We start from the raw sequence: 72,089 nt of genomic DNA, 5'->3' as shown, positions 1-72,089 counted from the left end.
CCTTTGCAATGCTTGTCTCCCAACACAACATTTCCCTTTCATCCTTGCCATCTGTTATGAATGGAGTGTACATAATAAACACTAAATCCATGACTTACGTGCTACCATTATATATGGTTGTAAACAATGTTATGAGGAGATCAGAAGCACGAAGAATGTCTGTTTTTCTGCTCCTAATTCTTGGTCATCAACTAATTGCATTCTCAACAAAGCTTCATGTAACCAGCCCAAGCAGATGCAAAGATTGCAGCTTCAATGACCCAGATCTTGGTTATATGGCTAGTAGAGCACCATCAACATCACACATTCCAGTGGTTCCACTTTCTGCAAGTGCAGGCCAGCTGGCATTGTCATCAAACTCCTTTCCCCATCCCTTCCAATTCTGGTCACTTATTTGCGTTTGTCTCTGGGAGTGTACTCTTCTGTCCATCTATCCTACATCACAGGGCCATTGCTATTAAGACCTAAGAGCTTAGAAGTGAAGCTTTCATCATTAGATAGTAAACAATTAGTTAATGGGTTTCTTTGAAGGTAAGCCTATGCAGGCTATGATGTGAAGGTGTTTTAATCACATGGGTTTACCAGTGTATGTATCAGATCTTTTACTGTGGTTAAAGTAGACATAGATGCATTACACTTGAGTATTCATTAATAGCATCAAAGTTGAGAACCATCATTATCCCAACCATTTTGTATCAGTACATCATTTCCTCACTGCATAAATACTGTGAGGTTTTAGCATGACTGGAGAATGTTTGATATCTACTTGCAAAAGTATCTAATCTGCAAAAGTGTATTTTAGGGCTGCACACAAACCCATTCTTTTTCTTCTGGTCCAACCTGTCTGTCGGACCAGGAGGTACCCACTTTACCATTTTGACTTGTCCATTCCTGAAAAAGTTACTGGTTTGATAGTGACTTTTACCAGTCCGGACTGTTGGACTAGAGCCAGTGTGCAGTCTTGTATATTTCATATGTCATATCTTATCTTTAGAATGTTTCTGTCCTCTGCAAGAAATACTTCATTTTTTGATGCCTGTAAGCCATTCCAGCCATGTACTTTGACTGTGTTACTGACTTAATGCAGAAAAACCGTCAAAGTAGAGAGGCACACTCACATGATATGATAAGGGATATTTACAGCGCTTCGCCATACTTACCCATCCCAATTTTACAATTGCTATTTGTTACCCTCAAAGCCGATAGCCACCGATAAGTACTTTTGCATTTTTCCCTTTAAGCCCCTAAGATCCAAAGTGGGGAACCCCGCCAGGGGCCTACATAAGTAGCCCTCCCGCTGCGCCCTTCCTCTTTCATTACCGCGTGTCTATCTCATAAACACCGGTAGAATTTAGAAAGTAAACTCTCAAACACGGCCACAACTCTTCCACTTGCAACAGATGTCTGGCAAACACAAAGCCGAACTCGAAAGGAAACTCAACAAAGGAAAAGTTGAGGGAGAAAAACAAACATACAGAAAATAAAACCCCAAACTCCTCTGTGAAGGGAAAGCCACTGGAGAAGAACAACGCGGTGCAGCCGCTGAAGGGCAAATCACACTAGCTTGCAGGCGAGCCCGCAACGCCTCTTCCCCCTGCTACTGGCCCAGAGAAGAAATCTTCCCCCACCACAGCCAGTGTGACATCCCAAGCCTCTCACGGAATCAAAGGGAAGAAAAGAAAACTACCAAGCAAAAGATGTCTGACAAACACAATGAGTGGGCGAAGGCAAAGCCGAACTCAAAAGGAAACTTGACGAAGGAAAAGTTGAGGGAGAAAAACGAACATACAGAAAATAAAACCCCCAACTCCTCTGTGAAGGGAAAGCCACTGGAGAAGAACAACGTGGTGCAGCCGCCGAAGGGCAAATCACATGAGCATGCAGGTTAGCCCGCACCGCCTATTCCCCCTGCTACTGGCCCAGAGAAGAAATCTCCCCATACCACAGCCAGCGTGACATCCTAAGCCTCTCACAGAACCAAAGGGAAGAAAAGAAAACTACCCACTTGTCAAAAGAATGAAGGGACTCCCACAAAAATGCCAACTACTACCTAAAGTACCCTACCCAATCCGGAGGAGGCGGGTGAGTGGCTAATGAAAGCTCTACAAAATATCATCCCGAAAGGCATGCTTCCCATAATTACTGCCGCCGTAGCGGGTAAGGAAGTGGGACAGTCATGCTCCTTAGGAGCGGTATCTAGTTTTCCCAACCCAGACCCACTAGACCAAACCTACAAGAAAGAATACGGTTCAAGCCAGGTAAGACCCTCTTGATCTCACACCCACACAAAGTATTACCCACAGTCATGATCTCGGGCCGCCCATGAACATAGCCCTAGTCTAGAGCGAGAGAGGGACAGGGAAACAGACATATCTATTGTCGGAGAATCTGACTTGGACCTGGATTATCATCACCCACGCATTTCTAGCTGCTCCAAAAACTGGAGAGACTGTTCCATAAGCTCACTCTCCGAATCTGTGAATAGCGATGATATAGCCCGCTACACCTTCGAGATGAAAGATCGCGACTCGCAAAATGCACTAGCCGATCCTAAAAGCCATCCTGTTCATCCCACCACTATCGCGGCGGCACGCACCACTTGCTCAGCAATATGTACTGGTGCTGCGCTCGATAGCAATGATGATACAGCATCAGCAGCATATCTGTTGACCAAATACTGCCCTCAGTTGGCTGTCAACAAACAGAAGAAAGAAACCAAAAAGTTGATCTTTCGCATAATACACTCCACGCTTGGGGGTCCACAAAACGCAAAGAAAAGCACAGTCAAGATGGATGCTCCGTATAAAGACTGTTTCAAAAAGTTAGACCAACAACGTGCACAGATGAAAATATGCTCAAAAGAAGTGACCCAAAACTTCCAAATCGTGGAAGACAACTACGAAAAGTATCTCACTACTCTGTCGGTCCCAGACGTAGCTTTTCGCATTGGAGACGCAAGCTTGAAAAAGCAGGGAAATCCAAACAGCCTGCGATTGCGTAACTTCAAAAAAAAACGAATGGCATTTTTCAGCCATTGATTCCTCAGCTAGAGCCTCATTGCGACTTGCTGTACCCCAAGGCTATCTCACTACTGCCTTCCTAGAAGCAGAAAGACTTGGCATTGAAGAACGCGACAAAGAAAAAATCGGGGACATGCTATTAAAGGTGGCAGATATCCAGTATGAACAGGCGACACATACTGCTCTCCTTTGTACACGACTGTGACGGAAAAGGTGACAGAGGGTCTGCAACTAGACAGAGATGCAGCGAAAGCCTTCATGAAAATCCAGACTGAAGGAGAGGACCTGTGCAATGGTAAGTTCCAATCCATTCTCGATGAGAACATCACTGCTAGCACTACAGCTGATAAGACGATATACAAGCTGGTAGACCTAGTACAAGCCTAGGTCCTTCAGTGGTATACGACAGGCCCACTTTCCAAGCCAAGACAGAGCTCCAGCCTACTGCCATCAGTATCGGTGTAATGTCCCGTACAAGGGCAGACAGTAGACCAGCTACTAGCACCAGTAGCCCACAAGACAATTTTTGTGGTCAAAGGGCTAACACATGGCAAGGAGGCAAAGGCGACAAAAGACCTCGCCCCCTGTTCTCACAGAGTGTACACAAGAGTAGAAGGGGCACACAAGATCCTAGACCACAATTCTGACTATCTAGATCCAAACCTGCTCCAAATCAACAATCAAATGCCAGTCAGGTGGAGAGTACAGTGGTTCAGAAAAAATGGGAAAACATCTCTCACGACAAATGGGCCATAACTATTGTCCAGAAAGGCTATGCCCCTCAGTTAATCACTCCTGTAAAACAGATAAAGATCTATCAGAAAACTCCCCTACCCAAAGACCCAGTAAAAAGAACAGCCCCTCTCCAGGAAATAGACTCCCTGCTGGAAAAACAAGTAAGAGAAGTAACACAGGACTCCCCATTAATCCTATCCCCAGTGTTCCTCGCCCCAAAATGATCAGGGGGTTTCAGATGGTGCTGAACTTGAAGAAGCTAAACAAATTCTTATCCAATCAAACCTTCAAAATTGAAACTCTGTCCACAATCTTCCCAACCGTAAAACCTGCAGACCTTGCAGTTACCATAGACCTAAAAGATGCTTACTATCACATTCCAATCTACCACAACTGTCAATGTCTACTAGGCTTCACAGTAAACAATAGGTGCTTTCATTTCAAAGCCCTGCCAGTCAGACTAAAATTGTCACCAAGAATTTTCACAAGATTGATCAGAATCCTAGCAGCAGAACTCAGAAGAAGAAGAGTCACTATATTCTGCTACCTAGGCGATTGGCTCATTTTGGCCCCATCCCAAGAGCTCATAACTGCCCATCTAAAAATGACAATAGACCTGGCCACCCATCTGGGATTTGTAATCAACCTGGGAAAATCGTACATTTCGAACATCGAAATCGAACTGTCCATACCCTGGCTAGTAGCATAATAGAATAACACAGAATAGAGAAAGTAACGATGATAGGGAAGAAGCTGCTGTCGGCTACATGTCCAAAGCAAGGCTGTGGCTAACTTTCTTAGGACTCTTGTGGAACCTGGTAGATGTAGTACATATGTGCAGGATGCTAATGAGACCCCTCCAACTTCACCTGTTAAGACATTACCGACCCAGATATTCTCATGACAAACTAGTTCCTCTGTCATCAGAGATTACAACTGCGATCCAGAGGTGGATAAGTCCTCATGTACTACACAAAGGGAAACCAATGAGGAGCCCCTCTACCTGTTTGACCATAACAATAGATGCATCCTACAGGGTTAGGAAGCTCACATCACAGGCAGAAAAATTTTGGGATGTTAGGGGAAAGAAGAGGCAAAGTTGCACATTAACATACTGGAAATGAAAGCAGTCCAGTTGGCGTTGAGGGAATTTCAAACACCAATAACGAGCAGATGCATACTGATAAAGTCAGACAACATGACAGTAGTGTCCTACATAAACAGACAAGGGGGCACAAGATCTCCAACCTTTTGCTGTCTGACTGTGCAGATTTTAGAATGGTGTCTGAAACACAACATCTCACTGAAAGCATGCTACATACCGGGGAAGGAGAACTACATAGCAGATTTTCGTTCCCGCGGGAAGTATCTCCCCACCGAATGGCAACTCAAACGTGAAACAGTGCAAAGAATAATCAATATGACACAGTCTCAAATCGACCTGTTCGCATATTCTCTAAACAAACAACTTCCCACATACTGCACGAAACATCACGACCCACAAGCCTATGCAATAGACTCACTCTCTATGTCATGGAAAGAGATACCAGGTTACGCCTTCCCACCATTCTCAATGATCCTGAAAGTGCTCAAGAAGGTAATATAGCTGACAATGCAACTATCTTTCTTGTCACCCCATGGTGGCCACGGAGACCATGGTTCCTGCGTCTGACGAAACTGCTTGTGGACGTTCCCAGAATGCTCCCAGTAAAGAAAGACCTACTGAAACAACTAGGGACACAGATGTATCACTCAAATCACGGGAAGCTAAGCCTGACACTCTAGCCCATTTCAGGAGACGTGCAGAAGACACAGGCCTTTCAGAGAGGGCTGCCAATATGGCTGCCAGATTTCTCAGACCCTCCACAAGGAACACTTATGATTCAAGACTGTAACAATTCTACACATGGTTTGACAGCATGCAGATTGATCCAACCTCAGTCCCTCTAGGTGAGATAGCAGATTTCTTACTCTTACTATTTGATGAGGAACTTATACCCCCATCTTACTAGTCGGCGATTCTACTACGATCATCAAAAATCAAAGCGCGGCGGATCGTGGTTTGATCACTGTAAATCTTCTCCATCGTATCTTGAGCAGCTCAGAAGTGCGGAGGGTCGCCAACCTCGCTACGGAAGTTTTGAACATGTCCAAAACTTTTGTAGTGAGGTCGCCATGGTTTTAGAGCGTATCACAATTGCCTTGCGAGCGCATTAAAAGCGCCACATTCGTAGCTCTGATGGGGTAGCAATGCATAAATCGTAACTCAAGCGCATCGAAAGTGGCCCCCGTCGCCCATGAAAATTACCACTTTTACAGTATTACGTAACAGGAACAGGAACCAACTATAAACAAAAGAAAGTGATGCACCAGACCAGGATGGTTGACATGGAGAAAAGCACATAAAGTTTATTTTTCCACCTATACCTAGTACGAATCTACTCTGTTTATCAAATCGTTTGTTTGTCATATGTGACCGTGCATCACAAAACAAACCTCTTGATTTTATGTGAGGACTCAAGAAAGGTGAAACGGGTCAGCCAAGTCAGTTTGGAGTTTTCCATATTCTTCTTCTACATTATCCCTAAGTTTGGGATCATAAATTGAATGGGAAAGTGGGTTTTCAGCAGTTTTTCTACAACCCCTTTTTTTGTAAAGTAGTGCGATCAGGTTTTTCTTAGAGACCCCTTTTAATTTCTTGAAAATCCTTTGCACACTCTTCACTTTCAACTCTAATTTCTTTTGAATGGATAATGCTAATGCTTTGAAAGTTGACATTTATTATGAACAGAATGTGTTAATAAAGCATGCTCAATTTCAGCTAAATCTGATAATCCCTTCATTGTTGTTGCTGCAGTGGTTTACATCAAGTTTTTTTTTGTCCCATTCATGGCACAGGTAGCATGGCTTAGTAAAGATTAGGCACTTGAATAGACCCTGTACTTCACAGCCTCTTTTCTCAGTTCAAACTCTTCCAGAGTGTGCACTTTCTTTCCAATATTTATATAGGTTAGGAGAATCCATTTGAATTGAGTTTTACATCATTTTAAAGCTTAGAGTTTGCTCTTTCAGAATCTGCCCTTAACTAAAAATCCATGCCTGGCGACCTTTTGTGTGTTTTGTGGTGCAGGGTCACATATACCATTGCAAGTCAATGAAAGTAAATTAAGTTGTAATCTTTTCAAATATATCTTCATAAAATTGTATCATTGTAGGATACAATTTGTACTTTGCTTGTAAGCCGGACCTATTATACACATTTTACCCTTTTAATTGAATGGATGACTTAACTAAGTGCAATTTCACATCAGGTTCTGACTGGTGTGCTCCAGAATGCTAAGATGTAAGGGTGAAACCATATTCTCCATATCCATGTTGGTTTGACACTGACATCTGGCTGAAGAAATTCAATCATGAAACCCATTTTATACCCCAATCGCTTGAGATTGTAGCATGTGAACCAATGTATAAGGCTTCCTTGCTTGATTTGTCTTGTCAGTAGAGACGGTATTTCTCCTAGCTATAGCCACAGGTGCAAGACGTAGTCTGATCCATGCACTCTCACTTGAATCAGGTCACATTTGCTAGGAAAAGAACAGATTTTGTATGATTCCAAAACAGGGTTTCATAGCCAAAAATCAGAGAGAATTTTCAAAACTATGTGAGGTAGTAATCCCAGCCATGAAAGCATTCTTGTCAATATCAGTTAGTTGCACTGTGAAAATCCGCAAATCTAAACAGTTGTTCGTTATTTCAGTTGAACCTCACGGCCCTGCTTCCGTAGATACAATTTCTCGATGGATAGTCCAAGGGATAAAGTCATGAGGAGACGAAACCCTATCCTCAGAACCACTCAGAGCCCATGACATGTGAGGAGTTGCAGCCTCATGGGCCTTTTTAAGAGTGTAAGTCTAGAAGAGATTCTACAAGCAGCATAATGGGCTACCCTGAACACTTATCTCTTACTACCTTTCGAATGTAATAAGCCAAGGGACAGATCTTGCAAAAGCAGTGCTATTTTGACAAGAAATGGTAGGTGAAATTGATAGACCACAAAATTTTGTCAGTGGTGTATTGCCTCCCCTCCTAAAATGACCGTGGGGGTCTAGCAATTGTAAAATCGTGATGGGTAAGTATGGCGAAGTGCTGTCAATCAGAATACTCAGTAGTGAGTATCTTATTTACTAGCGAAGCCATACTTACCCATGAACCCTCCCTCCTCCCTGGTTCAATCTCACCACTTTCGTAAGGGGTATGAAAGGAAGGGTGCAGCAGGAGGGCTGCTCATATAGGCTTCTGGCAGGGTTTCCCACTTTAGAACACAGGGGCTTAAAGGGAAAATGCAAAATATTTACCGATGGCTATTCACATTGAGGGTAACGCATAGCAGTAAAATGATGATGGGTAAGTATGGCTTTGCTCGTAAACAAGATACTCACTACTTAGTATTCTGTTCATACGAATGGTGAATCTGCACTCAATTAAGCAGGGCCTCGATATGGATTACCAATATCCTTTGCAGTTTGTCATCATTAGAGTACAGTATTCAAACATAATACTATCGTCCGGATCGTATGTTGTTTTCCTTGAAAAAGTATTACAAGAAAAAATACAAGTTTCCGCAAAGATTGTTTTGTAACTTCAGAAAAGCACCGTGACTGTAGTAAAATACCATGCTGTGTATGTGATGCAGATAGGTGCATGCATAATTATACCCCCACCCACACATAGTGTGTATGGGGGTATATTGGTCATTCTTCACTAAGTGTATATTTCTGTGTCCTGCTATAGTTGAAAGGTAATATGTACAAAAATAAAAGGTCATTTCATTACTTTCTGTTCTGTTTACAATGAGTTACATTCATATAATTGAGATAACATATAAAAAAGGAGATGAGTCCTGACCTATTCATTTAATTTTCCCTTATCCGTACCACTGAAAACCCCATGTCCCGGTGATACTACAAAGAAATATCCTTATGTCGCATTTCAAGATGGAAGCAAGTTGAAACATTTTTAAATGCTTATTTATTTCAATTTTAGAGCATACTATCAGATTATTAGCATAAGATATACCAAAATCAAAAATTTTTTTAAAAAATGAATTAATAATTCAAAATTGTGTGTCCTGCCATTTTGCGTCATTTCTGTCACAAACATCTAGGGCGCCATTAACGAAAAATGTGGGGTACCCTAAATATCGATTTTAGTGCAACATGACAGTTACATGCTGAAGATTAAGAACTCAAGGTTTTTCCCCTATTTGAATCAAGAAAGTTGAAATTTTTTTGAAATTTGTGACAAAAGCCAGGTTGTACCTTTATTCAGCCTCATCTCAGAACGCTTAAGATTACATATCAAATCAAATTTATTTATAATTTTGGTGGCATAACGAGAGAGAAGATGATACCCTCTACCAGCACACACAGTTCTTACTGCAGGTGAGTGGATTAGAAAGATGATATGAGGCCATTAATTGTTGGACCCGTCATCTCCATCACATCATCTATGTCACAAAAAGTGATGGAGATGACGTTGAGGGAATTTTTCCTTTAGTAACAAAATAGCCCTTTTTAGCTCACCTGAGCCAAAGGCTCAAGTGAGCTATTGCGATCGCCCTTCGTCCGGCGTCCGTCGTGCGTCGTGCGTCGTCCGTCGTCCGTCGTCCGTCGTCCGTCGTCCGTCGTGCGTAAACTTTTTACATTTTCATCTTCTTCTTGAAAACCCCATGACCGATTTTCATCAAACTTGGCAGGTAGCATCCCTAGGGGGTTAGGAACTCAATTTGTTAAAATGGGCACCATGCCCCACCCAGGGGGCCCCCCAGGGGGGCCCAAACCCCCCAAAATTAAGGAATCTGTAAAAATCTTCTTCTCTAGAACCAGAAGTGATAGAGCTAAGTTAATACTATGAGTTAGTACATTGATGACTGTAGTTTCAAGTTTGTTCATGGCAGAATCAGGGGTGCCCCCCTTGGGACCCAGGGGAGGGGGGTGGGGAAGGGTTCTAATGGGGCCTAAATTGTACATTTTCATCTTCTTCTTGAGAACTCCATGACCCATTTTCACCAAACTTGGCAGGTAGCATCCCTAGGGGGTTAGGAACTCCATTTGTTAAAATGGGCACCATAACCCCACCCAGGGGGCCCCCAGGGGGCCCAAACCCCCCAAAATTAAGGAATCCGCAAAAATCTTCTTCTCTAGAACCAGAAGTGATAGAGCTAGGTTAATACTATGAGTTAGCACATTGATGACTGTAGTTTCAAGTTTGTTCATCGGCAGAATCAGGGGTGCCCCCCTTGGGACCCAGGGGGGGGTGAGGAGGGGTCCTAATGGGGCCTAAATTGTACATTTTTATCTTCTTCTTGAGAACCCCATGACCCATTTTCACCCAAACTTGGCAGGTAGCATCCCTAGGGGATTAGGATCTCAATTTGTTAAAATGGGCACCATGCCCCGCCCAGGGGGCCCCCAGGGGGCCCAAACCCCCCAAATGAAGGAATCTTTAAAAATCTTCTCTAGAATTAGAAGTTATAGAGCTGAGATAATACTATGAGTGAGTACATTAATGACTGTAGTTTCAAGTTTGTTCATAGGAGATCCAGGGGTGCCCCTCTTGGGGGTAGGGGGGGTGGTTGGAAGGGTCCAAATGGGGGCCTGAATTGTACATTTTCATCTTCTTCCTGAAAAACCTCATGATGGATTTTTGTCAAACTTGGCAGGTAGCATCCCTAGGTGGTCAGGATCTCAATTTATCAAACTGGGCACCATGCCCCACCCAGAGGGCCCCAGGGGGCCCCAATTCCCCCAAATTAAGGAATCTTGAAAAAATTGGGCCCTTATTGTACATTTTCATCTTCCACTTGAGAATGCCTCGTCAAATTTTGGTAGAGCTGTGAATAATTTAGATTAGTGACTGCGTGAAAGGTGAACTTGCGATACTCAGGTGAGCGCTAGACCCGCGGGTCTCTTGTTACACTTGTGTTTCTTAACCCCGTACTTTTCTCTGACCCAGGACTATTGTTAGTCCCGTACCAATTTTTTCAGCTTTTTACACTCGCCAATAAATCACCGTACTAAGCCCTTGTCCTGGGCTAAGGAGAAAACTGACCTTTTAGACTCTCGTATTTCTTAGTCCCGTACTTTCCAAACCACATGAATATTCATGATTATGCTGTGCACTGTACAAGTACATGCACGCACTGGCAGCGCTTGATTAACTCGTTTCTGATTGGTCAGTGGGGGGTCGGACTTCGTCTCCGTCGCTTAGCCCCGGATTATCGTTTCGTTCTGTTTACACTCACTTGCTTTGCACCGCAATTGCGGTGCTAACAGTGCTATTTTGCAGGGCCAGATAGTATCGGTGGGGCTAGCCCACTTTGGCAAAAACAAGTGTAAACAGAAAGTGGGCTAAGGAAAGTCCGGTACCAATGGTGGGGCTAAGGCCCCCCCCCCCCCCTTAGCCCCACCATTGGTACGGGACTAAGCAAAATTTTGCAAGTGTATAAAGCCCTTACAACAATTTGTCACATTAGAAATGTATGGTGTTAATCATATTTCAAGTCCTTTAACAACTGCTATTTTTATTGTTCAGTTGCATTAAATATCTATCCTTAGATTTATTTATGCCATATTAGATTACAAAATGTCATCTCCGTCATGTCATCTCCATCACGTCACATTTTGCAACACTAAAAATTGAAAGTTGTTTTAAGTGAGGAAACACCCTCCTAAAGATTGCGCCTGTATCAAAATGAACTCAACATTCATTGTGATTTTTCCATAAAGATTTTCCATTTCTTAGACCCTTTTTCTTCCAATAATTTGTAAGGCCAAAAATATACACTTAGCGAAGAGTGACCCATATAGGAATCATTCTGTGGGTGGGTGGCTGGGCGGTCGGTTGGTCGGTCCATTGCAAAATCTTGTGGATCGATCCTGCCTCTCTCTTTTTTTTGAGCAGTTGACCCCAAATTTGGCATGTGACCGCTATCAAGGGTAGATGTGCAAGATAGCTTTTTTGTTTGTATTGCATAATGTGTTGCCATGGCTATGGCATATTTTCAATAAAAATTTGTGGATAAAACTGCTTTCTCAATTTTTAATCAATTAAACTCAAATTTGGCATGTGTTACCACTGTCAAATGAAGATGTGCAAGACACCTTTTTTGTTATTATTGCATAATGCATTGCCATGGCAACAGCATATTTTCATGAAAACGTGTGGATCAAACTACTGTGATTTTTTGAGCAATTACCCCCAAATTTGGCATGTGTGACTGCTATCAAAGAAAGCTGTGTAAGAAATCTTTTTTTTTTTGTTATTGCATAATGTGTTGCCATGGCAATGGCAAATTAAAAAGAATATTTAAAAATGTGGATCGAATCACTCTCAGTTTTATAGCAAATCAGTTGAAATTTTGGGTATTATATGATAAATGTAATGTGTAGTTGTGTACGACGCAATAAATCTAAATATAAATGAATAAATCTGTTGCCATGGCAACAGCAGTTTTTTATGCCAATCATACAAAAATATGTGGATTGACCCAACTCCTTGAGTTTTTTAGTATTTAACTTGAATTTTAGCACATGTGACCAGTACAGTATGTAGATGTGCAGACGCATCTTCTGTCAATGTTGAACAATGCATTGCGATGGTAACAGCATTTTTTTTTACTAAAAAGAATACAAACATATTGTGGATTCAGCTAACTCCCTCAGTCTTTGAGCTTATGGCTTGAAATTTGGCACATGTGACTGCTTTCATGAAAATTGCACCTTACATCAACTTGATACTGAAATATGTATGTTAAGGGTAGCAATTATTCCCCCTGCTTTCTGAAAGCGGTTAGTCATGTGCACTCTCATTATGCTAGAAAAGTGAATTTTTGTGCAATTTTCTTTATACTTTCTTTATATTGTTGTCCACACATACGTCATAACCTCTAGTAGTGTCTTCATCCAGCAGTTCCAATACCAAAACTTTAAAAATTCATAACTTTTGCATCGATTGTCCTTCTTTCCTCAAACTTTCACTGATGTGTTCTACTAGTGTTGCTGCTTTCACTCAATCCACAGTGCTCTTTGGGTTTGGGTTCCCTTTAAGTTATTTTTATTCAGAGGACTCACATTTAATATTTGGAGTTGCAAATGACCCAATGTGTGCCACAAAGTTTGGAATTCTGCTTAACACTTTAAGGACAAGTTCACCTTCATAGACATGTGGACTGAGTGAATGCAGCAATATTAATAGAACACATCAGCAAGAGTTTGAGGAAAATCGGACAATCCGTTGAAAAGTTACGAATTTTTGAAGTTTTTGCTTAGTCACTGCTAGATGAGAAGACTACTATAGCTCATGATGTCACATGTGTACAACGATAATAAAGAAAGTATAAGGAAAATTCAAGATATTTTCACTTTTCTCGCATGATAAAAGAACACTTGACTTACCTCTTTCATAAGGCAAGGGGAATAATATTACCCTTAACATACGTGCGTGACGAGTTGAGGAAATATGCACCTTTTTCAAAAAGTACAATTTTGTGAAATTCTTTATATTTTCCTTATATCGTTGTACGCATGTGACATCATACACTCTTGTAGTCTTCTCAGCCAGCAGTGACTGTGCAGTACTTGAAAAATTCATAACTTTTGAACGGATTGTCTGATTTCCCCCAAATTTTCACTGATGTGTTCTACAAATATTGTTGCATTAACTCAATCCACATGAATATGAAGGTGGACTTGTCATTTAACACCAATTAACACCAAAGACCAGCACAGCACTTATGCCAAAATTGGACAAATGCATTGCAATGTGTAATAGGTCCATTCACACTTAAGAGTTAGTGGTTCTTGGTTAGTAATACAACAATCGGTTATATGCTGCCAATTAAGTTGAATTAAATTGAATTGAAATTACTGAAACTGCACTGTTCTTACACTCAAGACACACTGAACAGTTCCAGCACATTTATTTTCATATTCCACTTCACATCTATACATACACTAAGCAAAAACAAACAAAAACAAAACAAATACAAACAAGCAAGATGCAAAATATGATATAAAGTGGGTCATGTCAAGAAAGTGTGTCAGCATTTGTACATGAAAGACAATTCTCTTTAACATGTGAAATCTGAAGGAACTGCAAAAGCAAAGCTTGTAACCCAGGGTTCCAAGAAAAAAGTATCAATATGAATTCATTTTGCAATGGAAATAGGACACAAAGTACTAATGACAAAACTATATGAAAGCTAAAATAGCAAGGTACAAAGGTACAAAAGAAAAGAGAAAGAAAAAAGAAAGAGAATAAGAACTGGTTGAAAAAATAACAAAATTCACAGGTATACAAGTGTGTAACTATGATCACTTCATAACAAGTTCAAAGTATTGAGTACCAATGTAGTGATTATGTGAGAACATAAACACTGAAACCAGAGGTAAAGCAAACATACACTTCAAATTGATCCGCCATGCATTGAAAGAGGATAATGTAAAACAGCAGGTTACATGATTATAATCAGGCAAGTTATACTCATTAAGTAGCATTAATTTGAGTTTTTGTTTAAAAATAAACGAGAAGAACATTTGACTAAATCTGCAGGATTCACTCATGACCAAAAGAAAAAAAGAAAAACACATTGGGAAGAACTAGGAAGAGCACAGAAAGATTGAAGATTGATGTTTTGAGATTAGGCAATGATAAATCACCTTTCTTGATGGGACATCATCTGAATTGTTGCTGTATGTGGTTACAGTTATGAGTTTAATGTCAGAAGAGAGTGGTCAAGGATGTCCTTGTTCACAGAATGCCAGTTGTGTGACAATTTGATATTCTTACCATGCACAGAAGAGAATGTCATGAATATCGGTCTCTGTAAATAAATGACAGAGCTACTTTTCTGTTTCTCATCTAAATGTACAATTTTATAATTACAGATCATAGCCCTTGATTCTGTTATTACTTATTTGTTCATGGCATAAATCACATATTGCTTATAAAAAGAAATTACTGACTCATTCTAATTTACTTTTACTGTTTTTTTTTTTGTTAACTCTGTTTGCATGATCGACTTATCCCCATCCCTTGCCCCTGTTCCTGCCCACTGTGATGATGCTTGACCCTACTTGCCCACTGCATGGTAGGTATTCTACCTTCATTTGAAGTTTTAAAAGCTGCTGTGTCTTCTTCTCTCGCTGTGAATAAGGAATAGAGAATAACAGGAGCTTCTCGCTTTCTCTCATTCATTTTAAAGAGTCTTATTTTTAAATCATGCGTAAAGATCTTAGTATTCTTTTGATTGTGTGAAACTGATAGTTTTACAAACAACAAATCCATGCTGCATTAACAGAAACTTACACCTACACAATTTCTGAATGACACTTGGTTTGTTACCAACTGGTATAGAAGATGTAGTCTTTTCATTTTCATGCTGTTAGTCTCATACCTGCACATAATTTCCTATAGAAATAAGTGTAAAACATTTGAAATGTGTATCTGATTATATGCATTAAGATTCAGCATGTTTCAATTTATTATCTAAATTAATGTAGGATAATGTAAATGTGGCAATTAGACTTTGGGCAAAATCTGGCTGGCTTCAAGGTCTAAGGACGCTGAACTTTGGCTCAAAATGTCAATTTTGAGCTGTACATTCACCCAGGGATATCCAATAGTTAATTGAGTGGTTGGAAGCTTAGTGTGTATATCCATGCACAGTTATCAACATGGAAAGGTAGTGGTGAATGATTTCGGTTAAACTAAACTGTATTTTTATCCAGAAACTTTAATTTCCATCCTTAACTTTAATTTCCAACCCTTCAAGTTACAAGTAGTAATTTAAATTAATTGTGAGGGTATACACATATTGAAAATAATTTGCATGACCGTGAAAGTGGCTGGAGTGTCAATGTTAGGGTCAATGGTCACTGTACCTTTGCCAAGTATGTGATTACGGCCATAACGTTAGCTATGAATTCCAGTGGTGGTGTAAGTTGGTATATAGGGTACAAATGAACTGACAAATTTATGGATGAACATGATCAGGAAATATGTCAAGGGATTTGGTCCAAGGTTACTTTACTTTTATCAAAATGAGTCATTCCAGCCATAACTTCAGCTGTGGATGTCTCATGGAAATAACCTGTTAAAACGACTTGAAATGAATGAAAAATAATTTGCCACAATGACAGCATGATTTTTAACCCATATGGTTCTTTGTTAGCCAATTGGGACACTTGCTTGAATGCTTTCTATGTGCATTGGCATATCCATTCACAGATATCTGGTAACTTATTGCCGGTGAATAGAGATGACCTAATTCCTGTAATTCCTTATTCCTTTCACTGCTTGTGGCTCATTGCTGTACCTTTAGTGATTATAGGTTTGTTTACATACAGTAAGGTAAAGTGTAGAGGGACTAAAGTAAATACTGATGAAAGAGCTTGCAGAGCAAAGTTTAGTGCCTGAGCACATATAGGGTTAATGGTGAAGGTCTCCGACATTAAGTGACATGGTCATTTCTGACCTTATTTTCCAAAAAGTAAGGCCTATGATATTTTGATCTTGTGTAATGGGTAAAAATGAATTAAAGAATATTTCAATTGTGCAGAGTGTTTAAAGTTGTCCATGGCCAGTGGCCAAGATAAATAAACTTTGCCAAAGCTTAAATTAAGAATCAGGCAGAGGTTAGCACATATATGACTGCGTGCAAACCAGAGGCATCCCATTTGACTGAGAGACAGTAGGATTGCTCTAGTCTTGATACCTGGCCCCAGCTGTGCTTCATTAAGTGTATCTGTGCTGATTAGATTGTGGGCAAAATCATTAATTCTTTATCAACTGAAGATTCCGTACAAGATGGCCCATTGTGCCCTAGAAGGTGCAGCAATGTTTCTCTCATTTCGACAACTTTCTAAATTATATGAAATAGCTCACTGCATGTTTTTGTTGTTATTTTTTTTATGCCTCCGCCACGAAGGGGTGCCAGAGGCATTATGTTTTGGGGTTGTCCGTCCGTACGTACGTACGTCCGTCCGCATTCGTTTACGCGATAACTTGAGAAACGTTCACAAGAATTTTACTAGACTTGGTCAAAGTATAAAGTATGATGGGGCAATTATTTGATTAGATTTTGGGTGAAATCGACCAAAGGTCAAAGGTCAAGGTCAAATCATGCAAAATGGTATCCGCTTACGCGATAATTCAAGACTGGATCGAGCAAATTTCACCAAACTTTGTTTGAGGATGATGTATGATGGCACAATTACATGATAAGTTTTTTAGTGAAATCGGACAGAGGTCAAAGGTCAAGGTTAAATCTTAAAATTTAACTGTTTACGTGATAAGTCAATACTGGATGGAGCAGCTTTCACCAAACTTTGTCCAAGTATGATGTATGATGGGGCAATTAGTTCAGGAGATTTTAGTGACATTGGCAAAGAGGTCAAATGCTTAAAATGTTGCTATTTCCCCCATATCTATGCAATGCCCGAAGGTATTTTATTGAAACTTAGTGTAGACATGTACTACTGCATACAGATTCTTCAGAGAGAGATTCATGTCATAAGGTCAAACGTCAAAAGGTCAAAGGTTAGGTGAAAATGTTGCAATTTCATTTTTCTTACAAATGGTTCAGTGTATCTTCATTGAACTTGGTACATATGCATGTACTGACTGGCAGGGATTATCTAGGGAATTTAGGGGTCGTGGGTCAATAGTCAGGGGATCAAAGGTCAAGGTCAGCTCCTCAAAATTGTACTGTTTTCCTCATATACTAGTATATGCAATGCTTGCATTATTAGTTTAAAAACTTATATACATGCATTTCCTAATGGAGATTCTCTGGGAAATTTGCAGCCAGAAGGTCAAAGGTCAAAGGTTAAGGGTCAAAGGTCAGGTTTAAATGCAAAAAAAATCTATTCTGTACTGTAATTACACTCTTTCTTCATACCTTGAAGATTACTCAATGCATAAACTTACAACAGGGTCGGTCAGAAGTCAAATAAAAATCCTCAATTTCCCAAATATGGGTACCTGCACTGTTACACAATTATAGCAAACCCAGTTTGAGGAAGGTGAACATTCAGGACATTTCTGACAAACCTGTCATATCAATATTTTGCCATTTATGTGAAATTGTCATCACACATTGTGACGACATTATACTACAGTATACAACTATTGGGAGAATCATGCATTATGGCAGAGGCATCAGTCGCCAGAGCAGCATTTCTAGTTTGGTCTGTTATAAGTTATGTACATTTGAAAGTCTATTAAGAGATCCACCAAGAGACTGGTGTGTCACAAAAGTAATTCTGACATATTTATATTGACCTTTGACCTCTTTCAAATTAGGTAATTATATATTCTACATGGAAACAATAAAATGGTAAAGCATTAAACTATAAAAAAAAAGCAGGTGGGGCGGTTTTGGGAGTTTTAGGAAGTAATAAGACTGGTGGTTTTGAGTGGTTCAGTTACTAGTGGGTGTATGAGAGATTTCAATAGAAGCATGACACTCTTCTCCTTATATTCATATCCCACTGCATGCATAAAAATCCACTTTTTTTTACTTCTGTATACATGAATTTGTAACATTTCTTTTCTATTCATCGCCCCATGCTTTGCCAATAAGCATTTAGAGATACATTTGAATTAGTACTACATCAAAATGGCATTCAATGGAGCAAATTTCTTGTGTGCACATGCTTTTATGAAATGCTATTAAGAGGCCAAATCCCACAAGGTAAAACTCACAGCACTTTTCCTAAATTGGCATCTTCAACTGTCTTCAGCTAGTAGTTCAGCTTCTTCAGTAGAAGTAGAATTGGGTAGAAAGGATAGATGACTTACTTGACTTAAGTGCATAGGATTTTCTCTTCACCCTCCTACGAGTTACCCTCCTCCATTCATTCCTTCCTTGGGCCTGGCATTAAGCCTCCTGCAATGGTAATCTCAGGTCTACTTGGATTTGGTTCTTCAAGTGTTTTGGTGGGCAACCTGTTGACCTTTGTAGAAGGCTTTGTAAAAGGGGGACATAAAGAAACAATTATTCAAATAAAATCCTGTATAGTATTGGTCAAGGCCAAAGATCACTGTGCTATTGCTATAGATTCCATTTACAGACAGAATTTGGTAGACAGGTTAGGACAAATATCACTATTCTTTGATGAAAGATATTTTGTTGCCATAATTTCAGATGAGCTTGTCCAGCCATAAGGATGTCCAATGGTGAGATAATTTAATAAAGAAGACAGAAGGAATGAGCAGTTGCCTATAATGACATGTGTAAGGACACTGGTCAAGTTCGGTCATTTCTAAATCATAACTTCCTTATAAATTCAATAATAATGCTATGTGGTATAATGGAGAGAAGTAAATTCAGGAATATATGTATGTTCCAGAAAGAACTACAAGTCACTAATTAAGATAAGATGTCAACTTCCTTTAATGAATTCATCAAAATATACTCTCTTAAAAAAAATGAGTGAAAATATTCACTCTTGAAGGACTGAATACAAAAAAGAGTGAATTTAGAGTGAAATTGGAGTGAATTTTGAGTGAAAATGTCCATTTTCACTCGTTTTAGAATGACCTCAGGGATCACTCCAAAATCTTCGTATTCACTCCTTCAAGAGTGAATATTGTCACACGATTTTTTTTTAGAGGTTACACAACCATGAGCTTACAGCTGAATGTAATAATTGTATGAGAAAACAAAGGCAACCCAAGTGCCATTGTTTTCCACCCACTGCTAGAAATTTTCAAGTGAAATACAAATTTTGTTGCTGTGGAATGTACCATGCTTATCTTCAAATTGTTGGCACATTTACAATTACAGTGGTTATGTCCAAAAACAGATTTGTAACATTGAATATACAAGTAGAGTTAGAATCTGCATTCAGAATAAAAATTGTGTAAGTGTATTTTTTATCAATTTGCAATAAGCTCTGATTTTTCAGTCAATATATCAATTCATCAATTTACCATAATACTCACTTTTTGACTGTGCATATGTTTTTTTTTCTCTGCATATTGTTAATATCTTTGTTTCTTTTGTTGAATGTATTCATGTGGAAATTGCATATATTTGTCACAACTTCAAATATGATCTTTATTAGTACAGAAAATGTTTATTATCGAGGTGGTAACTGAAAGAATGAAGCTCTTCTGTTGTCTCACGAACCGAGGTAAACACAAAAAATGATTACGACGTTTTGACAGTTAAATCTGCTGGGCTTCATCTGGCAAAGAAGGCCGCTGCAGTGCACACCTATTTACAGTGCTAGTGTGGGAAACATTGTACTAGGAGGTACGCAAGGCATGCACTGCAGCACTCGGTCTACTTTGCCAGACGAATGCCAGCAGATTTGGTGGCCAAAACGTCATAATCATTTTCATGTTTTCCTCGCTTCGTGAGACAACAGATTAGCTTTATCCTTTCATTTTCTTTATTTTTCCTCTATGAAAAGGCATTGCATTTTAGCTCACTTAGCTCAAGTCAAGTGGGCTATTGCAGTTGATTATCTGGCATATATTGTCCATTGTGTGTCTTGCATAAACTTTTTAGCTCACCTGAGCCAAAGGCTCAAGTGAGCTGTTCGTTGTTCGTTTTCTGCCATGCGCCTTGCATAGACATTTTACATTTTCATCTTCTTCTTGAAAACCCTATGATGGATTTTCACCAAACTTGACAAGTAGCAGTACAGCATCCCTAGGGGAATATGATATTAACTTGAAATAATGGGCAACATGATTCTCCTGGAATGCTCTAGGGGTTCCAAGTCAAATGTTCAACTTGGCAAGTATCATTGCTTGGTTGAAAGAATATATTTTATACTACTGTAAAACATGATATATTCATAACATGAAATATTTGCAAATTGGAGCTGACGGCCTTTTTCGTGGCATGAAATTTTCCCGTATTGCCACTGGCGTTCAGTGCATATAGTGTAGACAAGAAATTTCACATGCATTTTATTTTCGCGAATCATGGCGCTCACAATATTTGCGAAATTAAAATGCACGGAAAAATTCCTCATTTTACAGTAATTGCACCATTCCCTATGGGGGGTGGGGGGCCTGAAGTGCAGCGCTCAAGAAGGAAGGAGGAGGGAGGGGTGACAGAGAAAGCCCCCAAATTCAAATTAAGGAATCTTACAAATCTCCTCTGAAACCATAAGTGATAAGCTAAGCTTGTGCTATGTGTAATGTAGATAGTGACTATAGTTTCGAGTTTGTTGTTGGATTGGGGGGGGGGGATGGGAATAACTAAATTAAGGCCAATCTTCACATTTTCGTCTTAGGATCAGATTTTAACCAAATTTCGCACAGATTATTGCCAGGGTGATTGAACATGTATCAGTGCAAGTGGGTACCATTTCCCTCCTCTGAGCTCCAAAGGGCACAATGCCGGGGGGGGGGGGGGGGGGGGGTTGCAAAGCCCCCAAATTTAAGAGATCTTTACAATGCTTCTGTCTATAAGCAGAAGAGATAAGCTAAGTTAGCGCTGTGAGTAAGTAGATTGGTAACTGTAGTTTCTACTTCTGTCATGGCAGATCCAGGGGTGGTGGGGGGGGGGGGGGGGGGGTTCAAGCTGTGCATTTACATTTTATTCGTCCTCTTGAAAACACATTCTTAAAGTTGTCACTAAACGCAGTGCATTATCTCACAAGGATGACAATTTATGTACTCAACTCTTTATGTGCCATGGTGTAAACCTCTTGTGTATTACATTATTGTAAGACAGCAATGTAGTCATGCCTTGAGAAAGCATTCTGTTTTTATGCCTCAGCCACGAAGTGGTGCCGCAGGCATTATGTCTTCCGGTTGTCCATCAGTCCGTACATCTGTTCGCATTCGTTTACGCGATAACTTGAGTAATATAGACTGGAATTTTACCAAACTAGGTCCAAGTATAAAGTATGATGGGGCAATTACTTAATTAAATTTTGGGTGAAATCGACTGAAGGCCAAAGTTTAAAGGTCAAGGTCAAATCATGAAATTGTAGCCGTTTACATGATAACTCAAGTCTGGATCAAGCAAATTTCACCAAACTTTGTCCAAAGATAGTGTATAATGGGACAATTACTTGATTAGTTTTTGAGTGAAATGGGACAGAGGTCAAAGGTCAAAGATCAAGGTCAAATCCCAAAATTTATCTGTTTACGTGATAACTCAAACTGGGTGAAGCAAATTTCACCAAACTTTGTCCAAAGATGGTGTATAATAGGACAATTACTGGATTAGTTTTTGAGTGAAATGGGACAGAGGTCAAAGGTCAAAGATCAAGGTCAAATCCCAAATTTATCTGTTTACGTGATAACTCAAAACGGGATGAAGCAACTTTCACCAAACTTGGTCCAAGGATGATGTGTAATGGGGCAATTAGTTGAGTAGTTTTTTTGTGAAATTAGCAAGCAGTCAAAGGTCAAAAAGTCAAGGTTAAATGCTGAAAATGTTGGTATTTCCCCAATATCTATGCAATGCGCGAAGGTATTTTCTTGAAACTTAGTAGGCATGTACTACTGCATAAAGATTATCCAGAGAGAGTTTCATGTCAGAAGGTCAAAGGTCAAGTCAAAATGTTACAATTTCACTTTTCTTGCAAATGGTTCAATGTATCTTCATGGAACTTGGTACATATGCATGTACTGACTGGCAGAGATTATCTACGTAGGGAATTTAGGGGTCATGGGTCAATAGTCAGGGTTAAGGTTAAAGTCAATTCCTCAAAATTTCACTCTTTCCCTCATGCACTAGTATATGCAATGCTTGCAGGATTATTTTATAAAACTTACTATATATACATGTATTACCTAATGGAGATTCTCTGGGAAATTTTCTGCCAGAAGGTCAAGGTCAAACATTAAGGCCCGAATTCACGAAGGTACAAATGAAACCATGGTTTAAACCAGGGACAAAAACCATGGAGCGCCAAGTGTCGCATGAAATATTTCGTTACGAAATCAGTAATTTCGTCGATGAAATGATTATTTTGTAACGAAATGACAACATTTTGTAACGAAATGACAACATTTTGTAACTAAATGAACATTTCGTCCACGAAATGATAATTTCGTTAACGAAACGGTCATTTTGTTGACGAAATGACCAATTTCGTAATGACATGTTCCGTGCGACACTTGGCGCTCCATGGTTTTTGTCCATGGTTTAAACCATGGTTTCATTTGTACCACCTTCGTGAATTCAGGCCTAAGGGTCAAAGGCCAGGCTAAAATGCCAAATATATATATATATATATATTCTATACTGTGATTACACTTTTTCTTCATACCTTGAAAATTACTCGGTGCATAAACTTATAAAAGGGTCGGTCAAAAGTCAATTGAAATCCTCAATTCCCCAAATACATTTACCTGCACTCTTAGACAATTATAGCAAACCTAGTTCAAGGAAAGTGAACATTCAAGACATTCAATATTTTTTCAGTTATGTGAAACTGTCATCACACATTGTGAAGACATTGTACTATACACCTATTGGGAGAATCGTGCATTATGGCGGAGGCATACCAGTGGCCATAGCGACATTTCTAGTTTCAAAACTATGAAACTTTTATAGATTTTGGTTACCCTAGAAATGTAATGCACAAAGTTGTAGAGAAAATGTGAAGCTTTGCTTTGATGTAAATTGTACAACAAATCTATGATTGTTTTTCTTTCAAATAACCAGTAGCTACATTGATATAGAGGCATGGCTTTTGCACACAAAACAGTGACAGAAACTTAGAGTTTACTTGCAAAGCCAGTAGGGAACACTGCTAGATAGTCAATTACCACATAAAATACAAGCTACATATGGCTTGAATGGAATCGCAAGAAAAGCTTTTATTGTATTGTGGCATTTGGCGATTTATCATTCAGTTTGGGTTGGTTTGTGGCACTGAAAGTGGTCTCTATGCTCCTAGACAAAGATTCACTCATCCCTCCTTCCATTTGCAAAGTATACTGATGTTGCTTTAATATACTTTAATTCACTGGGGAAAGAATAAATTACACCACATGCATTAACTCTGTCCTGAATATCCGTATTTGTATATTTGATACAATATTAATTCATAGATATGTGTTCATCATATTGGGTATTACAAGGATGGATATGTACAAGACAAACATAACTTTTTGAATACAGATATTGTCATTATATACAGCACAGTTGTGCTGATATAACAAGTATATTCTGCACTACTTCTTTTTTCATTACAGTATGACATCACTCTGCCTTGGCCTGATCAGAAAAAGGAAAATTTGCCCAACCCGAAGAAAACGCAGCGACCTCTCTCAGATGTTGACATTCTATCGGATAGCTACCTCCAGCGTCTCCAGAGTCCCCTGCCAACCCCTGAAGAAGTGCTGAGGCAGCATGTGGGATCATCAACTCTGGTCACTGTGGATACGTCAGGTTCTGGGTTTGAGAGAATGGCCAACATCCGGCGCTCACTTACACTTACTTTTCGAATGTCTTCACGTAGTCGGAAAGAGCGAAAAGAAAAGAAGGCATGGCGTAGGACAGTAACAGGTATCCCACGTGAAGTTGAAGATGAGCTTAAGTTTGGACGTCGGCGCTCCAACTCTGGAAGTGAATACACCAGCAGCTCCAGTACTGACTTTGAAGAGCTAAGAACCCAGAGTCTAGACAGGAAAATGAAGTACTCCGTGAGAGAGTTCAACAGGGCCTATGAAGCAGGCAAAATAGGCAAAGATGGCAAGCCTTTACATCCCACTGTGGCTGTTGTTGCTCCACTGAGGAACAGACGACGCTACAGGCACTCAGTGGCAGACTCAAGCAAAATGCAGCAGACACTGAATCTCAATGGGTCTGCTTCACTTCCACGTGGACTAGGACTGCTCAGACCAAGGTCTGTCCCTTCAGACAGTGCTATGGGAACTGTCCAAGTCTCAGGTAGGCATTGAAACATTTATGCATCCATGAAAATGTAAGGCTATAGTCACAACCCTAAAAATTAGCCTGCTCAGATTTAGCAAATTTCACTGTTACCAGCTGGCAGCCATCTGGGCACCACTTTTTTTTAGGGCATTGCTCGGTTGCTGCTGAAGACTTACTGCAGAGTTAGAATTTCAGCGGTGCTTGCCCAAGGTATTTTTGAACATTTTATTCTTGGATCAATCAAAGATTTTTGTTTTTCATTTTGGTTTTTACTTCCCTCCTATTTGATTTCCTATTTCCTACATATTTTCTGTGGTTTCATACCTAAGATTGTAGTTCGGAATCTTATTCTTTAATCTTTTTACTTCCAAGTTTTGTCTTTGTTAACTAATAAAAGTCTATTTTGAGAAGAAGGTACAAAGAAAGTTATTTGTTCATTTTCATAATACTATCAGGCTTTGTTAGTCTTGGTGTCCGAGGCTGCATTTATCATCTTTCTCATGTTTGAAACACATTTAAATCTTCCTTTCCTTCCAATCTTCCTTTCCTTGTTTTTAGCTCACCTGAGCCAAAGGCTCAATTGAGCTGTCGTAATCACTCTTCTTTATGTGTCATGCAACATGCGTCATCCATCATCCATAAATTGTATACGTTTTCATCATCTTCTTGAAAACCCCATGTCGCATTTTCACAGAACTTAGCAAGTATTTTCCCTAGGGAATAGGATCTCAATTTGTTCAAATGGGCACCATACCCCACCTGGGGAGCCCCCATGGGCCCCAACTCCCTAAAATTATGGAATCTTTAAAAAAATTTAAAGTTTCAGGTTTGTTCATGGCAGATCCAGGGGTGACGTCAGTGTTAAATGCCATAGCGCTTAAAGGGGATGGCTAGTAACTGATCAGTGGGAGTGCTGGGGGATGATTGTTCCAGTCCTTGTGGGATTCATTTAAGAGTACATTACATATCCGCCAAAACCAGAGGTAACTGAATGTGAAGGCCCCGCCATTCTAGGATCAGAGGTTATAAATGCTTTGGAAGAGATGAGAAACAACAAGGCAGCATAATTACATGGAATCCAGGTTGAAGTGCTTAAAGCTTTGGATGATTATGGTGTTGCTCAATTGACTCAGTTATTGAACAGTATGTATGAAACAGGATATCTTCCATCAGGTTTGCTGGAATCTGTGTTCATAACACTACCCAAAAAAACCAAAAGCAATGGAATGTGGTGACTTCAGGACTATCAGTCTCATGAGCCATGAAAATTCTACTCAAGATCATTCTGAAGAGGAATCAGTTTCTGCTCAATGAGAACTCTGGAGAAACCCAATTTGGCTTCAAGTCGGGGTCTGGGACATGTGATGCCATTTACTATACACATCATTACGGAGATGTGCTTGGAAAAGGGAAAAGACCTCTATGTATGCTTCATTGATTATGCCAAGGCATTTGATAGAGTCCAGCACCAGAAAGTTTTCGAGTGTCTTCGCAATACCGGGATGGACAGTAAGGATCTGAGAGTGATTGCAAATCTGTACTGGAACCAAAGGGCATGCGTCAGGATTAACAATGAATTTTCCGATTATGCAGAAATCAAATGAGGTGTTCATCAGGGATGCATCATGTCACCTAGTTTGTTTAATCTATACACAGAATGCATTTTTAAAAGCATTGAAGGCATGCCTGGCATTAACGTTAGTGGAGTAATGATAGATAATCTGAGATATGTGGATGACACTGTGTTGCTAGCTGATAATGAAGAAGACCTGCAAACAATTGTTGATGTCACATACCGCTGTAAGGCATTCGGCTTGGACATGAATGTGAAAAAGACCAAAACGATGTTAATATCTTGAAAGGTGGAAATACCAAGGGTAAACATCTCTATCAGCAACTCTCTCCTGGAACAAGTCAGTGAATTCACATATTTAGGACAAAATGTTTATGAAGATGGGAAGAATGGTGGAGAAATTAGGAGAGGAATTGGAAAAGCTAAAACTAAGTTTACCCAAATGATCCGAGTAAAGTGTTAACATCAAGGAAGATATCTACTGCAACCAAGCTCAGACTAGTAAAATGTTATGTGCATTCAACTCTCCTTTACTGTTGTGAAACATGGACATTGTGCTTGGATGTATGAAAGGGCTGGCTGCATTCGAGATGTGGATATTCAGACGCATGGGCCGTATATCATGGTCAGACAGAAAAACAAATCAGTATGTTCTAGATCATCTGAATGTCACAAAAAACTTGATGAAAGACATTAAATTAAGAAAACTCAAATATTTTGGCCATGTTAAAAGACATCAGAACATCCAAAAAAAGTGTACTGGAAGGGATTATAGAAGGCTGGAGATGCAGAGGACGCCAGCGCAGTGTGTGGTGTAACAACATAAAGGAGTGGACAGTAAAGAGTGTGGCCGCATGTAGTAAGGCGGCCATGAACAGAACAGAGTGGAGATCCATAGTCACCAACCTTTGGACTGAAGATGGCACTTAAGAAGAAGATATATCTATTGTTCTGTGAAAATTATTTGCTTCAGAATGGTCTCATATTCAAGTAATGTGCAGTTTAATGTTTCCAGGTTAGCATACCTGTACAGTGTCGGGGCGATCGTTAGGTCCATTAAGGATCGCCCTGTCACTGTACAGACATGCTAACCTGGAAACATTAAACTGCACATTACTTGAATATGAGACCATTCTGAAGCAAATAATTTTCACACAACGATAGATATAAAATGTACTCTTTAATGAATCCCACAAGAATTGGAAAAATCATCCCTGGGCAGCATTCCCACTGATTCCCACTGATCAGTTACTAGCCATCCCCTATTACACTAACGTATTTATGAGGAATTCCACCATCACAGCTAGTCTTTATTCATCCTGAAATGTACATGCAAGCACATGCAAGCACATGAAAACATGTGCTTACGTTTTTCAGGTGCATGCATTCACCCTTTACCAGGAATTCAGGCTAGCAGTGCCCACTGTGATTATTAATAAAGCATTAATGTGTCTTGGAGCAAGAGACCAAAAGCCTTGTCAGCATAGCTCTGAGCAGGTGATATTCATGTCCATTGTTGCGGGTCATTGTTACTACACACTCACATACACATCATTGGTTTCTATGTAAAGTTCAAATAATGTACAGAGGGATGAAATTTGACCAAAATCTGGAACCTACCTTTGAAGTTAATCATGGATTTAATGGAACTGATTTATGCTTTCATATTCAAATCACCTCCAACAAAATTGTAACTATTCAGCTGTTACTCATATCAGTGACAGTGTTATATGATAAAACTATTATTAAGGATTAAAAATTGGATTTTTTTTTTTGTGTGTGTGTGTGTGTAACACCTAGTACAAATGTGACCGTGCACCTCAAAACGAGCATAAAGTCGCACACACTGATTTTGCGTGAGGACTGAAAATAAGTAAAACGGGTCAACCTAGCCGAACTTGACTTTTTCATGTTTTCTGAAAGAGCGGGTCTTCGTTTACATTATGCTAAAATTTGGTATCATAAAACGGGCAGGAAAGTGTGTTTTTTTAGCAGTTTATCTCGAACGTTTTTGGCAGAATAGTGTGATTAGGTGTGTCTTTAGAATCCCTTTTTCATTTCTGAAAAACCTTGTCCACACTCTTCACTCTCAACTCTGATAACTTTTGACAGGATAGTGCTACTGCTTTGAAAGTTGGCATTAATTATGGACAGAATGTGTTAATGAGGCATGCTTAATTTCAGTTTAATCTGATAATCCCTTCATTGTTGTTACTCTGGTGGTTTACTTCCTGTTTTTTGTCCCATTCATCGCACAGCCAGCACGGTTTGGTACAGATTAAGCGCTTGAATAGACACTGTACTTCAGAACCTCTTTTCTCAATTCACGCTTTTCCTGAGTTTGTGCTTTCTTTCCAATATTTAGATAGGTTAGGAGAGTCCATTTGATTTGAGTTATGCATCATTTTAAAGCTTAAAGTCTGCTCTTTCAGAATATGGTCTTAACTAAAAATTCATGTCTGGCGACTTTTTGTTTGTTTTGAGGTGCAGCGTCACAAATGGTCACCATCCCATACCTTCCTGAGGACACAAAATTTGAAAATCCTAAAAAGAGAATATTAAGAAAACAGAAAAACTTTCCCTAAAATGAGAAAAGTTCTCCAAGTAAATGCATTCATAAATGTACTTGCAAGGTTGTTCAGCCCATATCCAGGAGTGGTCTGAATTTGGGTCCAGTTTTTTTAATTTTGTTCTTCTTTTTTAAAATGCATCTGGTCCTGTTTTCTACAAACTTGGCAGGTATTATCCAAGTGTTTTCAAATATACAAGTGGACACCATGCCCCCCCCCAAAAAAAAAAAACAAAAACAAAAAAAAAAACAAAAAAACAAAAAAAAAAACAAAAGGGGGTTGCTATGTTCTTAGTGCAAGAATGCATTAAAGGTAAACTTGCAATACTTGGTTGAGCACTAGACCCTTGGATCTTTAGTTTTAGGTTAGTTTGACTATTGTGTGTTTTCCTGCGTGCCTTTCTTTTCTCTTTGTAATCTTTCTGTTGCATTTTTCTGCTTTCTTGTTAGGTGGTTCTACAGATAGTTCAATGGAGAAGATATGGCAGAATGCAGCTTCCAACAGACTCAATGAGAAGGTCGACTCATCACTGGAACATTCATCTAGAACTGATGGCCAGGGTCAGGGGACATCAAAACTCTTTTTGACACAAATGTCTCATTTCCCAGATGCTGTCATCACAACTCAGGCTCAGTTGATGCCTGTACCCACTAACCCTACTGTGCCATCACAGCGGAAAGACTCCCATAATCAGCAACATTTGCAACAGCCTCAAGATCAGGCAGCACTTGCGGCTTCTGTCTGCCTCCGAATGCAGAAGTCCACTCTGAGGAAAGAAGACAGGAGGTCAAGTTCTGGAAACTGGAGTGGTACAGACAGCACTAGAACATCCCTATGCTCAGAACAAGACAGTCAGGTTAATGTCTCACTTAACATGGATGCTTCCCCATCAGACTCTGCTGTTTCATTATCTAATGAGATGGAATCTTCACAGGGAACACCAACGGCACCTTGTGCTTCACTTGCTTTCCCCGGCCTCGTAAATGGTGAGGGGTCACGTCCCAGCTTCCTTCCAGTCCACAAGTCCTCCCATGGTTCGTCAAGTGGCAGTCCAACACCAACAAATGAGATGGAAAGTGGAAGTAGCTTCACTAGATTAGACACTGAAACCTGGTTGAAAAGTGTTGGCGCTGCAGCACAGAGTGGGGGAGCAGCTCTTTTGCCAGAAGTAGGGAACACAGCACCATCCATCAAAGGAACCAACCAGCTTAGGGCACAACTTTCCTTTGGTGACTCTTCTTCTGAATCTTCTGTGGAGAATGCTGCCAGCATTGTCTCTGACAATACATCCTTAGATTTAGATGCATATTTTGGTGACTCTGCAGAGGAGTTTCAAGATTCTGATAGCCTTTCAGCATTTTCTGTGGATCAAGAAGGGTACTGGACCTCCATGCATTCTGACTGTGGGCTGTCTCCAAAGCATAGCAAGCACCCAAATGGCCCTGAGCAGCCCCAAAGCATTGGCTATGACTTTGACATAGCTGCTCATTATCGAGGAAAGGAGAGTAGGAGAGGGTACATCTCACCAAGGAACAAGGTGATGGCCAGTGAACAGACCTCTGCTCTGCCGAGTAGAGAGGATTCTTTCTCACTTGACTCACAACTTTCAGCTCTTCATCTTAGGCCAGCTAAAGGTGAGACCCTCAAGATATACACATATCGCTGTTTGGGCAACAAAACTTTTTATCTCAAAAATTTTGAATATGTTCAGGAGAGTGAAAAGGCATGGCAGCTAAAGTACTGTAACAGGTGGATTTTCCTTTCCTTTCATATGCAGTGGTGGCTTTATTTTTGAGGTAAGACAGCTAGGATTTGGATAGGGCATCCCTAACAGTTTATCTGACAATTAATTTTTTTTTTAAAGTGATTTTCAACAAAATTTGAGATACAAGGTCTTGTCGACCCTGTGACGATATGTCCCTTATTTGTTTGTGCCATTTACTGTGTCCAAAGATGTAAAGAGGAAGGTTGGGACAAAAAGTTGGACTATGTTCATGACTAGGAAGAGGTGTTGATGAGGTTTAATGAAATTAACTCTGTGGGAGGACTACCCACCAGTGGTTAAGAAACATTTAGAAGATAGATAGGGCCATTGTGCTTGCCAGTCATATCTAAACTTGTAAGGTTGACAGCAATGTATGAAATGGCATTGTGAACATTCATAAGCAGGCTCCCAAAATGAAGACAGGAGTGCCTGCATTCGTGTCCTAAGTTCATGTTAATTTGTGTTATGCTGCCCAGAAAATGACTTTTAATGGAAAGATAAGAGTTTCTTCTATCAATATCTGGTTTCTTTCAGTATAAAAACTGAGTGTATCACAGTATTACTTGGCTTTTCTCTGTGGCTTTTCTCCTCATGAAGTGTGCACTTGTTTTGCTGTAAAACTCATATAAAGATGTACATAACAATTAACGGTGAGCTCAGTAGATATTTGATTTCGCAGACCCCATTCAGGTGCATCTTTTGTGTATAAAAGAGTTTGTGAGCCTGGGCATTTTGAGCATGAAATACAGTTAACCACAGTTTGGATGTCGCATGTGACGTGAGCTATAGAAACAGAGAAGCCAGGGGTTAGTCCGACTTTTTCAGATGTGAGCATTTGAGCACAGATTTGGCAACGGCTCTTGCCACATGGGCTGTTAGCCTTCTGTTTTTATGCCTCCGCCAGTAAGTGTCGCCGGAGGCATTATGTTTTCGGGTTGTCCGTCCGTTTGTCCTTCCGTCTGTAATCAGTTTTGTGGACAGCATAACTAAAAAAACTGTTTTAAGTATCCTAATGAAACTTGGCATATGAGTGGGCGAAGTTGTGCCTATCAACGTTTGGGTGCTCATACTCAAGGTCAAACACTCAAAATTTTACTTTTTTTCCCATATCTATGCAATTTATTTGTATTTTCTTGAAACTTAGTGTATACATGTACTGCCAAATTAGGATTCTTCAGAGAGTTTTTGGGCGTGAGGTCAAAGGTCAAGTGAAAATATTAATCAAAATTTCACTTTTTCTCCATATCTCACAAATGGTTCAAGCTATCTTCATGGAACTTAGTACATACTGTATACACCAAATATTTTACAAGGTTTTCATTTTCGCGAATTTCGCGAGTCAGGTGCTATTCGCGAAATTAAAGACACGCGAAAATATTGCTTGGTTTTCAGTGAATCGTATAGTCCAAAAACTGCAGACGAGCCCCAGTCCACTCCAAACATGGCATGCAGCTCCTCAGCCAGAGAGCCAGAGGTAAAATGTACCTGCTCCATCAAAGCAAGATGGTGCCCCACTCGATAACGTTATAATCATCACGGACGTTCTTTTTTTCACGGAGGTTCGTCTAAAAGTGTCATTTCAGTTCGCATTTGACAAGGGATGAGCAGAAACTCAAAACAAACATATTACCATGTGGCTGGATCTTAGTTGATTATGACTCAGAACAATATCGCCAATAATGTTCAATGGGCTACGATCTTTATTAGTAAATAGCGAACGCACATCCGTGACGAAAACTGAGTATAATTTTGCATAAAAGAATGTTACATCCCATGTAGAGCCAGCAGACGTACAATTTTTGCAGGATATGTACATTAGGTGGAACACCAAATTTTCGTATACGGTCAGTTTTACAGTAAAGGGTGTAACTTTGATGTGGCAAGGGTCAAAAATTAAAGTTATGTTTCCATTTTCATCTTTGCCTTTATTTTATATAGGAATGTCTATATTTTCAATATTTTGTTATCCCGCAGCTTAATTCTTAGGCTAAATATGAAAAATGAAGTGACTATTTTAGATAAATTTAGGTAAAAACAACATAAATGTTTTGGCCACCCACAGCAACCAAATGAAGATAAATGGTGGATGTAATGCAACTTTTCATTTGCTGTGAACATATATTTGAAATATCAAAACACTTTCCCCCCGACAGATATTCGCGCTTGCAATTATTTGGATGTGAACTTCAAATTCCAAGGTAAAAATGGTACCTGACAAACTATTTTTAAGTTCAAAGAATGTTCTAGAAGCAAGAGCCACTCTAAACATAGCCCCAAATTATCTCTTGGTAACAAACATTTATCAATCCAAATCCCAAAGAAATTTGATTATTTTTAACAAAGTTGAAATTTTCAGACTTGTGTGTTTCGGAGGCTTCAGTTAACAAACCAGTGTGTTTCGGAGGCTTCAAAGCTGTTAACACAAAGTTGTAGTCTTGTATTCACTTAAAATAATAAAACTACAGTAAGAAACTATCACAACATGATAGAATAACAACAGGGCATCAATGAAATGTGAATAACAGTATACAGATATTTGTACATTTTATGGCAGTGCATAATGATTACTCTTCATACTTATTATCATTAGGAAAGTGAATAAGTGAAAAGTGAATAACAAACTGTGTACACTTTGAGCGATGCTCAGTTCGAATTTATGACATTACATGTGGCAATATGATTCTAAAGGAAACTGCAACAGTAGCAATAAAGGTACACTGATGAGGAACATCTTTTTTGGCGGCTTAAAGTTAGCAGCAACACATGTTTCGGAGGCTTCATCGTAACTGTTAACATGCAAAAATGGTCCATTCTAATGTGATGTGAAGTACATTAATGCAGATTGTTTCCAAACAACTAACAATGTTGTAACATGTAAAATAGTATGTATTTGTATGCAGAAAAAAAAAGACTTTCCAACATATTGTATGTTAACCCTAACTAGGGCGGGGAGGGGGGGCTCCGAGGCCCCCCCCTCAACGTTCCGCGCGATGTATCGCTAACGTGAAAAGCTATCGCCGCGACGCTTCATGACTTTTTTCTTTCGAGTCTCCTGCATCTTTTGACACCAAATTTGCGATGCCCAGGCACGCGGTTCCGAATTTGCGCATAAATGTGTACATGCATGTCAGACCAAAAATTGCTCAAAAACGTGAATTCGTGTACAATTTCAATGCAAACTGTGCTTACAGGCAAATTTCATTAAAGCATGATTATTTTGGGGTTTTATTGATTAAAATCAATTAATAACATATTTTCTTGTTCAGAACAATGTCGCTGACAAGTTTCATCGAAAAAAACAATGGAAAACATAAAGTCGAAAAAACAAAGAAATACATAAATTCAAAAAACAATGAAATACTTTTTTTTGATGGCATAATTTTTTTGTCTTATATTTGATCAGGACACTAGAATGAATATTTATACAAAAAATGCCCATTTTGAGTTTTGTTTAGTGATTTATACCAAATTGTCTGATATCATGCATCATTATGCATAAATTAGCATAATTTAGCATGAATGATAATTTTTTTTTTTAATTAAATCCGTGGTTCTTTAGATTACGTCATAGGCAATGTTTATGCCAATTTTCGTCGCGATCACACGGTCGATGGCCAAGATCTGGAGGGGGGCCTGGGAGGCCCCCCGGCTCTATGATCTACCTAAAAAGCCCGGCCTAGTTAGGGTTAAGAGACAATAAAGAAAAATATGATTTTTAAATTTTTATGCTCAGTTGTATTTGCATGTGTAATGACTTTGGCAATGCAGAACACGAGTAGGCTACACACACGTACAGCTGTATGCATTTGTCAGACTTTTCACCATCATGCAGAAGGAATTACTTTCAGTGAGTTAGAACTGCAACTAGACTTAATGCAAAGATTATGTTTACTTGCTTTATTTGTATTTTATAAGGACAGTTTGTGGGAAGTATATTGACATAAACCACCCATAATCGTAGATATACATGAGAAATCAATGTCAGCTGTTGATGAGAATGGGAGAGCAAAATAGACTATGTGATGGCATGACAGTTAGATTACAACATAGCATTGAAAAATATAAAAAGGGGAAAAAAGGCTTTTAAACATTCTTTTGCTGATGGACCATGCCTGATATCCTCATAGCTATCAAATGCAATGATCATGGTCATAGAACAGCAATCTTAAACACCGATCAGCCATTCCATGTTAGGGTCATCATCAAACTGAAAAATTGGAGTTGGAATATTCAATATGGGTGATATGATCATGGAGATAGAAATTGAAATGGTTCAGATCTTATTCATCTGTTTGAATTGCCTGTTGAAAAGCTAAATACCCTACTCATGACTGTGTATGAATTTTGAATTAAAAAATGTTGACCAAATGTAGTTCCCTATAATATATGATAGAAGTTTGCTTTCATTTTCTGTGGTATACAAGTCACTTCTGCTTCATATCATTTTCTCTTTTATTTGTTTTATGCTTCAAAGGCTTCTTTTTTTATAGTTATTGTATGAAATTCCAGTTCGTGTGACTCCTGTGACAGCTAGGAGGCCTGTTTTTTAAAGTAACACATTGAGAAATTGCTAACAGAACTTTTACTGTTTCTACATATGACAACCTTTTAGCAAAAGCAGATTAAAAAGCAGCAGATGTGTTTAAATATCTAAGTTTGTTTTAGAATATCAACCAAAAGACTACAGTTTTAACCCTTCGTATTTCAAAATACAGTTAGGGGGTTGTAACTTTTTCCAGAAAAGCCAGGACAAACAGATTATAAAGATTTCAATCATTTTAATATTGTTCTTCATGAACATAACTTCTCCAGTCACCCTACCCGTGTAAACTACATACAATGTACCCCATGGCAATAGGCTATTTATAAGTAGAGATATGTCATTTATAAACAATCCTATCCCAACCGTTACTGTCCATATACTGCACTGAGAACTATATCTGCAAACATGTCATAGAGTCTCACACATGTATGAGAAGAGCTGCTTCATAACACAAGTTACATTGTGTTTACTCAAAAATAGTCAAGCGGTTACTGCCAGCATGACAAAATATGGAAAATAGAGTATAGTATCAAGATTGTGTTGCACCTAGCATGCATCAGATATGACATACAGATTGACATGAAAACCTTTCTGAATGAAGTAATCAAATGTCAAAATTCCAAAACATTACCCTGTGATGCAAGTCACACCACAGAAATGATAATCTGCAAGATGTTAGCATTTTCTATCCAATCACAAATATATTGATTACTTTTCTCCAAATAAGTATTGGAGATGAACGTCAAAGAACTTGTTAGGAAATGGAAAGCTGAAAAAGTCAGATTTTAGTATGGCAAAAACAAATGCCATGTGAGTAACAATGGAATGGATTTGTCAATAGGTTATAAATGGACATGTAAAAGACTGTGTTTCGAAACTATTACACTCGGATGGTAGTGAGTCAAAAGTGTAAAAATCCAAGAAGTATTTTCCACCATTTGCTTTTGATCATGCATAAAAGGTACAAACTTAAATTCAAAAGTATATTTCTTATTTTTGTGTATGCTTCCCTCTTGAATAAACATCTATTGAGGTCTTTGAATCTGCAGGCCAGGAATAGTGTTCAGTTCTAAAAAAAAAAAAAAAAAAAGTGTATTTAACGCTAAATAATCAAGCAATTATTTGGTCTTCATTTTTTAAGTCTGACCAGTCGAAAGAGTGATATAAAAATGGTATACAACACTTCAACTTCTCTCAATAGTAAAAATGAGTTATCCAACTTAAGAACATTGATGTGTCCACAACTACTTGCTTTGTTGCACTACTGTTGCATGATGTGGGCATGCATGCAAGCTCGAAGTCACTTTCATTACTCACAATATCTAGCCTGTTCCATTGTTTCAAAAGGAAACCTACAAAATAAATGCTTTTCACACATTTAAACAACTATCTACACCTTGCTTGATGAACCATCAAGTCTCATTCAGTCCAAACAGTTATTTAATAGACTTAGAATTAATCAGAACATTCCATTAACATGCTGTTAACATAAAATGAAGCCTCCGAAACATCTGGAAAATTCATTCGGTATGCCTTATGTTTTTATGAAAATCATGTATGTTATGTAGGAAGTGATGGGTAAATTGTGTCTTTTTTGGTCGATATACACTGTTTAAACATGTTTGTGGGGCAACATCCTCATCTGCCAATATTTCATTGCCGAATGAAAAGATGAGTGATGTGTGTTAGACGTCTGCACTGTTTAGGAAAAATAGGTAAATCGTATAGTAAATCTATATTGGTGAGTAAACAAAGCAGCCAGAAAACTGAATGTGATGAAATATCTTTAGATACGTCATAAATGATCATTGAGTGGGTGAACAATAAATCTAATTTGATTTTGTCCAGAGAAAATCACAAAAATGCAGTGTTAACATCCTTTTGAAGCCTTCGAAACCACTTTTTCTGTAAAGAGTGTATTGGTTCAAAAAATTATTGCAGTATCATAACGTTTTTATTATTTTTGTTGTCTATCCATGTCTGTTGATGATTTCATGGCATAATTTGGGGCAGACACTCAAAGAATTTATCAGAAATGCCAAATTAGATGTTTTTCCTGTTTCGGAGGCTTCACATGTTAACGGAAAATTTGTATTGTCCCCTATTTTCAGAGAGTTTGGCGGATCTTAACTATTTTTGGTTTATTAGATAAGGGCCCCATATCCTGCATTTTGACGTATAGATTGGGTCACTTCTCTTATCTATATTTATATTATTTGACTACACACTTTGTTTCGGAGGCTTCAAAACTGCTAACGGAAATTTCACTCGAAGTAAAATCATCACAGAATTTCAAATAGCCCTAGAATCAAGTAAATTTTGTTGTAAGTCTTTTCAGCATTTAAAAAGAAAGTAACCAAAACACATCCACTGATCATTACTGTCCATCAAAGTTTGCAAACAATTGTTAACGGAATATGAAGCCTCCGAAACCTCAAATTTGAAGACTTAGTATTCTAAAATATAGGGCCAGCTGCCAACCAAACTAATTTGGTCATTTCAATTGACCATACAACTATGCTTTTAACATGAGAAATTAGATCTCTGCAGTTGCTGTAGAAAATTATGAACATTTCAAAAATGTTACATAAATTTCAATGCAACAAAATGGTCATTTTTAGGGTACATATGTGACTGTCAAAACAAAGTGCATCAATACCTGGAGCTGACTATGCTACCCAAGGTGACTACTCATAAGGTGACTCACATGGAAAAAAAAAAAATCTTTGAGATCTGTAAATCTATGTGTTCAGGGTGGGCCAAAAGGCTAAGGATTGAAAGTTACACCTCTTACCGTAAAACTGACCATACATGACAGGTGGGACAACAAAGTAGAATTTGCAGCAGCGAGAGAGATAGAAGCATCACAGACGTTCGTCTGTTTAGGACTTTGATATTTCAATTGTTCTCTGTAATTTTATACCTGCTCATCTAGAGTTCTTATAATTTTGTGGTGCATACCAATGATATGTCACATCCAGAACACGGTCAGATATTAGATGCCACCTACCTTAAAAAGTCACATCTTTGGTTTGAAAAAAAAAATTATTGTGAATATAGCATCTTTACCATATTTTTACGCTTTAAGTCCTTGTCAAATGCAAAATATCAGTCAAAGTAAACCAACCCATACATTTCCTGAAAGGAAATTTACCAGGCTTTTAGATGACATGAAAGATCATCCTGATGTGTTCTAAGGGAAAGAGTGTCATAAGGTGCGAAAATTGGCAATTGTACATCGTTCAAAATTCTCACCCATATATTGAGTAAATTGTAGTCTACGTGTTGGTGCAATGCTATCAGAAACACAGCAGAACTCAAGCTTAAGTTAGAGTACAAGCTCATCTGTCTTAGAAATTTAGCTGAAATTGGTGTTAAACTTTTGATCTCAATACAGGATGTTTACATCCAGAATTTTTAGCTGTCAATGCTACACCCTTCATCAGTGGAATGACCGCTTGACTGTCATGTGGGCAAGGCAAAGACTGGTCATTCTGCTCATGAAGGCTGTAGCGTTGTCAGTTGAAAATTTCTGAGGTAAAGATCTTGTGATTAGATCAAAAGTTTAACACCAACTTCTGAGCTCCTGCTTATGCTGTCAATACCAACAGTTTTTGCTTTTCTTTTTGACACAAATTTTTGGTCTCCTCGCCCTTTATCAAGTGTTCTTGATTCTGAGAGAACAATATCAAGTCATGATATATTACAACCACGTTACCAAGGGTGCATGCTTAAATGCATAGATGCTGGGCATCCTAGCACCCAGCGTGCATCCCAGCAGCAGCTTAACTTGGCACATGCAATCAGTGTAATGTATAGTTGAGCACGACTTCTTTTTCATGAAAGTGTAGAAATCTGTTTCTATGGCAACAACACTTTTTTACAAATCATACAAAAAATGTGGATTGACCTAACTCAGTTTTGGAGTACTTGACCCCAAATTTGGCATGTGTAACTATTGTAGGCAGATGTGAAAAATGCCTTTTTAGTCAGGATTGCATGTTTTGTGGCCATGTCAGTGGTCAATTTTCATATAAATCACATGGATGTTCTGAATCAAACTACTTTCTCAGTTTGAAAGCAGTTCAGCTGAAATTTGCACATGTCATCAGTATAATGTGAAGTTCAAAATTATGCCATATATGTATCGTGTCCGAAAGACGACAGATCTAATAAAATCATAGTGATCAGTCGACCATGACGTCACTATGATGTCATTATATGAAAACACATTTTCATTCATATCTCATTATTGGAATGGAATTTTTCAATTAAATTTACGTCACATAAACTTCAGGTCAAGCGGATTCTACTCATGTTTTCAAAATTCATCCCATCGTTAAAACGTGCGCGTACGCGCGCATTGAAATATTTACATGCTCCAATCGAGCTCATTTTTTTTTTCACACATTTCAGACCATTTGGAGCATTTTTCAAAAAATTGAAAAAATTGGACGGACGCGCACCCAGGCGCACATATACGCACACAGGCGCACATATACGCACGCACAGCTAATATGCAGTAGAAATTTCCCGTTTTTTCACACGAATCGGATGCCTGAAATGTCAAGAAATATTTCTACCAAGTTTCAAGTCAATCCGACTCAATATGACGTCATACGGGCCTGTCAAAGTTGAAATTCCGCATGCGCGTCAATGGCGATATACAGTGCAACTATGAAAAAAAAACACCAATTTTAAATCCGATTTTACTCGTCAGGATTGACCGTGACCACCCATTTTCTTTACATATTCTGAAAGCTGATGAGTTGTACATGTCATTTCATGGGTTGGCGATGCTGAAAAAATGATTAAAAGATATCAAATTTCTTGATAAAATAAAAAAAAGTAAATTTTCAAAATGACGTCATCAAATTTCAAGTTCACTGGAGCGTATCTCACCTATCCTTTGCCAATTTTCACCCAGATTTCAGTATGTTGTAGCTTATTAAATGCTCTTTCATTAAAGTTTGAACAAAATTTTGATTGGATGATGGCAGCACCTCGTAAAAATGGATTGAAAGTAACCTTGTCAAATTTGACCAGTTTATGTGTTATCTCTATGGGAGTGCAGTTTTTCTGGAAATGAAAATTGACATGACTATCTTTTTCGAGCACAAGCTCACTTATGCTTTGGTGAATTTCTCCCAGATTTTAATATGTTGTAGCTGAGACTTTGGGCTATCAGAAGTGTGCCCTTCGTTTTTTCATACGACGTCGGGATCACGTCAAAAAACTTGGTTGAAATTAAAGGTCAATAGCACAATCAGGGTATGCAATTGTGTAACAGGGGAAAAATGAAAAAACTTGGTGAAAATGCTTATTTTGCTGTTTGTTGTAGCTGAGTGTTAAAATTTTCATTTTATGTAAAGAAAGAGTCAAAATTTTGCATTAAACTGCGCATAAATTAGCATTTTAATTAGGGGTGTCGAATTACATTGAAATGACTAATATATTGGAAAAATTAATTCAAAAAAAGGAGAATTTTTTTTCATATGATATTGCTGTTAGATATTCCTGATAAATATCCCTTTCATTCACCACCAGCACATAGCCATGACATATCACAAAATATGAATAAATGTCATATTTTCACTTCTCGAAATGGATGATCAATTTTGTAGGCATTATTTTGAATTCAAATAAAACCACTTTTACATATTTTCATATTTCACTTTTGCCAAAGAGTGAAGAGGTGAAACTTTCAGGAATAGGTAACAGACATATAGTGGCCATTATTACAAAGTTTTATGAAATTAGGGCTGGTACTTTGGAAGATATGATATTTTTCATCAAAAAATTATCTGTACAGTTTGACCTTGAATGTGCGCATAGTGTTTGGATACATTCTCATATTTGTAAACACAGATAGAAGAATGAATGTGAGATTTATGATGACTTGAGTTGATATCCAAGCTGTGACACTCAAACAATGACATATTAAGCCAAAATACTATGTTTTTGCTCATGATATCTTTAGAAATTGAACAAGCATCGAAATATGAACACTGAACACTTATCATATGACCTTCATGCAGTGTAACATGGGCGTGGATCGGTCTTTTTTTTCCTCAGCAATTTGTAAAAATATGAAAAAAATAAGTTCTTATTGCTCAAATTTTCTAAAATTTTCACACAATAGATTTCTACACGTGTACAATTCATGGCTAAAAAAACAAGGATATTCATTGAGGGGAAAAGATTCTTTTAAGTAGTCAAATTAGGATATACCTCACTGAAAATACTGAAAAACGGCTGCACTTATTTTCCTCAGCATTTGAAAATGGCTCAAAACTCAAAACTGGCTGAGCATTTATTGGCAAACAGCACACCATATTGTAGTGTGTCTTCAGTACTTTAAGGAAAAGCAGAAAAATAAGCTGTTTCTCCATGTATAGCTGTACAGCATGGGTTAAAAGGTCACAATGTCACAAAAATAAGCCAGCATTACACTCCTACCAGGACAGGACTTCAGACCTCATAACTTTCTCCAGCTGAAAGAACCAGACTGTTTTTTATTGCATGCAAGCAATGCCAGGAAAAAATCCATTAGTTTGATACCAAACACATAGGGGTAGACTTTAAAATATGGACCTCAAATCTTGATTTTACGTAAGTTGTAAAACGCTTTTTTTGACGCATTACATGGGTTTTTGGGGACTTTTTGGTAATTAATCTTTAATAATTAACAGTAAATGAGAAGAAATTAGCTATTGTCTTACCACATGTGATTACTGATGTCTTAGCATGCTGCATGTGAATTTTAAAGTCAGTTGGTGCATTCTTTTAGAAGTTACAATTTTTTAAAGTGAGAAAGTCATGATTGCATACCCTGATTGTGCTTATCACCTAAAGCTTATCTTCGATGTATTGAGATATTTCATTCTTTCTGCAACTTTCTTTGCAATAACTCAAGAAAAACAGCCCCTATCACCCCCATATTTTGCACATGTTTAGTTCATGTCACATACATCATTTCATAAAATAACAACTACTTGATCGGACACCATCTTGGGTATGTAAATTAGGGTCAAAGGTCATAAATATTTCATCCTGTATCTTGGTGAATACATGTCCTATCTTTCCCATATTTTGCACACGCAAGACCATGTTACCAGAATCATTTCACAAAATAACCACTTTTTGCTCAGATGCCATCTTGTCTGTGCAAAGTGGGGTCAAAGGTCATATGTACTTCTTTCTGTATTTTTGTTATGACGTGTTATCTCTATGGGAGGGAATTTTTCTAGATGTGAAAATTGACATGATTGTCTTTATCGAGCACTAGCTCACTTACCCTTCGGTGAATTTCTCCCAGATTTTCATATGCTGTAGCTGAGACTTTGCGCTATCGTTAGTGTGTCCTCCGTTTTTTCATACGACGTCAAAATCATGTTGAAAAACTTCGCTAAAATTAAAGCATAGCTTCGATGTATTTTCATATTTCTTTCTTTTTGCAACTTTCTTTGCAATAACTCAAGAAAAACAGGCCCCATCAGCCCAATGTTTTGCACATGTTTAGTTCATGTCAAGTACATTATTTCATAAAATAACAACTACTTGATCGGACACCATCTTGTGTAGATAAATTAGGGTCAAAGGTCATAACATTTATTTCTGAATATATCGGATCACCTAATTTGTCAGTGTTGACAAATTCCAAGTCTAGTTTTTTTTTAGCATTTGACATGAAATTAGGCACGTGTCACTGCTACAGAATGTGAACTTGATATATACATGTATTACCCAATGGAGACGCTCTGGGAAATTTCCTGCCAAAAGGTTAAGGGTCGAAGGCCAGGCTAAAATGCAATAAAAAAATGTCTATTTTATACTGAGTGTAATTACACTTTTTCTTCATACCTTGAAAATTCAATGCATAAACTAATAAAAGGGTCAAAAGTCAAGTAAAAATCCTCCATTCCCAAAGTCAGCTGTTCAGCTGAAATTGGCACATGTCATCAGTGTAATGTGCAGTTGTGCAATATTATACAAATGATGCACAGGATAGAGTGCGTGCGTGGAGATGTAGCGCACTCGAGGATATTTACAATTGTGAAACATGCACGAGGCGAAGCCGAGTGCATGTTGCACTACATTGTAAATACCCAAGAGTGAGCTGCATCTCCACTAATGCCACGAAATAATCCTGTGCATCATTTGTTTTATAAAATGGGTCGAAAACTAACAGCATTTTTCACGTACCTTTGTGGGTCAATACCAGTCAAAGAGTCAAGATGTCAGATGATGTTCATCCCAAACATTTACGCACGTCGCACTCGGAAATCCCGCACATATAAGTACTGTACGTATGAGAGTATACGTACGCCGGCCACACATGTTATGCAAACAAGAAAGGCCGGCCGGCAGCCCGAACTTGAAGTTGTGTACAGGATTGACAGCGCGTATAGTAGCGCGCGACGCACTTGGAACAACTGATTGAGTGCGCACTGCTAGTGTAAACATTGTGACGTCAGGCCGCGCATGTTAGTGGGAAATTAATGCAGGCACACGTGACTCATTTCAGCGCTTCCAATTGGCTACATTCTTGAACCCATTTTATAAACCTCTTTGTTTGAATGTTAAGAAATCAGTGGCCATGGCAACAGCAGCTTTTGTGCAAACCACATAAAGACATTGGTACATATGACTGCTATAGTATTTAAATTTGCAAACATCATCTCTTTTTGTAAAATCATACAAAAATATTGTGGATTTTGCTAATTCTCTCAGGTTTTTAAAAGTTGGCACATTATCTGCATTGTTTTATTGGTCACAATATATTTGTATATCAAAATTGCAATATTGATAAGAAGTGTCTGCATTTCTGTTTTGTGCAGATGTATTTATGGGTCTTTCCATGGGGTTGGGGCACGAAATGTAACATAGTGGTCAAAATTTCATCATCACTTTATTCAAGTTTGATGAAGTTCTTTGAAACTATTGGTCATTATAACAATTAATTCAACAAAAATTTTAGACAACAAAGGTCATTTTAGAATTTTATGGCCAAATGTTCAAAATCATTAATACGTATGTGATGCGGACACCAAATTTGAGCTCTTCAGGGATTTTTATATATCCCCGCCACACGTAGTGTGAAGGGGGTATATAGGAATCACCATGATGTTGGTCGGGCAGTCGGTCGGTCTGTTGCAAAATCTTGCGTTGTGAACTCCTTCTACAGATTTGAAGCATTTTAAATGAAACTTAGGGTAAATGATGATATTGAGGTATAGGTGTGCAAGACATGTTTTTTGTGTTTTTCGGACAATGTGTTGCCATGGTAACCATAATTTTACCAAAACCTTGTGGATTGAATAACTTCCATAGTATTAAAGCAATCAATTTCAAAATTGGTATCTATGATGATCTATAGGTGTAGTTATGCAAGACACTCTTTGTGTTTGTACTTGACAAAGCATTGCCATGGTAACCGCATGTTTTCTTCGAAATCTTGTGGAGTGAACAACTTGCACAGTTTTGAAGCAATTGAAATCAAATTTGGTAGGCATTATGGCCTTTAGGCATAGATTTGGAACACATAATTTTTGTGTTTGTCGGACAATTGTGTTTGTCGGCATTTTTTTTAAATCCTGTGGAGTGAACTTCTTCCACAGTTTTGAAGCAATTGAAACCAAATTTGGTAGGCATTATGGCCCTGAGGTATAGATGTGGAACACATTATTTTTGTGTTTGTCACACAAACCATTACCATGGTGACCACAATTTTACCAAAGCCTTTGCAGATTGAATAACTTTTCCATCATTCAAGCAATTAAAGTCAAATTTAGTATATATCATGATCTAGAAGTGTAGTTTTGCAAGACACCAATGTGTTAGTTTAAGGAAAATGTGTTGCCATGGTAACCACTCATTTTTGTATCAAAATAAACCATTCAAGCTATGAAGGTCAAATTTGGTGTGTATGATGGTCTTTAACCACTCGACTGCTATTGGCTAAGCACGCACATTCATACCCCTATGCTAGCATTTTGGGGAAAATAGGATATCCATGTAAACATTGCATAGATATCTGTTTTCTTACCTTTATTCTTTCTTTGTTTTCATATTTTTTTATTTGACGGAAGTCATAATTGAATGGAGCCATAAATAGACATAATTGTAAAATTTTCCACCAACCTAGCTGTCCTTGCTAAAATCTTGGGTCTGTGTCCGGTGAATGTGTCAGGTGAATGTCTGCTGGGACTTTTGCCAACATCCATTAGTGGGACTAAGATATCACCATCATATCATCAGATCTTCCACTTTCACCATCAAAATATAAATATTCACTTCAAAGATCCATGAAGTCGTCCTCTTCCCCTTCATAAATATCCGAACAGTCACTCAAATCACTTTCACTTCTATCATCGAGAGTATAAGCCACATTATGAGATCGCCAACATGAACAGGAGGCCGCCATGTTTAAAGTTTTTTATATTCAATACACTGGTCAATACAGTAACACATTGTCCACACAGTGATTGAAAATAGCCAGATTTTTTTTTGAAGCATCTACTGTTCAAGACCTGAATAATATCACTGCAGTGCTAATTACACAGTAGGGGTAAGCATGACGCGGTGCTTTAGTCTTGAAAGTGCAAATACCCTAAGCACGTCTATAGACGTGCTCAGCACCAGCAGGCGAAATCGAAAGCACGTCTATAGACATGGTTAGCAGTCAAGTGGTTAAGTGTAGTTTTAATGCAAAATGTCCCTTGTGTTTGTATCAGACAATGCATTGCCATGGTAACCACACTTTTTACCAAAACCTTGTGGAACTCAGTGTCAACTCTGTAATTGTTCAGTAAACTAAAATTATTCTGTTTCCAATTCGACAAGTGCACAAACTTGGTATCAACGTAATTACCCTCGTGATATCACATACTATAAAGCGACACTAGGAGTGAGGGTATTAATCACCTTCAGTGATAATTCTAGTTTCATGAGAATTCCGATTAAAAGAGTTTAGAACATCAAACCATTTTGGTGATACAAGTTCATAAATGTACATAGCATCCTTATTACATACACTTTTCCCAAGTAACATCATTATTTTTCACAAAATACTAAAGTTAACCTGTCATAGGAGTAGTACTAGTGCTCTTTATGTTCATTAAGGGTCAAACTTGACTACGAAACAAAAAAAACTGTCATAAATTTGCTCTAGAAACATTTTGAATGGACCAGAATGAACATAATGCAATTATGCAAGTTTTTGAAAAAGATGAATTTTGTCTCATTTAGTCCTTTTTGTGTAATGGATATGACATGACGGTTACCTATGTGATGCGGACACGGTGTCCACATCACATAGGTATAGTTTGATATTTTTGAAGAAATTCATGGCTAACAAAGTCCTACTGTTCCAGTAGCAATTGATTCTTGAAGACTCAGAATAGAAGTCACAAAGTGCAAAGAGTCATGAATAGAACTGAAATGCAAGGCTGTCAGGATGTTTTGACTGTTTTACTGAAAAGCATTAGGAATGGACTAGAAATTAAGTATTATTGTTTTATCATTTGTTTATAGTGATTGATAACGAACATAAACAGGATTTACCTATGTGATGCAAAAATCTAGGACACAGTGTCCGCATCACATAGGTACTCAAACTCTCAGAAAAGAATATTTTTGTGCACAGAATTCTGTATGAAATCTATCCATCCTACCATAAAACATTGTTAAAAGGCAATAGTGTTGAATCTAATAGTGAAATTTGGCAACCAGCAAGCAATAATATATGACCAGAATACCTATGTGATGCAGACACCAAAGCCCAAAATGGCTGCTACTTCTTGCAATTATGAAACCACTAGCAGCACCTGTGGAAATCCACGGGTCAGAGGGCTTTTATTCTTTTTTATTTGATTTACCACATTTTTATTGATGAAATAAAACAAACGTTTTCTCATTCTTTCATAAAATTGTGATCCTCTCGTCTACCCGCCACTTAATTGTTTTTATCACAGAACTTGAGTTTGGAGGGGTTAACAGCACCCATTGAAATCCAGCGGTATTGTCTTGTTTTCCCTCACCTCCCTGCTCACACAAACACACACACACACACAAATATCCACCCCCGCATGAAATAAACAAAACAAAAAAAAATTGGGAGAAAACTACTAAAAACGCTTTGATATAACATTCCCAGAACTGAAATTCTGCCAAAAGATTCTTCCTGTCGAAATGAGGAGATTTTTACTTTGAAATTACCCTCCCCCATCCCTACGCACATGCCTCCATCGCAGGCACCTGTGGAAATCCACGGCTCTCAGGGCCTTGTACAGTGTGTATTTGTTTTTGTTTTTTCATTGATATTTCTTTTCCTACGCATTAGAATAGGAAAAAAAATCAAATATTTTCGCCTTCGTTTGCTCCCTCCTTTTTGCTTGTTTTTTCCACCCAACTTTGTGTGATGGATCATAGAACCATCCATGTATCTGCTCAGACTGTTCATTATTATCATTATCTCTCTTATTGTTATTGTGATTATATTCATTAGATATAAATCACCTTTATTGTTATCTGTTATTATTATCATTTGGGGAGGGGGAGATCATAGTCATTGGGTGTTTGGACGCATTGATAAAGAGAAAAACGGGGAAGGAAAAAAGATAATTCGTCAAGGATTGTGAATATTTTTTTTTTTCATTCATGTAAAAGGTACTATTTACTTGATGAGAGGTTCAAATAGCTTTTGATACATTTATTTTTAAACATTGAAAAAATCCGCCCGTTATATAGTGCCTTTTCCGCCCAGGGGACTTATTATCATGGGGGGGGGGGGGCAGAGCCATTTAGAATTTTGGACACAGTAAGATAATATATATATAATTTAGGGATGAATCGAAGGGGAATTAGTTAATTCAATAAGGATTGTAAATATCTTTTTTCCATCAGGTAAAAGTTGCTCTACGCTTGACGAAAGAGTTTTCTTTAGACAATCCTGTGTAAGCTGTCCAAAACTGATTCTCTGCAATCACGTATACATGTTCTTGTGCCGAGTGGGCCCAAGTCATGGAATTTTATAGTGTCATTGATGTTGTTGTTGTTGTTGTTGTTGTGCTTTCCCATGAAAAGTACACTCGCTATATTTCCACTGCTCAGTTCTACCAATACGAAGAGAAAAATTGAGGGAGATAGAGGAAGGGATCGAGAGCTATAGGCAAATTTCCAGAGAGCGTTATTTTCTTGGAATTTATTGTAACGTTTCAAGACACTTTCCTTCATCGTCACCGCCATTTACACAACCGACATGTACAGCTCCTATCCCCCTCATCTTTTTTCCAAGTTTTAGGAGCGTTTGTATATCTAGTCCATGCAAGCAAGTCATCACGTCAACTCTCGCGAGTGTCATAACATGTACAACACACAAAAAACGTTAATGGCCAACACAACGATTTTAGGACATGCCCGTCACTTGAGCTAACGTTACAACTTCCCAAATTTTGTGAGGCAGCCCGTGGATCTGTTGAAGTTTTGGATCCGCAATGCATGCACCAATTGGATTATAACGACATTCTGATGCCCCAGGCTGCTCGAATGGACTCGTGTGTTACTTGTATGCATTGATACAGCAGCGACGCATGCAATCCCTAAAATAGAAAGGCAACGACTGAGACGAACATGTCCAAGTAAAGTAGACATTTAGCCATCCTAAACAGTCTGAGTACAATGACACCCGATTTGAAAGCAAACTCAATGACTTACCCGAGCTTCACAGGACCCTGTAGTTGTGCAAAAATGCAATAAGATAGAGCAATCAGAGCTTTCATTTGAGCCGTCGCATGGCGAAATAGGCGAGCTCCCGTGTACACACTGCGTACGATCTCTGTGTGCTGGGCGATCGTGTGTGTATCGCGATATCGTGGTGTGTGTCCACGAAAGATGATGGAGCATTCGCTGCACCCTATTATCTGTAGTATCCCACTGTCTCTGCAAGCGAATAACTGGGTAATCTACAATGCAGGAGTCCAGCGCAATCGCTACATGTTGTTGTTTTTCTTATGTTTTTCTTTGTTTTTTGTGCCGCTCTCGACGTCGACACGGAGGAGGAGCGCGGCCGAAACCCGGCCAACCGAATAGAAGAGACCCTCCTGCCGACGGCACCAGTTTGGGCAGCCCGGAGCTGACGGCTTCGGAGGAGATAGCTCTACAAAAAACAGCTCTCTCGATTACTGTATAGATTAAAGGGATGGTACAGTATTGGTGGAGATGAGGATTGGGCTTTTAACTTTTGGCGAGATACCAAGAAAATACTTATGATATAGTACAGAGCGTACCATTTTAAGTGGAATTCAAAGTTTATTTGATGAAAATCGGGTTTGGAATGACTGAAACATCCAAAAACATAGAAAAACAAAGCGATTAAGTAATAAAGTGTGGGTCCCACACTTTATTAGAATCGCTCTTTTTTGGATATCTCAGCCATTTCAAAACCAATTTTCATCAAATAAACATTGAATTCCTCATAGAATTACATGCTCTTTCATATTTCATAAGAGGTTTCTCATTATTTCACACACAAAAAATGTTAGAAACCCGAAATTAGGTCTCAACCAAAACTGTACGATCCCTTTAAGCTTCCAATCACTTCCATCTTTGGTACATATGTTTATGGCCCAGGGTTGATTTCATTAATAGGTTTGCAGCTCTGAACAGTACAACATTTCTGATGGGATAGCCAGCATACCTATGTGATGCTACATTCAAAGGACCAATGTGAACCATCACATAGGTACAGCAATCTTCACGTGTAATTTTCTAATATTAACTTTCAGATGGCCAAATAAGATTTTTTATTGTGAGCGAGACAACTCATAATAGCGTTTTTTCCAATGATCTAATATGTGACCCTGCACCTCAAAACAAACAAAAAGTCGCCAGACATGAATTTTTAGTTAAGACTGTATTCTGAAAGGGCAGACTTTAAGCTTTAAAATGATGTATAACTCAAATCGAATGGACTCTCCTAACCTATGTAAATATTGGAAAGAAAGCACAAACTCAGGAAAAGTGTGAACTGAGAAAAGAGGCTCTGAAGTACAGTGTCTATTCAAGCGCTTAATCTTTACCAAACCGTGCTGGCTGTGCGATGAATGGGACAAAAAACCACCAGAGTAACAACAATGAAGGGATTATCAGATTAAACTGAAATTAAGCATGCCTCATTAACACATTCTGTCCATAATTAATGCCAACTTTCAAAGCAGTAGCACTATCCTTTCAAAAGTTATTAGAGTTGAAAGTGAAGAGTGTGCACAAGGATTTTCAGAAATGAAAAAGGGATTCTAAAGACACACCTAATCACACTATTCTACCAAAAATGTTCGAGATAAACTGCTAAAAAAACACACTTTCCTGCCCATTTTATGATACCAAATTTTAGCATAATGTAAAAGAACACCCGCTCTTTCAGAAAATATGAAAAAGTCAAGTTCGGCTAGGTTGACCCATTTCATTTATTTTCAGTCCTCACGCAAAATCAGTGTGTGCGACTTTATGTTCGTTTTGAGGTGACGGTCACATATGATCTATCACAAGGCACTTCTGTGTATCAGTGTTTTGAACCCAACATACATTTGTGTTACACTTGGTACCCCCAAAATAGGGTAGAACACCAAACATTAAATGAACACAAGAACAACAACAAAAATGGAAGATTCAATTTCTGTACCACACATTATAACATACGTACACACATACCATAATTACAAAAAATATTGAGCTTTGGGTAGTGTGTAATTACAGAAGTTGCATTTGTATGTGCAGGTGATGAGATTTTGCCTATGTGCCCCCAACCCTATGGAAAGCCCCTTATGTAACTTTAATCTAAAACACATACTTCAATGGATGGGATATGACCCTAGCTTTCATCTGATATTGTTTCACATCAGTAGGTGACTGAAATATGAAATGATTTTTATACATTCCTCTGTCATCTATACACAAATGTACAGCATGGAAGAATTGCAAAAATCAGTCATGTAAAAACTTGTATTACATGTAGCGTACATCTTTTCAACTATAAACCATCAATTCTTACACAGAATCAGGGATAAGATAACAATATCTCATCTGTGGAGGCATATCTCGGTGCAAATGTAGTGGTTCATATGTATCCTGACAGGGCAAAATATTTTTGTGTGTTTTCAGGGTTTTTATGTCTGTAGGGGACTGTGGCCTAGTGGATAAGACTTCACTTTCGTGCCGAGGTTCCCCTTTCAAATGCCATCAAGTGCCTACATCTTTGGACAAGATCTTTTTGCCCACCACATCCCTCTCAACCCTGGTGTATGAATGGGTACCTGTTGGATAATAATTGCTCTGGTGGAGCAGTGGCAACACTGAAGAGGCTACCCTGGATAAAGAAGACCATATTATTGTTTTTGTTCTTGTTGTGGTTTTTTTTTTGCCAATACTATTTTTTCACTTCCATTCAAACAATATAAGAAAAACAGCTATCTGGTATTACCAAGGATGTTTGAGAGATGGAGTCACAACAGTCTTATTCTCTTTGATCCAATGCTCGTAGCCGCCACTCAAAAAAATATTTGAACTATGTGTCAACTCGACCTGCCCCTCAGGTAGGATGACAATAAATTCATGTCTCATTGCATAATGACCAGCCACTCTCTACAGAAGATTTGTCTTTCAGATGGTAATTACTTTTCGCTATCACTACTTATAAACGATGGGCAGAAGACTATGGTAAAGACACGGGTGAATAGAAATTGCTCAGATTTTGCTGAAATCAATATCAGAAGTATTCGACTGGACATGTCTGGACACTAATCTGACATATCTATTTATAAAAAACTATATTTGAAGAAGTTACCACATTAGTTTCATTAGTCGGAAATGATTGGAAAAGTGATAAAACCAGCTTTCTATGAGGGTAAAATTTCATACACTTCCACAACGTACAGCTGAGATTTACACTTTTGCACATATTTTGGGAGGGGATTAAATTTTGTTTTATATGCTTTATCATTAGGTGAAATTTCATTCCATTTGACATATTATCAAGCAGCATATACCCAATACTACACTATTGTTGAAAATGAATCTTCAGATTGCTCAGGAAGATGGCAGCTTCAAGCATCAGACATCAAAGGCACAAATGCACCTGTGGAATCCTTTTGTCCATCCATAGAAACTGACAGCTTGTTGAATTATTATAACCAGTGGAACTCCATCTCTTGAACTACATCGTAACAACCCCCCCCCCCCCCCCCCCCCCCCCAAAAAAAAAAAAAAAAAACGAGTTCCTGTGGTATGTACTATTTCTGCACTTGGAAATGAAAAATCGACAAAGTTATGACTGAAAACACATTTCATTCTTTCATTGAAACAAATAGAACTAAAATAGTACAGGAAATTACCAATGTAGAAAAAAAAGGAAAGTGTATTATATATCAAACCAGCAACCAACAATTCTCCCTAACTACCTTTCCTTACAAAACAAAACAAACACAAACTCCTTACTTAAATCTCTCCTTCCTCTTTCAATCCACCCATTGCCAGACAGATGTCTGTAATTCCTCCCTCCCCCATTCCCGAGTTCAAACATTTGAATCCTTCTCCCCAGCAGAAATGTTATGCCTCTGCCACAGAGATTTTGCCGGAGGCATTAACTATGTTTTTGGGTGTCCTGTCCGTCCTTCCATCTGTTAAAAATGTCAATATTTCCCTAAAATCTATGCAATGCTTAAAGGTATTCACTTGAAACTTTGTGTATACATGTTTTGCCTGATAAACATTCTCTAGAGAAAGTTTTGGGCCATGAGGTCAAAGGGCAAGTGAAAATTCTAAATTTCACTTCTTCCTCCATATCTTGGAAGTGGCTCAAGGTCTCATCATGAAATTTATTACATATTTATGCATGTACTGCCTGACAGTGATTCTCTTTGGAATTTTAGAGTCATGGGGTCAGAAGTCAAGGGTCAAAGGTCCGGTCAAGATGCTAAAATTTTACTATAATGCTGAAATTATACTTTTTATGCCTCCGCCATGAAGTGGTGCCGGAGGCAATATGTTTTCGGGTTGTCCGTCCCCTTTCATTTATGCGATAACTTGAGTAATATTCAGTGAAAATTTGGTCCAAATATAAAGTATGATGGGGCAATTACCTGATTACATTTTGGATGAAATTGGCTAAAGGCCAAAGGTCAAGGTCATATCATAAAATTGTATTTATTTATGCGATAACTCAAAACTGGATCCAGCAAATTTCACCAAACTTTGTCCGAGGACGATCTTTGATTGGACAATTACTTAAATAGTTTTTGAGTGAAATCGGACAGAGGTCAAAGATCAAGGTCAAATCCTAGAATTTATCTGTGTATGCAATAAAGATGCTTAACTAAAAGACAGGAAAGTGTGCGCTAATCCTGTACAAAACAAATGGACAGCGCGCGGTCCTCAAGCACATTACGCACATCACCTAAGACGCGCTGTCTTTGAAGTTAATGGACAGCGTGTGGTCCTCAAACATATTACGCACATCACCTGAGACGCGCTGTCTTTGAAGTTGTCGTTGCTGTTTATCAAGTGTCGTTGATTGTTTTTAGATCATGTTGCCAAATTTTTACCTCCACGAAATAATCCTTATTACTTTAAAATCTTGTTCTTCAAAATAATCCCCTTAATCGAAAAAAAGCTATGACCATGATTTTTAAATCTTTTTAAGATAATAGAAATTCTACTACCTTTGGAAATGAATGTTTCTAGGTGTACTGAGTTTGTACCTAGCTCTCTTTTGTATCGTCATGTAGGGTAGCCATTTTGTGTCCATTTTATCGCACACCTTCTTATCTTGTTATCTACTATCTTTGGTAAACAATAACTCAAGACTGGACGAAGCAACTTTCACCAAACTTGGTCCAAGGATGATGTATGTTGGGGCAATTAATTAAGTAGTATCATAGTGAAATTGGCAAGAGGTCAAAGGTCAAGGTCAAATGCTAAAAATTTTGCTATTTCTGCCATATCTATGCAATGCCTGAAGGTATTTTCTTGAAACTTAGTGTAGATGTACTACAGCATAAAGATTCTCCAGAGAGAGTTTCACGTCATGAGTTCAAAGGTCGGGTAAAAATATTGAACTTTCACTTTTCTCGCAAATGGTTCAATGTATCTTCATGGAACTTGATACATATGCATGTGCTGACTGGCAGGGATTATCTAGGGAATTTAGGTGTCATGGGTCAATGGTCAGGGGTCAAAGGTCAAGGTTAATTCCTCAAAATTTCACTATTTCCTTCATATACTAGTATATGCAATGCTTGCAGGATTATTTTTGAAACTTGATATATACATGTATGACCTAATAGAGATGCTCTAGGAAATTTCCTGCTAGAAGGTCAAAGGTTAAGGGTCGAAGGCCAGGCTGCAAAAAAAAAAGTGTTTTATACTGTAATTCCACTTTTTCTTCATACCTTGAAAATTCAATGTATAAATTTATGAAAGGGTTGGTCAAAAGTCAAGTAAAAATCCTCCATTCCCCAAATACATGTACCTGCACTCTTAGACATTATATAGCAAACCTAGTTCAAGGAAAGTTAACATTCAACACATTTGTGACAAACCTGTCATTTCAATATCTTGCCAATTATGTGAAACTGTCATCACATATTGTGAAGACATTGTACCATGCACCAATAAGGAGAACCATGCATTATGGCGGAGGCATACCAGTGGCCACAACGTCATTTCTAGTTCTCCATACTTTGGAAATTACTCAATGCATAAACTTATAGATAACAGGGTTAAAGGTCAAGTAAAAATCCTCCTATCCCCAAATACAGTGTACCTTCTTTCTTAAACAATATAGCCATTCGTCCAATTAATCCTACTGTAAAAGTGGTTATTTTTCGCGTGAGCAATTTTTCACGCTCGGCTGGGTAAGATGAGTTTCACTTATTTCTAATTTCATGGAATCAAGACATTGACGACAGAAACATATGGCATGCAAAAATATTTGTGTGCTTTTATTTTCGTGCTAGCTTCTGGTTGCGCAAAATGCACAAAAATTTCCACTTTTACTCTAGTTCAAGGAAAGTGAACACTCAACACATTTGTGACAAACATGTCATTTTAATATTTTGCCAGTTATGTGAAACTGTCGTCACACGTCAAGATGTACTATAGACTTATTGGGAGAACCATGCGTGATAGCGAAGCCATACCATTCGCCATAGTGACATTCCTTGTTGTTGTTGTGTAGTCAGTTAAAGAAAACAGATATATGTGCAGTGCACACATCTGCATACTTTAGCTTGACATTTCTAATGCAGCTTACTGATAATCATGTGATCAGCTTTGAAAGGTTATTTTTGGTATCAGATTCCATTAACCCTTTAGCAACTGAAGGTTCTGTACATTATGGCCTATGGTTCCCTAGAAGGTATAGCAATATTACTCTCACTTCACTATGTAAAATAGCTCACTGCGTGGTCATTTTTGTCATTTGTAAGTTATGTTTATTTGAAAGCCTATTAAGACTTTACCAAGAGAATGGTGTGCCACAGAAATGATTTTGACATACCTTCATTGACCTTTGACCTCTTTGAAATTACATAATTATTTACATTATATGAAAACAATAAAAAGGCTAAACCACAAAAGTACATACAAGTGGACAGGTGGTCTGGGGCATGTTAGGGAGTAATAAAAAGGGCGGTTTCGGGCGGTTCAGTTACTAATGGGTAAAACTTCTGCAGATCTACTTGAGTAGAAGGATGTGGGTTATCAAAACTGCTCCCACAAATTTGTTGGAACTGTAAATGAAAGCTGCTGCACTAGAATTACACTTCAACAGAATAGATGAAGTGTCAATAGCATGCAACAGCTTTATTTCTCAAAACAACTGATTCTATACAGACTTGCTTATCTCTCATGTCTTTGTTTTATTATTTCCACTATAGATGGCAGCCCGGTTTCCCTTGACTCAACTCCCTCCAACCAGACGTTGACCAACAATGACTCTGATGGAAGTCGTAGTGTGACTCCTGCTCCCAGTGACATGTCAGATATCAGTAGTGCCAGCTATGATTTGCCCCCTCCTCTGGGCAGCCCTACAGAGAAAATGTATACACTCTGCTTCCCTGGGAGTGGCAGGTCCCTAGTCACCAGTGGAGGAAAACCTATTACAAATACTGCACAGGAAACCAGTACCTCCCCATCACTCACAAGCTCTAAATCCCACCACACACAGCCATTGACAAATGGAACTGCTCAGGTAGCAGACACAGCAACTGCAATGACTAGTTTGTCACAGGTGACCAGTCTGTCTCAGGTGCATTCCAACATGATGATGCAGAACCACTTCTCACCTGCTACTACAGCTGCTGTGTCTGCTGCTGGTCAGGCGTCAGACTTTTGGGCAACACCCATTCCTGGTGCAATGCTGAAGGCTAGAGAACGTTTCTATGGATATAAGCCATCCACAAACAAACCCAGTGCATCTTCGGAGTCCGACGCAGATACCCTCACACCAACCTCAAGTCCTCTGCCCAGTGAGGCAAGTAACATATTCTTTGGACTCTACCCTGGGAGCTACAGCACCATAAAGCGCAAATCCAAAGACAATACCTATACCATATACACAAATGGGATGAGCACAAGTCTTATAAACAAACCAGCCAATGTGATATCACCCACAAACTCTCTAGAAAGAAAGCAAAAGTTTAATCGTTATGTTAGCGACCTTCAAGCACAGGCCCCTCAGACATACGACACTCTTAGTCAACTGAAAATGGGTGAAGAACGGCAGGCCAAGGCCTTGACCAGGGAACAGAGGGCAGAGATCCTTGACCAGATGAGAAAGTCTAAGTCAAATGGAAGAAGCAGCAGCATGGCTACTCCACCTACAACTCCCACAACCCCACCAATCCACGTAACCACGACAGATGTGTCGACCATGCTTGCCACATCAGTTACCTCTCACACACCAAGCATTGAGGAGCCCAGGACAACTTCCTTTAGGTCTTCATATAAGGAAGGTATAGGCTCACAGAATCTTGACCCTGATCAGGCTATAGTCCATGCTGCAAATCACTTGGAAGATCACCAGTGTGGAACAGAAACAGTAGAGGACAAAAACTCCCAGAAAGAAGGCTCTGGTGATTTAGCAACGCCAGTCACTCCAAAGAATGTTGTGACAGGCAAACCAGATGAATCTCAGCAACAGCATGCACCATATGTGTATGATCCAAACCGCCGGCCAACAAGTTCTATATTGAAAGGTGGCAAGAAGGGAGATGATTTGGCCATGAAGAGTCACAAATTTAAGAAGAAGCTTAATTCTTCATCAGATCCTTTCGCAGATACAACTATTGGGCAAATGATGGCTGCAGACTCCCCATATGATGTTGTTCCCAACAGCAGTAGAACGATACGCTTTTCAGAAACTGTTATAGTGGAAAACACACCTGTTAGAGTTTGTCTTGTGTCAGGAAAACCAAGGACAAACATCAATGATTTCAAGGCATTATTGCAGCAGCAAGCATCCCCCAGTAGTGCGAAACCTTTGTCAGCCTGCTCAGCACTCAATGTAAAAAGCAATGTCAAAGGGTCCAGGAATGCAGAACTTCTTTATCGAGGTTCCCTTTTAGAAGGGGAATCATCCAAAATTGGAAAGACTGATCAAGAGTCCACTGACAGTCCTATCCTGGAGAGAAAGATTGTCACTGTGAGTGACCTAAAGAATGCCATGGCATCAGCAAAGGGCAATGTGAGGATGGTAAATGTTGGGGAGGGCAGAGATACACCAGAAGTGGTTAATGCTTCCAGCTGTGCAACTGTCATGGTCATTCCCAGTGTGGCAGAGCTTCCCATCAGGGAGACAGTTATAAATGGTGCAGATGAAATCCCAGAGAGCCATGAACCAGCAGAAGAAGGGACAGACTGTGACATGGCTTTGAGCACAGATATCTCAGATGTGGTGGATCATCAAAGCGCACAAGATGACCATGATAAAAACACAGCTGACCAAAACATTTCTCATGAAGTCCTGTCCACAAATAATAGCAACAATAATGCAACCCCTGAGGAGGCTGACCATACATCTCTTCAGGCAATTTCTTCTCCTCCTACTCAAACTGCTGACAGTGAATCAAAGCAGACTACTTTTGTTGCAGAAGCCTCAGACCCTAGACAGCCACCGAAGCACTCCTGGTCAGATACAGACCTCAACCACTCCCACCTCATGGCAGCTATCCGCAGTCGAGGAAAGTTGGCAGACCAAAGAGAGACAGCTGTTGCCCGGTTGGAAGAAACAAGAAGTGAAGCAGCAAGGCAGAGCCTTGGTGAGAGGTCCCTGCCAGTCAGTAGGTCAGAGGGGAGTATACACTCTCTGTTAGACTCTGTCAAACATTCCATTCAGAAGATGTCCCCAAAGCATGAGGCCCATGAAGGTGCAGAGATGGACTACCCTCCTGATGCATGGGATTGAGTATCCCAGCTGCAGATGAGGAAGACATACATATTGTATGTAATCATTCTGTGGTACAATGGAACGTCATGATAGTGTAAGAGATAACATCTTGAATCATGATAATATTTTGAGCAAATTTTCTCAAGTAGGTTCTTCTAAAATCAACTCTTTACTATCATCTATCATGCTCCATGAACTTGTAAAGGAAATTTGAATTAGTACAATGTTAATGAGGTTACAAAATTTTAATTGTGTGTTGCCATGATAAAGTGATATGAGGCATATGTGACTCCAAACATAAAACAATGCACATTAGATAGGACAGTCTTACAAAATTTGTGCTGTGTGATTCCCATATGATGTTGTGATGTATATTTAAACCTGTATATTGAACAATTTTAGAGGGAAGTGTACCGCCGCAGTGAGCATGAGCAACTCCGTTGCCCTTGTAATTTACAAAACATCTGTAAAATGTACTGTTTCATGAGGTATTGTTTTACTTTCCTGTAAGGTAAAATGACTAATTTGCAGATATTTTGTGCAATGCTGTAGACAAAGCAGATTCAAGCGCTTACATACTGCCATTTCTATACGTTATTTCTTTCTTTGACAATTTCCTGAGTATTATTATTGTGATGAGGACTAACCAGTTCATATGTTTTCAGCAGTTACAAAAAAAAAAATGTATTCAATTAGAAGTGCATTAGTAGCAAGATACAAAAGGTATATTCTCTAGATGCCTCTGCCATACTAGCTTTGGATTTGTAGTTTGATCATATCACAAATTTGATCAAAGTTAAGACAGGATTGACCTTATGGTATGACTAGTAAATACTGGGTAGGAAAAAAATACAAAATGTTTGTCGAGTGCAGATTTACAGGATGTTGAGATGGACTCTGTGAAGCACAGTGAGTGCATTGGTGCACCTGGTATGACTGACAGTGTATCCATATGCCATAATCCATATGCCGTAAGACTAATTGTATAAATTGATTCTATGAACTGTTGTGCTAGTCACTACCCTGACTTTCCTGCTTTACCTGTGTCATTAAAGCCAAAACAGTTCTCAAATGCCTTCAGAGCTGCCAATTTCAATTCAAATGTGCTCACATGCATAAGAAATGTGTGTAATAACGTCATAATGACCCGATTTCAGGGGAAAAGGTTTTCGGTAGCACCATGTGTATGTAGTCCTAGTAGGGATAGTGGCTTGACAAAAGAAAAGCCTAGAAGGAAGAGAGTTTAGGAGGTAAGCGACATAGGGAGAATGTAAGGAAGGCAAATAGTGACAGGTGAGGGGTAGCAGAGAGCTGGAAGTTGAAGTTGCACTTGTGGAGACTGGAAAAAAGGGGACAGAGAGAGAGTCATAAGAGAAAATACAGTGCACTCCGGTTATAATGAACATGGTGATAACAAAATTCCAGTTACAATGAAGTAAAAATTCAGGTTGCAACATTACCCGCTCTTTGCTTGTTATTGTTTATTTGTTTGGTTATAACAAAATATCGATATAACAAAGAAAATTACCAGTCTGAAGGACTCTGTTATAATGGAAGTCCACTGTATAGTGAAAATCAAGTAAAAGGTTCAGACATCATTGAGAGGAGAAAGATGAAATAAAAGGGAAGGGGGAGAGGGAGAATTGAAGGTTGGAAAATCATGGAGATAGGAGAGAGAAGTGGAGATTCATGAAACTAAGGGGGGGGGGAACGAAGTCTGTGAATGATGTGGCCTCTGGAATGTGAAAGAAAAATGATGAATATTGAAATAAATAAACCTGATTTCAGTTGAGTATGGACAAAAATGTAAAACATTAGCCAAAGAGGTTTGCTAGAAGTCAAGTCCACAATCTCAGAGCTTACTCGATCATGGTTGTTATGTAATTTTTCATAGTTATCCACAAATCAGAACACAGTGATCTCCCGCGCTAGCGGCGCTACAGTAAATTGCATGCAGCTTGATTGCGAGGGCACATTCGATCATTATGTAATGTTTTATGGTCCCACAATGCTGAATGGGGAGGGCTCTTCTGGAATAAAATTTGTGTACTACAATTAAAATTATTCTTCCTTTTGATTTCAAATTACTAGAGCAACTCATCATCCCGGCAATCGTGTCAGCCAGATAAGTTTTTGGGTAGACCATATTGATGTATTGCAAGCAAATTCCAAATGGTGGAAGATTAATTTTGAGCCCTTTTTAAAATTATATTTTAGCTTTAATATGTGTCCTTGAAGACTATATGCTGCCATGTCAATGAGTGGACATTTTAGTTATCAACAATTGCTAGCCCTGTCTGGTGATAGGTTGTAGAGTTATTGATTATGTAAGAACTAAATTTTAGAGGCTTCAATAGACATTTCTAGTGCACAAATGTATGCTGTTACAGTAGAACAAACTTTGTATGTGTCTGCCCAGCTATAAGCCCACAAAGAGTTGCAGATTAAGATTTTCTGTAATGGAACAAAATATTTGATTTGAGTTGAGGGACTCAAATGTTTGAAGTTTGTCATACCTGCAAGAGTAGTCTCTTGTCTTCCTGCTGTCAAAATTTGATGGCTTAAAACAAAATTGAAAGCTAGATATGAGCAGTCTTTCTGAACCACCACAGGCACTGCTTTCACTGGGAAATATATGTTTCCATTGAAACTTCTGCACAGCACGCCAGAATGACCCTTTTCATCAAGTCTTCTTTTCTCCCTTTTCAATGAAACAGCACCTCATAACTCTCTCTTATTTCCGTCACTCTTTGAATTCGCTAGAATGGTCTAGTTTTGCCACGTTACATATCATTTGCAACTTTTAAACTATGTATAAAAGCAGAAATTCATTTCTGCCTGCTCTTTGTGGGGTTTCAGCAGGGCGGGCACATAGAGTTATTGAGTGTTTGTTTGCTGATCACTTGACACTGTGTGGAAGTATTTGATCTATTATCAGATACTGGTTCTGATATACCACTATGATCCCTATGTGTGAAGCTGTAGTTGAAGATACGATCAGTTCTAGCTTTATTGTTTGGCCTCATTGCAGATTTTATTCCTACTTCTGTCCAAGTGCTGGAAACTTCCCCAGATGAGATAGGTTTGTTGATTTTGATGTATCAGGTACACTGGCGAGTGCAGTGGCAGATACAGGCGGGGGCACACCAGGTGTGCGCCCCCTTTACTCTTCTGTTTAAACAAAACAGATAAAAAGAAAAAAATGGGGGCGTGCCCCCCCCCCCCCCCCCCCCCGATTTTGTAAAGGCACCTCCCCTATACGGAATTCTTGGATCCCGCCCCTGATATACCTCACTACTCATTTGCACAAATATGTCACTTGTGAAACATTCTGGAAAGAAGTACTTGTCACTTAATTCTCCATGCTTTCCAGAAGATGCAGGGGTCTCGAGAACAAGAACTGCCATGATAAAGTCACTAATTACTGATTTTCTAGTTTGCATATTCAAAGTTTTGTTATTTAAGTCATTTTAATGATATGTAATATGTCTCACTCTATTTCTAGATACCTGCCACAAAAAATACTAAGCCTATACACCACAATGTAACCAGATTTGAAGAAGGCAACTGTGAATGCTGTCTGGTATGGAGGAAATAACACAATAGAATGGAATAGGTCGAGTCAAAACACTTTTATTGATTTGCACCAAAAAGGCTGCTCAACAGTTTCAAATTCCAAAAGATTCGTAGACCTGAAAATTTTGACAGAAGAAATCAAAATTTGAATTAATTTCTTACTAAATATCGTAGATTTTTCCTATTTTTAGCTCACCTCAAGTGAGCTATTGCGATCGCTCTTCGTCTGGCGTCCGTCCGTCGTCCGTCGTGTGTAAACTTTTTACATTTTCATCTTCTTCTTGAGAACCCCATGACTGATTTTCACCAAACTTGGCAGGTAGCATCCCTAGGGGGATAGGATCTCAATTTGTTCAAATGGGCATCATGGCCTACCTGGGGGCCCCAGGGGGGCCCAAACCTCGTAAAATTAAGGAATCTTTAAAAATCTTCTTCTCTAGAACCAGAAGTGATAGGGCTTAGTTAATACTATGAGTTAGTACATTGATGACTGTAGTTTCAAGTTTGTTCATGGGGGAATCAGGGGTGGCCCCCTTGGGACCCAGGGGAGGGGGTTGGGAGGGGTCCTAATGAGGCCTAAATTGTACATTTTCATCTTCACTTGAGATCGCCATGTCTGATTTTCACCAAACTTGGTAGGTAGCATCCCTAGGGGAATAGGATCTCAGTTTGTTCAAATGGGCACCATGGCCCACCTTGGGGTCCCCAGGGGGCCCAAACCCCGTAAAATAAAGGAACCCTTAAAAATCTTCTCTAGAACCAGAAGTGATAGGGCGTAGATGATACTATGAGTTAGTACATTGATGACTGTAGTTTCAAGTTTGTTCATGGCGGAATCAGGGATGCCCCCCCCCCCCCCCCCCCCCCCCCCCCCGAGACCCAGGAGAGGGATGGGAGAAGTCCTACAGTTGTAATGGAGCCTGAATTGTACATTTTCATCTTCTTCTTGAAAACCTCATGATGAATTTTGACCAAACTTAGCAGGTAGCATCCCTAGGGGGATAGAATCTCAATTCCTTCAAATGGGCACCATGTTCCTCTTGGGGGGCCCCTAGGGGGCCCACACCCCTCCCCATTAAGGAATATTTAGAATCTTCTGCTCTAGAACCAGAAATAATAAAGCAAAGTTAATACCATGTGTTTGTACATTGATGACTTTAGTTCCAAGTTTGTTAATTGCAGATCCAGGGCTGCCTGCCCCCCCCCCCCCCCCCCCCCGAGTTGGGGGGGGGGGGGGATCCATATGCAGACCTAAAGTTTCCAATGTTCTCAGGTAAGAGTGTGCAAGAATGCATGGAAGGTGAAATTGCGATACTCAGGTGAGCGCGTGACCCGCGGGTCTCTTGTTTAGCTCGCCTTAGCCAAATGCTCAAGTGAGCTATTGTGATCGCTCTTAGTCTAGCGCTCTTTGTCCAGCATCCATCGTGCGTCTTGCGTAAACTTTTTACATTTTCATCTTTCCCTTGAGAACCCTTTGACCAATTTTCACCAAACTTGACAGGTAGCATTCGTAGGGGGATAGGATATTATTTTTTTCAAGTGGGCACCATACCCCACCTTGGGTACCCCAGAGGGGCCCCAACCTCCCCCCACCCCCCCCCCCACCCCCCCCCAAAAAAAGTAAGGAATCTTAAAACATCTTCTTCTCTAGAACCAGAAGTGATAGAGCTAAGAAAATACTATGAGTTAGTACATTGATGACTGTAGTTTAAAGTTTGTTCATGGCAGAATCAGGGATGCCCCCCTTGGGACCCAGGGGAGGGGTCCTAATGGGGCCCAAATTGTACATTTTCATCTTTTTCTTGAAAACCCGATGATGAATTTTCATCAAACTTAACAGATAGCATCCCTAGGGGGATAGAATCTCAATTCCATCAAATGGGCACCATGCCTCATGTAGGGGCCCCCAGGGGTCCCACCCACTCTCCCTCCCCCCCCCCCCCCCTCTAGAATCAAAAGTGATAGGGCTTTAAGTTTGTTTGTTTTTTCCAAACTGCATAATCCAACATTCTATAAAGTACAATGTACTTGGCTGGTATTTTAACCAGTGTGATGGAATATGCAAATGGATACCATGCCCCCAGCTCCCAAAGCTATCCCCCACCACAAGTTTCCAATGTTCTCAGGTAAGAGTCTGCAAGAAAGCATGGAAGGTGAATGTGCGATACTTGGGTGAGCGCGAGACCCCCGGGTCTCTTGTTAGTACACTTACCGATTTACCTTTATGATTCCCAGATTTGAATCTTGGTGTCACAGCACTATCATTATTGTGCTCATTCATTCATTTTGATAGACAGGTTGAGGTATATTCTGTCACATTCATCATTATCATCATGGAAGTCTTTCTGGCTTTTTAGCTCACCTGAGCCAAAGACTTAAATGAGCCATGCATCATATGCCATGCTGAAACCTTTTACACTTTCAGCTACTCCTTCAAAACTCCAAGACAGATTTTCACCAATCTTGGCAGGTAGCATCCCAATGGTGATAGGGATCTTAATTTGTAGACGAGAGTCCCCAAAAATCCACAGGTAAAGGAATCTTTTGAAAAAAAAAATCCTTGTTTCTAAAACCAGTAGTGATTGATTAAGATCAAAGTTCGTACTTGTGAGTACAGCGTAAGTACATTTATGACTATAGTTTCAAGTTTGTTCATGGCAGGTCTGGGGATGCCCCCCGACCCTGTGGGGGACCAGCATGGGGCCATAGTTTCATATTTTTATCTTCTTGAAAATACATGGTTAATTTTTCACAGCATTTATCATTTATTATTGCTTGGGTGAAAGAATTTGTACAGATAAGCACAATTCTCCACTCAGGGTCCCACAGGGACACACAAATCTTCTTCTGTGCAGCCAGAAGTGATAGAGCTAAAATGCTTATGTTTGTTTTTGATTGCATATTGAAATTCGTTCATATCAGATACAGTTGTGACCTCATTGGGGCTGGGAGAACTAAAGTGGGGGCCAATTCTTCACATTTTCGTCTTCACAAAAAGACATGATCAAATTTGCCACCACACTTGGCAAGCATTATCTTTAGGATGGCAGAATATATATTTATACAGTTGGGCACCATGCCCCCTCCTCTCCTCGGTCCTTCATGGTGATTTCAGAGCCCCAAGATTAGAGAATCTTTGAAAAATCTACTATGAAACCAGAAATGCTCTGAGTAAATACATTTGTGAATGTACTTTGAAGTTTGTCTATTGTAGATTCAGGAGTGGCCCCCTCTGTCCAGTTTTCACATGTTAATGTTTTTGAAAATGCATGTCAAATGTTGTACAAACTTGGCAGGTATTATTACCAGTGTGATAGAATATACAAATGAACACCTTGTCCCCTTGAGCCCCCATGCCCCCATGTTTGCTATGTTATCCGTAGGTATGCCTAGAAGGTAAACTTGTGATACTCGAGTGAGCACTTGACCACTGAGTTTGAAGATGATTTGTTCTTTCTGAGTTCTGTTTAATTTTTCTTTTCTTTTTTTTTTTTTGGGGGGGGGGGGGGGGATAGCCAGCTATCATGCCAACCTGTCATCTCGTGGCTTCACATACTTTTTATACACATGTGTGACCATGAAGTACTAAACTCACATAGTAACCAAGTAAGTTTATCTCTACAGATCCTCATCTAAGCTTTGAAATTATGTGTATGTGCTCAAAATTGGATTGTTCAAAGTTCAAAGGCTTTAAAGTGCATGTTTTTGGATGTTAGGCAGCATTTTACTAGGAATGAGCACAATGTTTACCATGTGTTACTAAACTTCCAGCCATTTCCAAGTGTTCATTGATGTTAATTTGAAGTAATTTGTGCCTCTTTCATATGGATATAAATGGTTTATCCAAGAAATATAAAGACCATGTTTGGAAGCAGTACTAGTACTGCTGTATAATAAGGTGTTAGTTCTTCTCATACCAGATGAGACATGTTGATTAATTGAATCTTAGACTTACTACCTGAAGATGGTAACTACTACTACTGAAGGGAGTATCACTCTGCAATACAGGAAACTGCCAATTTGTCAGTGTGCCAAGGCAAGCCAAACTTGTTTAACTGATATTTGTTTAGTATATAATGACACAAATCTGAGATCTTGGTGCTTTTCAGACAAAAGATGAACTAACATTTTTGTTTATATTGAGACCTTTTCTATGTTTGTATAATTTCCAGTTTGGTTTCCAGGACTTGAGATTTTTATTTGTTGTGCTGTGGAAAATAAAGATTTTCCCCTTCTGGAAGACCACTTTTTTATGTGAGTGGTAATGATACTGGTGATGACTAATTTCATGTTACTTGAAAGTCTTCATCTCCAGTACCAAGATCCATTATTACCATTTTCATTTCACTATTCAGGGTCAACATTAACCTTCACCCCCACTCCCCCCCCCCCCCCCCCCCTTAAGAAAAGTGACCCGCGACAACGGTTTCAGGCAGAAGTTACAAGGGCAAATTCCCTCCTCGGCGGGGTACAAAGATTTTGACCATTATTTTAATTGATTTTTTTGTAGGAATAGAATCTTTGCTATGTTTTCTACATCTACACAGTTTTTCCTATTGAAAATGAAATTTTAAGTAGTCTATTTTGGATTGCACTCGTCAGTTTCGATCTTCTTTCGAACACCATGCCAATATGCCCAGTGTTGCCATGGCGCAGGGTCTCGCATGTGATTAGCTAATGTATCGCACACATTTACATCGTTCGGCTTTCGGAGACACGATTCGCAGCGTTTCAGGAATGTTTTATCCACGCATGCATGCTCCATTGTCGTTGCTGCAATAGATTGCTTGCTCTGTAGTATGCTCTCCCATTGGCTTTCTATCTGAGCTTTTCTACCGCTATATGTTCGACAACAAAAGGGAAACAAAAAGTGAACAGCAGCGCTAACTTCCAATGTGAAAACAGATACATGAGGAACATGGTTTGAACGCATCTGAGTCGCAGCAAATCGTCACGCAAAATGGTGCAACGTGTGATAGGAAACCCACCTGTCATGTCAATTGCAGCACAATAACATAATCATGTAAAAAGAAAACTTACAATATTCTCAAAACTGTGCTTGTAGCAAATATGACAGCAGGTTTACTCAAAGAACAGCACAGGAGAGGAAAGGAGTGGTCACAAATGGCGGGTCTAGGGCAATTACCCCCTGGACAATTACCCCGAACCCTTCCCCTGGCCCTAATCCTAGTCTTAATCCTGAACCTAAACCTAACTCTAACCCAAACTCCTCTAACCCTAATCTTTACTCTAACCTTACCACTAACCAGTATTTAACCCGGGGGGGGGGGGGGGGGGGGGTTGCCCTCTGGGGGTAGTTGCCCGGATACGATAAATGACCAATATTCAAATAGTGAAAATCAGGATTGCGCCAAACTCAGCAGTCGTGTTTGTCTGTTTGTTTTTTTAATGTAATAAACACCACCGAACAATGCACAATGCAACACATGCATGGCTTGAAAAACAAAACAAAGTAACAGGAAGCATGACCCTTGCCAGCTGTAGCAATTTTTCTGCCTTCGAAAGGGTCCGCAATGATGAAAAAGCAAATCAACCACAATGAGAACGCAATTTGTAAAGATGTGGATACGAATATGCCACACCCTCCTGTTTAGGTGTACACACGGGCGTGGATGCCATTGGGTATTAACTGAGTGCATCATACACACGTACACCAGCAGGCTTGCAATTTAGTGCATTTATCGTATCTGCCATCTTGAAAGACGTATTAGTAAACAAACCTGAGCGAAACACATTGTGTATTTTGGCTCCATACGCATGAGTTCCAAGGAAGCTGCCCGGGAAATTTGACTCTCCCATTGAGCCAATCAGAAGGTGCTGTGGTTGCTAGAGGCAGAGCTTAATCTTGATTGGCACCATTGTACAGATGGCTCTCCCCTGATTCTCACATCGCATTGCCACGCGGTTATCGTCTTTGAGAAAGAGGTGAATCTTTAAAGCCCGTTTTCTTGCAATTTTGTCAGGCTAACAAACTGAAAAGTGCATTATATTTCTCTTTATATGCCTGCTTATGGTGCCAGAGAATACAAATTTATGTTTTATATCAATGTAAAGCTTAGGAAATAGGCAATGTGATTCAATGAAAAAAAAAATAATTTTCACAATTTCCAACTTTTGCCTGTAACTGTTGTTGCCGGTCACAAATGCTTTGTGCCCCTGCTATTATGTGTGTATTGATGTATTCATTCTTTCTTTTTGGTATTACAATCCCATTGACTGATTACCTCTGAATCACTCTCTGTTTTTTTTTTGTTTGTTTTTTTTTTGGAGCTGTGTACATGACATTGCATGGCACCATAATAAAAAAAAAAGTGTATGCAAATTGATAGAGTTTTATCATTCATTTTTGCAATCCTGTACATTTGATTATAAAGTTTGAAAGTGCACATGTCTATAGTAAAGATGACTTCTTGCTATTTGTGCTGTGACTATGAAATTGCATACCTTTTACCATGTATAGAATGGAGAATGTAGCAAGTGCAGCTACATTTATTTTTGTGTGTATTCATTAATATATTGTTTACTCTGAAGGTATAATTATGACAGTGGACATGAAAAATTGTCTTTCATGGAACAGCACATGTTCTGCTGTAAATATCTTGTGAAAATGTGGCAATGCAAGTGTTGAGACAGTGTTTTTAAAAACTCAAGCAAAGTTTAAGCTGTTTACCTGCAAGTGACTCTTTCTGTGATTATGTCAGATCTAGTGTCATCCTTCCTATATGGAATTTTCACATTGGTGGCATTTGTGAAAGCTGCATTAAATAATGGTTGATTGTGGAATGTAGTATTTGATACCAAACTAAGAATCTGAAAATTACATTAGAAGTATAGATGGTCCCCTTAAAGTAGTAGACTCTCAGTGGTCTGATTTGAAACTTTACACTGATGTTTTAGGTTACACTCCAGTGGTTTATTGTAATAAGATACCATTTTCCAACTGAATTTTAGCTCCATACGGGGTAAACAAACATAAATTTCAGTGAAATGGAACATGCTTTGGACAGAGTTGTTGCAAGAGGGCAAGAGTTCTGTAGAAATGTTCAATACAATGCACTCTCGTTATAACGAACACGGTTATAACGAAATTCCGGTTACAACGAAGTAAAAATTCAGACTGAAAAATTATCAGCTCTATGTATTTTTATTGTTTATTTGTTCAGTTATAGCAAAATTTCGATATAATGAAAGAAAACTGCCGGTCCCGAGGACTTTGTTATAATGGGAGTCCATTGTATGACCTTGATGGTTTGATGGTTATCTTAGTTTATTGAGTTGATACAAGTCAGTTTCCTTTCGGTTTAGTAAAAGAGCTGGGCCCTGTTTTAGGAAGAGTTATAATTGATTATATAGTTGATTTCTATCATAAGCCTATGGCAGCCTGTGTGATAAGGGAATTTATAATCAATTATTATCTTTTGATAAAACGGGGCCCTGGTTTAAAGGATTTCTTGATAGGGAGAACAAACATATTCAAAACTTCTGCCCTTTTAGTGTTACAGGATCTAAGTAATATACTAGCCATTGCAACATGACCAAGGATGCAAACTGAAAGATTGTGACTGTGATTAATCAACATTAATTCAAGGAGGACGTAGTCATAACATAATAATATTATGTGGTTTTGTATGTCACAATACTGGTTATTACACTTAGGGTATATAGAGCAGTGTTCATCAATAAAGTGTCCTCTTGTGTACTTTCTTCATGAAACATTACAGGTATCTCAAATCTTTTCTGTGAATGAACTGAAATCATTTATTGCAATGTCATTTGCATGGGACTGTCAGGTTGTGACAATGTTGCTTTGCCTAACTTATGCATTGGTCTATTATAGTTTAATGGGAAATAAGCAAGTGTAGCAAGATATCTGAAGGTATGGTAAAGAGCTCATATTAACAGAGCATATTTTGTCACCAAAAAATTGACATTTCTTGTTTTATATGTTCCTACCGATGTATACAGATTTTCATTAAGTGTATTTATTTGCCCCATGTTTGGATCAATTGTGACTAACCAGCTCAAAACCCGTAGAAAGTAGGCCAAAATTAATTTCCACTTTCCAACATAGTGTAAGAGAGTAGTTCTAAACTTTCAAAATGATATATCTTTGCAACTGATTGACAAATTTCCCTACATGGACATAAATAAGTACTGAATTGATCAGTGTTGTAGTAGTAGCCATGATAAAAATCAAGGGCGTACATACTCGAGCAGATTCGAACCTACGACCTCCTGATCTCCGGACAGGCATAATCTAACTAGACCACCGCACTTCTGCCTGACAGCAAGTGTTGGTTCTAATCCGTATATTTGAATAATTAACGCAGTACCTGCTGCATGCTATATAGATTAAAACCAACACTTGCTATCGGGCGGAAACTCGGTGGTCTAGTGGAGATGACGCCTATCCGGAGATCAGAGGTCGTTGGTTCGAATCTGCTTCGGGTATGTACGCCCATGATTTTTTATCATGGCTACTAGTAAAGCACTGATCAATTTAGTGTTTATTTACATCTATGTAGGGCAATTTGTCAATCAGTTGCTATGAAAACATCTCGATGGAAAAATTTTCATGAATTTGGATATATATATCTTTTATAATGGGCCATCCAACCTGTTCATACAAATGTGATTGACATATGAGAGAGTTAGGAGGTGCAGTTTCAGAGAAAAAGGAGAAGAGAGAGATTAAGATTAGGGTGACTCAGACATACTAGACAGTAGTATCAAAACGACCCAGTGGAAAGCAGCGTCTGTCCGAAGAAGAAATATAGGCCAGGAAAACTTCTAATAACTCAGTCGACTTCAGTTTTGTTTTAAGCCACCAAATTTTGACAGCATGTAGAACACAGATTACTCGCCCAGATAAGACAAACTTCAAAATTTGGAGTGGATCAATCCACATGACATATTTTAGTCCCATTACAGGATCCTAATTGCAACTTTTTGTGAGTTTTCAGCCGGGCAGTCACAATTGCACGTTTTTAAAATTTGAGTTGTGATGGAATGTTAGTTATTGGCAGTTGTATGGAGTAGAGGATTAACAGATAATGCGTTAACAGTTGCTATTAAGCTCAATGTACATGTTTTGTAAAATGTATTTGTGATCAGAGTAGCAATGTTGGGAATGATTGATACTGCAGCAGAGTGTAGTAGCAAATAGATGTTGTGTAATGTTCGTAATGAGTGAAACATTGGTTGTGTGAAAACTGAAATCCATAAACAAATCCATAATCCCTTTTCCAAATTAGAACATTAACAGTCAGCCCACCAATACAGAGACTTACTTGTACATACATGCACACGCATAGATAAATGTATGTTTATTCAAACCCTGCTTGTTACATTGTATGTGTATTTATATCTCCATCAAATGTCATGTTAAAAGATCCATGAATTCCAATGTATATTGACCTCAATGATGCCTTTTGGTCTGTACATAACCAAATCGCTAAAAACTTCATGAAAATGTGCATCAAATTTTTAAACATTTCTCCATTTTTTTTCCTCTACATCCTTTTTAGCCCCACATTTAAAACATACTCCAGGGGGGGCATTTCATGAAGCAGTTTGTTGGATATTTTTAGCTCACCTGAGGCGAAGGCTCAAGTAAGTATTGCGATCGCTCTTCGTGCGGTGTCCGTCGTGCGTCGTCCGTCGTGCGTAAACTTTTTACATTTTCATCTTCTTCTTGAGATCCCCATGTTTGATTTTCACCAAACTTGGCAGGTAGCATCCCTTGGGGGTTAGGATCTCATTTTGTTCAAATGGGCACCATGGCCCACCTGGGGGGCCCCCAGGGGGACCCAAACCCCCTAAAAAGGAATCTTTAAAAATCTTCTTCTCTAGAACCAGAAGTGATAGGGCTTAGGTAATACTATGAGTTAGTACATTGATGACTGTAGTTTCAAGTTTGTTCA

At 38.9% G+C, this 72,089-nt stretch overlaps 1 protein-coding gene across 1 annotated transcript; it reads left to right on the top strand.

Moving 5' to 3' along the window:
• Positions 1-14,835: 14,835 nt before the first annotated feature.
• Positions 14,836-61,432, top strand: LOC139737092 (uncharacterized). Its single transcript, XM_071647769.1, has 4 exons — positions 14,836-14,904; positions 23,994-24,690; positions 29,268-30,452; positions 56,060-61,432. Exons 1-4 carry the CDS (start codon positions 14,902-14,904, stop codon positions 58,585-58,587), a joined length of 4,413 nt encoding a protein of 1,470 aa, XP_071503870.1. The 5' UTR covers positions 14,836-14,901; the 3' UTR covers positions 58,588-61,432.
• The last annotated feature ends 10,657 nt before the right edge of the window (positions 61,433-72,089 follow it).

Source organism: Diadema antillarum, unplaced genomic scaffold (genome assembly GCF_040938485.1).
Source record: "Diadema antillarum isolate AM-2024a unplaced genomic scaffold, OU_Dant_1.0 seq00000682_RagTag, whole genome shotgun sequence".
NCBI lineage: Eukaryota > Metazoa > Echinodermata > Echinoidea > Diadematoida > Diadematidae > Diadema > Diadema antillarum.
Note: the sequence above shows the minus strand (reverse complement) of the source record. Positions and strands in the feature narration are given on the sequence as shown.

Bases quoted from the DNA above. Each gene is read 5' to 3' on its own strand.
- LOC139737092 (XM_071647769.1), top strand. The intron at 24,691-29,267 runs GTAGGCATTGAA...CTTTCTTGTTAG, and splicing joins GGGAACTGTCCAAGTCTCAG to GTGGTTCTACAGATAGTTCA. The intron at 30,453-56,059 runs GTGAGACCCTCA...TTTCCACTATAG, and splicing joins TCATCTTAGGCCAGCTAAAG to ATGGCAGCCCGGTTTCCCTT.